We start from the raw sequence: 72089 nt of genomic DNA on the forward strand, positions 1-72089 counted from the left end.
TCCGTGCTAATGCACGACATGTATTATACGCGAAAGAAAATAAGACAAAGTGAAATGTTAGTAATGTTTTTTTAAGAAAAATTAAATTTGTATTAATTATTGCAATTCCTTGAAAAAAATCCAAACAAAAAATGGTGAGATGGGTAGTTATTATCCTTATTGATGTTTTTTTTAAGGTAAAAAATTAATAATAAATAATATAATGGGATGGGTACTGGGTAGTTATTGGTTTGTAAAAAAATAAAAAAATAAAAAAAAACCTCAAATACATGAGATTTGAGTATTGGTGATTTTGAGGGTTGTGGTGAAGTGTCTCTGCAATTATATAATAGATTTTTCCCTTTTATTTTCTATATTTCTTTTTACTTTCTTTTTCTTTTGTTATTTATTTTATTTTCATTTCGTTTTCTTTTATTTTCTTTTCTCTTTTATTTTCTTTTAACCTTGTAATTATATATACCCATTTTTGGGTTACAGAGAAAAACAAGCAGAATTAGAATAAGACCATATATATCTTAGCTTATGTGAGAGCTTCTCTCTAGTTCTAGGGTTAGTTTTAGGAGTAGATTTTAGAGAGAGAAAGTGAGGAATTTCAATGGTTATTTGAGAGGTTGAAGATTCAAGATGACAATTGTATTGAAGATCTCCATTATCAATCAATGAAGATTTCTCACTCTCTCTTCTCTTTATTGCTTTATTCAATTTCATGTTTGTTTGGTTTAATTTGGATGTTTGATTCTTGATTAGTGTAATTGTTCTTGATATACTGTTGATTCTTAATTCTTCTAGTTGATTGTTGATAAATGATGATATTTGAGTTGTTGTTAGCTAGGAATTGGGTGAAACTTGTATGATTGATTAACCGTGATTAATTTGGGAATTGTGTTTATTGATTGTTGAGATTAAAGTGATTAATGAAGGTTTGCATGCGTGTAATTCGATTAGGCCTTGAGAATTATGCTAGATTTCATTGTAATTGCTAATGACACGAACAATTGATTTAGGAATTGCAATTATCGATTGGTTTTGATTGTGATTCTCTTGATTTGTTATTCATAATGAACCCTAGCTTAACAATTAGGACATAACTCTTTAATTCCAATTTACTGCTCTTATCATTATTCTTCACAACCTTTGATTGGCATGCTCTTCCTAATTTGTTGCAATTGACATGATTACTTGTTGATCCCCGTTCCTAGTTTTCTATTTGTTTGGTTACTTGTTTCGTTAGTTGTTAGTATTCTCTCTTCATCTTCGACCTAGCTTAGGCACATAATTGAAAGTGCTTGAATATTATCGTTCCTTTGGGTTCGACCCTTGACTTTCCTCATACTTGTATAAGGTTTGTTAAGTGTTTATAAATTTAGTTTGACCATGGGAGAATTTGATAACGACATAGTTTGACCAAGGGAGAATTAGATAACGACCTAGTTTTCCCCTTGTCACTACATGACCAGAAGCTTTATGTCCGGCATTTAAAAACATGATGATTAAGTCTACAATCTCCTCATCGCTTAATTTACCCCCATTCTCATCTTCGATTCCCATCAATATATCCAGCATATTCTTTTTTTCTTCTATTCTATTTGCCAATTGTTCTAGCCTTCTTGTATCCACGACCTCCTGAAATATTTTCTGCAAGTTCTTCCTAGCCTAATTCAAAAATTACAGTTTTTTTAAAAAAAAAACTCAAAATAGAGTGAAGTCCGACAAGGATACTGAAAAATCCAGAGTTTAATAACCTTAAGGGCATTATGATAAGCAAAGCCCGGTAGGTCAATAGCCATAGACTTAAGTCCATGATTCAAAGAAGTGTACTCCTTTTCCAAGGCCTCTATGATAGAATGATCAGTACTCGTCTCACCCACCATAACATACATGATCAACTTGAAGGCAATCTTCCTCATCTCAGTCAAGAACTTGTAAAATTGTTAAGGGAAAAGATATTAAATTATACTGCATCAATTAAATATGAAAGAAGCCTTTATATATAGGCAACAAACAAACCAACTCAAGCTAAAATAAAGGAAACACTACTAGGATCATGGTCCATAAAACATACTACTATGCAAATACTTAGAAAATGGATTATAGGATTCCTAACTAACAAAAGACCACTAAAAAATAAATAGCATGTTCTTATCCTAAACTTTAGGAATTACTTTAAATCAATCCAACATTCCCCCTTGATTTACAGTCTCATGTTGTCGACTAAACTTTGATAATGATTTCGAGATTCCATATTGCCAATTGCCATGGACTTCAAATTGAAAATCATACATCTTGATCTCAACACAACGAACACTAAACCGCACTACACTCGACATTAGAAGAGCTTTCTCTCTTCCACTTCAAAATATCATAGCATCTTCCTATACATTTTAATTTGTGATGCACATTTCACCACCTACACAACATTGTTGATGCACATTATCACCAACATGATATTCTCGGGGCACTTCTCTCCGCACAACCAAACCCCGACAATTTTTTTATTGATGCACTTCTCATCAATTTTTCGATCTTATTTGATGCACATTATCATCAACTTACATTCAATGGAGCACATCTCTCCATTAACTCTTTTTGACATTGTCCTCCAATTGACCATATCACCTTGCATCATACCAAACATCTTTGGTATTATCTTGGAAATCCTCTCAGCATTGATTATGACTTCCACACCCGTAAAGATTATGCGATCTTTACCTCAAACAATTTTTTCCCTCTTTTTCACAAGATAAAATTTCTTTCATGGGCTAAAAGGGAACCCATAAACACATCAAACCAACCATTACTTCCATGGTCAAACACAAACACGCTCACTATTAAAAAAAATTAACTCGAATTTTTTAATTGCTCTCACACAGTGAAGTCAAGTTGTGTTGCTTGTTTCCATACTCAATTTTTTTAAATACTCACTTCTCTCTCTCTCTCTCTCTCTCTCTCTCTCTTCATCTCTCTCCCTTCACCTTACCCTTTCCTGTACCCAAGATCTAACTTGAAGCTTTGATACCATGTAGAATTATTTAGGAAAAAGATATTAAATTATATTGCATCAATTAAATATGAAAGAAGCCTTTATATATAGGCAACAAACAAACCAACTCAAGCTAAAATAAAGGAAACACTAATACACGAAACATACTGTTTTGGGTGTTTTTTTCCCTTGGGAGAGTTACAACACGAAAACTGATCCGCAGTGAGCTGTACCTGCAAAACAAACGGAGACATCGGTTGGGTGGTGCTCCGCCTCCGACAAACAAGTCAGTAACTTGAAACGGAATAGAGAAAACGGAAATTTAGGTGGGTATCTGCTCGGGTTCCAAGCTCAGGTCTTTCTCTGATGTAAGAGAATAAGGGTGTAATTAATGATTTTTTCTCTCCTCCAAAGTGGGGAAATATCTCCCTATTTATAGGGTCGTTGGAAAATGCGCCCCTACCTAGGTCACTTGACCTAGATTTTAGTGGGCTGCGTCGTTTTACGGCGCGCTTAGGAATATGAGCCTTTGAAGGCCGCCATTTTGGAAACATATCTGAGGGCGCCAAGTGTAAAGAGGATGTTGAGCCACATGGGCCATCCTAAGCTCAACACGTGGCGACCTCTCATTGGTCCACGTGTCTAGGGTAAAAATACCCTAAACATTTTCCCCTCATAGGTGAACAGTAACGGGGTAAAATTTTGAATTTCAAATCAAAATTTTCCCCCCACTTTTACTTTCTATAAATAGAAAGTTACCTCCCCTCCTTTTCACACTTTACATTTACATTGACTTTTTAGAGAGAGAAAAAGAGAGATTCTAGAGAGATTTTTCTCTGCTCCCGCCTACATAATCAGCGAGTTTTAAGCTTCCGAGTACTAAGCAGTTCATCACCCGGCTCACCGGCTGTAGCGGTTTTTAGATTTTCCAGAGTTAAAGCAAGGTAACCGCCTGTACCATTTTAGCTTTTCTCCCTTTCAATTTGCATACCATTTTTTGCCTGTATACCCGGCTTTCTTAATAGAACATAAATGAGTTCCCAATCCACCCACTCAGCAGTGCCTAGGACACTCAGTCGATCCCTAGGAACGGCTGAGTCTAGAACAGGGGGTGCCTCTTCTGGACTGTCGGAACTAATATGCTCATCTCCGAATTCCTCCCTCTCTGTGTCTGTGCAGGACACAATGGCCAGAACGAAACAAACGGCCAGGCGGTCTAAGAGTCGGCGCACCATGAGAGTGCCTGCCGATGAGGTTTTCCCGGATGGGGATCCGAGGGATTTGGAGGAGAGTGGATCTGACGAAGAGGCTCCTTCTACATCCGGGAGCTCTAGGGTGAGAGAGGTGGACGGCGAGGGAGCCGCCTCCTCCAATGAAGCCGGCGATGCTGAGGCCGCCCAGGGATCAAGAGCAGAATCTTCCGGCTCTGACCAGGGGGATTTTGCGGCTGACTATCAGCTGCCACCAAAAGTAGCTGACAACCCCAACCCAAAGAGAACCCGGATGCTGCCGAGCAACATTGCCCTTCTTAACAGCAGGTTCAGGGCTTTTAAGGAGAAACATCCCTTTGGAAGGGGATGGGAAGTTATTGTCCCTCCGGCTGATGCTGTAATGGCCTGGGGGGACGACATTGATCATGCAGATGACTACTTCATCTGCTATGAGGCGGTAATAGAAGCCGGCCTTCGGTTCCCACTCCACCCCGGGATTAGGAAAATCCTAAAGGGGTACGATCTGGGGGTTTGGCAGCTCACCCCAAATTCGTGGGTGAACATTTTAAGTTACATTGCCGCCTGTGAGTTCCAAAACTCGAACCCTAGCTTCTCTGCCTTTGCTCACATGCACTATTTGAGTAAGGCTCCAGGCGGCCATGGGGCATGGTATACTCTGACTACCTTGCCCCAATACTTAATGACTTTGGATAAAGTGTCCAAATGGTCCGGGTGGAAGGACAAGTTTTATTTGATTTCCTCCCCCACCCTAAGACACAACCGGACACTGCGCCGGTACAACACTGAGCCGGCTCTTCTTGGACGCAAATGGCCTCTCCCAGAACTATCTACTAAAGCCCGGGAGCAGATCATGGAGCCGGGATTTTTTGAAACTACAACTGAGCCCATGGGGGATGGGACTCACATTATTGTTCCTAAGAACTGGATCCCCCACCCTGACTTCTTCAAAGATGAATGCTTTTTGTCCGCCTGCGGACTGAGCACAATGTTTCCCAGGGGTAGAATACTTCTCACCCGGAACAATTGTTATTTTCTTTTTATTGCAAACTTGATTTAATTCTTTCTAACTTGAAATTCTTGTTATTGCAGAAGAAGCCCTGAAGATGGTTGACCAGGACAAGACTCCTGCTAAATCGGCTGCGCAATTGCGCAAGGAGGCGGCTCTTGCCAAAAAGGCAGCCGTCGAGGCGAAGGACAACAAGAAAGGCGGGGTAAGACCGCCTGACTTAATGTTGGCATTTTTTTTTATATATATATACCGGTTGGGTATACTCATATTTGCTTCTTTCTCAGGAATCCGCCAAGAGAATCCCTCGGTCATTCTCCAAGCTTCTCAAAAGGCAAGGAGATGGTGTCACTTGATTTTATGAGAGTCAAGACCAAGGTTGATTTTTCAAAAGGGTCAGTCAGCAGCCGACAACGAATGAATGCCAGCTACGCTGCTTCTATCTCACAAAGAACTACTTTTGATGCAGATCTGCTTCCTAACCTGCCGGATCTCGCCGGCTTCGCGAAGCGGATGGTGAGGACCCTCACCCGGTCTGAGAAAGCTTCCATACCTGATCTGCAGGTCGTGGACTTCGACCGGATAATGGGCTCTCTGGCTGAGGTACATGATTCCTCTATCTTGATGTCTTTAATATTTATCCTAACTTACTCATAAACCGGCTGTTATTGATTCAGGCCATGGTGAAAGTGAACAGTCTCCGGGGCCCCTTCAGGCGGAAAGAGGAAGAGGTAAATGACGCCAAACGGAGGGCCCTAGAAAACCTCAACTTTGCTGAACATTCTGATTATATGTGTAATTTAAAGATTAAAGCAGTAGAGTTGAAACAGGAGGAGCTGATCCGGAGTTTAACGGCTGCAAACGATGAAGCTAACAGCCGGGCTGATGACCTTGACAAGCAGCTAAAGGATGCCAAGTCTGCTCTCAAGGTATTAGAGGATGCTGACAAAGAGAATGCCCAACTCCGGACTGACAATGACCGCCTAAGGCTCGAGCTCATGACCCTGCGCAACAAGCAGGCGGATGAGCTGGCCAAGGAGCAAACCCGGCTGACCGAGGAGAATGAGCGGGACAACTTGGCCCGGCTGAAGATCACCTGGGGCCTCCTTTACCCTGAAATAGACTTTAAGGTCTATAAGCTGAGGTATAATTACGCCACTGAGGTGTATGATGCCCAGCAACTGGGTGATGCTCCACCGCCTCGCTTCAAAGACTGGGCTACTAAGCAGGGATATGAAGTCTCTGATGATGATGAGGAGCAGGCAGATGATCAGCAAGAGGGTCAAGCCAGCCAATCTCGGCTGGAGAAGACCCTACCTAAGCCATAGGCGGTCCTCCCCCTTTCTACGGTTGAATGCCACCCATGTTTTTTACCGGCTTGCATGCCGTGTTTTGTTGTATCTTTTTACCAACCATGGGGTTGGATTAACATTTCCACTTTCTTACTTCACCGGATGTGTCCAGTTAACAATTATTCTGGCCTTTGTGCCATTTTATATGAATGAAGTATTCCGACTCAGTCGGATTTTATATATGTCTTGAGTTTTTTCGATTTGAATTTTTATTCCTCTGTTTGCAATTCTATAGTATTTTGCCTAACTTAAAAAAGCATGCGGCAATTTGCAATCCGGGTGCTCTTTCCCCTGGGCGGTTGTGTGGTTGGTTCTATGTCAGGCTGATTGATTGGCTTGAAAACACTTGATACTTGGAGAAGTATGGAGTGTTTTTAGGCCAATCAATCACAATGGTGATAACCCCAAACCAAGTGCACAGCCGGCCATAAAAGCGGGTGCTTTGAGCTTCTTACCCAGACGGTTATATTCCGTCTGGGGTTAACGCGTAGCCATTACACAATCCTTTGCCCCAATAGGGGAAGTGAGTGCAACTTTGGAATAAATAACCCAAGAATCTCTATCAATGACCGACTGATGCCTATGGGCATCCGGTATCTGGAGACATTCGTTCTTCCTAGGTTATTTTGGTCAAACGGCTATGAGTTGACCAATTTGGTCGTTCAATTTTTGCCGTCTGCATGGGTAGAACCGACAAATAGTCCGTTCTCTGTGACGATTGCACCCGGAGGGGTGTCGCCGGACGCCTTTGTCCATGTTGGGACAGACGATTTTATAAAATGAGCAACCATCCGACCATTTTAGCCTCTGGCCTTGTTTGAGACCGGTTGTATAGCCACTAAACGTTTTTGCGCTTAGTTTTTAGTCAGAGTATTGAATTTACACTAAGTATTGAACTTAGTTTTTAAAGCAAACGAGTCTGTCTGGGTATAACCCAGACGGACTGGCAAATATTTGATCATACTAAGTATCAAACTTAGTTAGATAAATAGAGAATCCGTCTGAGTATTACCCAGGCGAGTAGTCAAGCAGTTGAATAAACAAAGTATTAAACTTAAATAAACAAGAGATCCGAGTATTACCCAGGCGGATAAACAAATGTAACCTTCACTAAGTGTCTAACTTAGTTAGGTAAATGGGGAATCCACCTGGATATTACCCGGATAGATAATCAAACGATAACTCAATTTTGCAAACAAAGTCTGAATCTTCATTAATTGACTCACTGTTTACAAAAAATTTACATTCTCAGAAGTAGTACTTTTTTAGATTGTCTACATTCCAAGTTCTAGGCAGGCGCCTGCCTTCTGGAGTTTCCAGGCGGTAGGTGCCATCCCTTACTTCTTCATAGATCCGGTAGGGGCCTTCCCAATTTGGAGTTAGCTTTCCCAGCTCATTGGCCCTACCGGTTGCCTCCATTTTCCGTAACACTAAGTTGTCAACTTTTAAAGGAAGCTTGTGCACTCTCTTGTTATAGGCTCTGGTAATCCTCAGACGGTATATCTCATGGCGCAGGACAACATTGCCCCTACGCTCCGAGAGGGAGTCCAATGCCAGCCGCATGGCCTCCCAATTTGCCTCTTCATCATAGAGCAAAACTCTGAGAGTCGGCTCATAATGCTCAATAGGCAAAACGGCTTCAGCACCGTATACCATGAGAAATGGGGTTTCGTCGGTTGCCCCCTTCGCTGTTGTCCGGATGGCCCACAGGACATGGATTAATTCTTCTGCCCATAAGCCACCGACTCTTTCTATTTTCTTTTTAATGCCGTCTGAGATGAGTTTGTTGAAGGCTTCAACTTGGCCGTTTGCTTGGGGCCGGCCAACAGATGCAAAATAGCTTGAGATCCCCTGATCTCCCAACCAAGTTTTTAGCTGAGGCGTCTCAAACTGAGGACCATTATCAAACACCATAGACATAGGTACCCCGTACCAGGTGATAATGTTCTTCCAAATGAAGTTAATTACGTCTGAGGTCTTGATGTTTTGACCGCCTCAGCCTCCACCCACTTGGTGAAGTAATCCACAGCCACCAAGATGTAGCGCTTTCCGCTTGGAGCAGGCGTGTAAGGACCTAGATGTAGCCGGTCGGTGAATGAGTTTGCCAAATTTTTGGCACTTGTCACATTTCTTCACCAACTCCTTGGCGTCTGCCTCAAGAGTGGGCAAAAAGTAATGTCGTCTGGCTCTGACGGCTAGGGACTTGCCACCTATATGAGAGGCGCAGAATCTCGAGTGTAAGTCTTTGAGAAATTTCTTCCCCTTTTCTGGGGTGACACACTTCAACAGGGGTTTAAGAAATCCTGCTTTGAAGAGTTCTCCATTTTTCAACTCGAAGCTTGCGGCTCGCTTTTTCAGGACGACTGCTTCCTGTGGTGAATCAGGGAGCGTGCCGTCTGAAAGATAAGCCCGGATGGCATCCATCCAAGTGGAGCCTCGGTCTAAGGTTCCAATGGGCTCTTCATGTATGCTTATTTTTTCAAGAACTTCCCAAAAAACCGACCGAGGAGTATTACAGCAGGCGGATGAAGCTAATTTGGACAAGGCATCCGCCTGGTTGTTATTTGACCTGGGCACTTGATTCAGACGAAATTCCTCAAGTGCCCCAGTCTCTTCCTTGACTGCCTGAAGATATTTGATCATAGCCGGATGAGTTGCCTCATATGTTCCCTCATACTGGCTAACGACCAACTGTGAATCAGAATAGGCGTCAATCTTCATTGCCCCTACCGCCTTACACATGCGGATTCCAGCTAGCAGGGCTTCATATTCTGCCTCATTATTTGAGGCTTGAAACTTAAACCGCAGTGCATATTCAAATTTGTCCCCCTCTGGGGACTCATATATAATTCCTACACCACAGCCGTTCTTTGTTGAGCTTCCGTCTACATACACTTTCCAAACCTGGTCAAGATTTTTCGTTTGCACCGGTCGGGTCATTTCAACAATGAAGTCGGCAAACGCCTGACCTTTCACTGCTTTCCTAGGTTAAAAAGTTATTTCAAGACTTTGCATTTCAATAGCCCATTTCAACATTCTTCCGGATGACTCCAGGGTAGACATTGGCCGCTTGAGGGGCTGGTCGGTGTAGATTACCACCGGATGAGCCAGGAAGTATGGCTTCCATTTCTTGAAAGCCATATACAGGTCAAGGCCAAATTTTTCTACCATGGGGTACCGGAGCTCAACATTTTTTAAGACATGGCTAATGAAATAGACCGGAAGCTGAACACCGTCTCTCTCAGCAAGGAGAACGGCACTGAGGGCATGATCTGAGACAGCTAAGTACATGTATAACACCTCCCTAGGCAATGGACTAACAAGTCTTGGCAAATAGTGGAGGTGTTCTTTAAGCCGTTGAAAGGCCGCCTCATCCTCATCCCCCCATTCAAATCTGGTTTTCTTCCTGATTGCTTGGAAGAAGTAAAGGCATTTGTCACCTGACCGGCTGAGGAATCTCCCCAGAGCGGCCAGGAAACCGGTTAGTCTCTGTGCTTCCTTGACAGTGCGGGGTGACTTCATGTCAATCACCGCCTGTATCTTCTCAGGGTTAGCCTCTATCCCCCTTTGATCAATCAGGAATCCGAGAAACTTCCCACACTCAACACCAAAGACGCATTTCTTAGGATTTAACATGACCTTATACCGCCTGAGTGTGGTGAAGGTTTCTCGGAGATCAGCAAGGTGATCCGGCTGCTGTTTCGATTTGACTATCATGTCATCAATGTATGCCTCTACATTCCTCCCAATTTTATTAACAAAGACAGTGTTAATCATCCGTTGGAATGTAGCCGGCGCATTTTTCAAGCCAAACGGCATCACCGTGTAACAGAATAGCCCTTGATCAGTGACGAAGGCCGTTTTTTCTTAATCTTTCTTCCACAGGGGTATCTGATGGAAGCCGGAGTAGGCATCCATGAAACTCATCAAGGTGTGACCGGCTGTAGAGTCGACCAGATTGTCGATCTTTGGAAGCGGATAACTGTCCTTTGGACACGCCTTGTTGAGATATGTGTAATCAACACACATGCGCCAGGTCCCATTCGGTTTCTTAACAAGGACCACATTGGCCACCCAGTCGGGAAAATTACAAGGCCGAATGAACCTGGCGTCTAGCAGCTTTTTGACTTCGGCAGCTGCCGCCTGACTTCTTTCCTCGCCGTGGTTTCTTTTCTTTTGCCGGATGGGCTTCTTTTTGGGGTCCACAGCGAGTTTGTGGACAGCGAGATCCGGGCTGACGCCTGGCATCTCTTCCACTTCAAAGGCAAAGATGTCTTTGAATTCCTTCAGCAGAAGGTGCAAGTTTGCACCCAAAGTAGCATGAGTAACCGTCCCAACCTTAACAGTACGTTCTGGACGGCTGTTATCCAGAACGAGATCAATGCTTTCGCCAGCCGGTTGGGGACGGAGCTCATCTGACCGCTCACCGGTCAGTGATTGCTATTTTTTCTCCTTCTTCACCTCCACCAGCAGAGGTGCCTTTCTTTTCTTACCGGCTGTTGGTGGGGCGGGTGCTGGATCGGCATCCTTGACATTGTCAAGGTCTATTGGTTCCTGGACACTTGGGGTTACAGTGTCCCTGACGGCTGAGAGGTAGCACTCCCGAGCCATCTTCTGATCCCCATTCAGGGAACCAACAGTGCCATCATCCTTCTCATACTTGATGAGCATGAGAGATGGGATGATTATTGCCTTGGCTACGTTGAGGGTTGGCCGGCCTAAAATAATGTTGTAGGCGGTCAGCTCCTCAACGACCAAGAATCTGACGACAATATGTCGTCCCTGGCCTTTCTCCCCCAGCCGGATGGGTAAATCAATTCTTTCAGCTGGGTAGACCATCCCACCCCCAAAACCAACCAAGGGGTGGGTGACCGGATGCATGCTGCTGATATTGTATTTCAGCTTCTGCAAGCACCAGAGGCTAATGATGTCTGATGAGCTGCCGGTGTCAATAAGGATTCGTCCAACCAGCTGGTTAGCAACCTTACATTCAATGACCACCGGGTCATCATGCGGGCGGCGGACGTTGCCCCTGTCCTTCTCAGTGATTAAGACGTCTGGGAAGGAGGAGCTGGCTTCCGCCTGCTCATCATCATCTTTGTCCATCTTTCAAAGATGGCTCTTGGTGCCCCTGATGGTAGGGCCACCACATGAAAACCCGCCTGCTATAGTGTAGACCGGCTCCTTGTCGGTATCCGAACTACTAGCAGGCTGGGGGATAGTCTTGGAGGACTGACCCTTGTTTTTCTTTTTTGCCCCGGCTGGGGACTTGGAAATATAGGACTTCAGCATCCCCTTGTCAGCCAGACAATCCAACGTCCGCTGTAAGCTGAAGCAGTCGTTGGTGTCATGGCCAACTTCCTCATGATATTGGCAAAATTTATTTTTGTTCCTAGATTGAACGGAACTTTTCATTGGATTCGGCTTCTCAAGGGACAGCCGATCCTTTATCTCCATGAGGATGCAGTTGCAGTCCTTGTTAAACTCGTACTTTGGGACGTACGGTTTAAATTCTTTCTTCTTCTTCTGGGACGGCTGGTCAGAGTCACTAACCGCCCAAACCTCTTTTCTCTTCTTGCTCTCTTCTTTCTTTTTTGCCGGCTGAGAAGGCCGGTTGTCTCTCTGCTTGTCAAACTTCTTAGAGTCCGACTAGCTACCAGGCGAGCAGAGGTCGGTAGCTTGAATGTAGCTTTCCGCCTCCCTCAGGGCCGCCTGTAGGGTGAAAGCCCCTTTTCTGACTAGGTCGAACTTAAAGGTCGACCCGTCTCTCAGACCTTTAAAAAAGTCTGTAAAAGCTACCTCATCAGACGGTCCCTGAATCTGAATTCTGATCAGGTTGAACCGCCTGACATATAAGCGCAGCCCTTCTCTCTCTCCCTGCTTAACAGTGCTCAAATCAAGGCTTGTTTTCTTAGCAGGGATGTTCATTGAGAAGTTGGAAGCAAACAGGAAGGCAAGCTTCCTGAAGCTGTCTATGGACCCGGCTGGCAGGTTGCCAAACCATTGTTGGGAAATGCCCTTTAATGTAGCCGAGAAGCATCGACACCAAGTGGCATCATCCAACCCCTGCAGATACATGAGGTTGGTGTAAGCCATGAGGTGGTCTTCCGGATTGGTGGTACCATCATAGGTACCAACCAACACATTCTTAACCTTGGTCGGCTGAGCCGCCTCGGTTATCTCCCGAGTGAACGCAGAAGGTTGTTCACCCAGGCGCAGCAGGCGAAGCTGCCAGTCCAATGGCTGGACATTTGGATACGCCGCCTGACCCCCAAAGAAGGTCGGCTGCATGAAGTGAGGAGGATATTGCCCGTAAGCCTGAGTAGGCACATACGGGACGACTCCAATCATATGAGGGCCAGAATGGACGGTATTACCGCCTGTCTGGCTCTCATGCAAGGAGGGTGCACTCCCTGTAGAGATGTTGTTGAAGCTGTCTGGAAAGTTCGATGTTGAAGCCGACTCAGACATCGATTGATTTCTCTTCCGGTTAATAATCTCCCGGGCATCAAGAGTTGATTTTTTACTTCTCACCGGCTGCTGAGGCCAGCGAGTGTTATTGGTGTTCCCTCCAGGAAGGAGAATTTTTTACCAATCAATGGTCCCGACTGCCTTCTCCTTTGGATGGGGAGTGGGCTGCCGGTTTCTGACTGACTTCCCCTTCTCTGGAGGAGTCTTCTTCGCCGACTGACCTTTACTTGGGCCAGCCCTGCTTTTGGTGATTAGCTCTGTAATTTCACCCTTGAAACTCGTCATGAACCTCATGAGTTCGTCTCGAGTGACAGGGGCTGATCCATCTGCCGTTTGGGTTGCCCCTTCCTGCTGCCCAGGGGGTCTGCTCGGACCCGCCTGGGAGGCACCCCGCTCCAGAGTGTCTCTAGGCCGGATGCGTTTAGTTCTGAGAGAGCCGTCTTCGGCTGTAAAAGCTTCGACCTGAGGATCTTCATCCTCATGGTCTGTAAAAACTTCTGGATCTTCACCTAGACGGTTAGGGGGTGGTACAGATTCTTGAACCATCTTCGAGGTACTCTCCCTACAGACGGCGCCAAATGTTTTGGGTGTTTTTGTCCATTGGGAGAGTTACAACACGAAGACTGATCCGCAATGAGCTGTACCTGCAAAACAAACGGAGACACCGGTTGGGTGGTGCTCCGCCTCCGACGCACAAGTCAGTAACTTGAAACGGAATAGAGAAAACGGAAATTTAGGTGGGTATCTGCTCGGGTTCCAAGCTCAGGTCTTTCTCTAACGTAAGAGAATAAGGGTGTAATTAATGATTTTTTCTCTCCCCCAAAGTGGGGAAATATCTCCCTATTTATAGGGTCGTTGGAAAATGCGCCCCTACCTAGGTCACTTGACCTAGATTTTAGTGGGCTACGCCGTTTTACGGCGCGCTTAGGAATCTGGGCCTTTGAAGGCCGCCATTTTGGAAACATATCTGAGGGCGCCAAGTGTCAAGAGGATGTTGAGCCACATGGGCCATCCTAAGCTCAACACGTGGCGACCTCTCATTGGTCCACGTGTCTAGGGTAAAAATACCCTAAACACATACTGCTATGCAAATACTTAGAAAATGGATTATAGGATTCCTAACTAACAAAATACCACTAACAAATAAATAGCATGTTCTTATCCTAAACTTTATGAATTACTTTGAATCAATCCAACAAACTTGATTGGTCTCGACATGCCAGCCCATTCCTCAAGTGAAGTGATTGTGATTTCTTCATTGTGCTTGAGGTAAATGGACAATGCCTCTTGGCTACTAAGGGCAGCCATGGTAAGCCTTCGAAGTTGCTTGTGTTCTTTCGGTGTGATACCATGAAATGCCTTTATCCCCATGAGTTTGGTGATTGATTCAGGGAAACAAGGCCCAAAAGTTGCATCTTCTGATAAAACATTTTTGCAGGATTCAGGTGTTGTTACTATGACACAGGGTTTTCCAAACATTACAACTTTGTATATTACTGTATGCCCAAATCTGTAAATTTTTATCCAAGTAACATTTTGATTATATAGTCGATGATAGATTAGAATAAGTCCACTTATCTTATAATAAAAGTTACATGTACAACATAGATGTTTTTTTTCCTTCTTTTCGTGTGTTGTGTTTAGAGAGCCACAAGGATGGATGATAAGAATCAATCCAAGGATCACCAAAAACCGGGAGGGAAGCTTTAACTACTTGAGTTAACCCTCACATTATCTCTGTACAACATAAAAGTTAACTTAACTAAGGGGTATCCAAAACAGGAATACGCACAGAACAACAAGAGTGACCGAACAATAGAAAAATTGAGTAAGAGTGACAAAGAGAAACCTTTCAGCGAGGGTGGAGATGAAGGAATCAGGGTTATCAGACTTAAGGAAAGATATTTGAGTGCTAATGAAAGGCCATTCCATATCACCAGGAGGAAGTTGTCCTTTAATTTTGCCTAAACTCCTCACATAAAACCACTCAATTGCATTTTTTAGGAGCCCAAAATGCCAATAAACCTCCCAAAATAATACTCAACACCATCCAAAATGACCACCTTATCTCCATTTAATTTCCAGCAATCAAATAATTTGAAATAGTTTTTTGTTTGATAATTTTTTTTCAATTGAAGAAAAGTAGTTTTTATAAGATGATTGGTTTTCTTTTTAAGTTGTAACTTGAATTTTATGTTCAATGTATGTTACCTATATTTATAGTTAAGAAACATAAACTATTACCAAAAAAAAAGTCCCTCTCTAGAGTGAGTAAGTCCCTAGTCTAGAGTTTTGGCAATAGTTTTCTTCCTCAATTTTCTTTCTTCCCTGATCAATTTTGAAGCTTTCAACTTGATTTCCTCTGTTTCTTGAGTGTCTGATATAAAATATGGGTGATGACTTGGCGAAAGAGTGGGAAATACTCCGGTTAACATAGGAAGAAGGTGTGGTGTTAGGAGGTGACTATGTTGAAATCGTTAGTGATGATACAAAAACTAAAATAAATCTCACTCTGGTGGGAAAATTATGGACTGTGAAACCATATAACCTTGAAGCAATGACGAAATAAGATGAGTTATGCCACTCTTTTATCCTTTTTTCTCTAAGGATTCTCCCCTCATTTGCACTTGGTTGACCTTTTTCTAAGAATTTTTACTTAGTTTTGTTTTCTCCTTTCCCTTCTCTTTTATCTTCCTTTTTCTTAGTCTTTTTGCCTTCTCTTTATTTTGATTTCCATGCTTGTGTTATAAAAGTATCATATGCCGAAAAAAGGAGGACTTCAAGGATCTAAGTACGCTGTTCTGCGCGGGATACTGCGCGGCTACTACGCGGGCGCGCATCCTTGGTTGTGCGGGTGCACAGCCCTATCAGAACTCGCGCAACCAAGCTTATGAAGCAGAGCCAAACCAGAGAGTTTGTGCGACCTACTATGCGGACTCTGTGCGGGCGCGCGACCTGATGTGCGGGCGCGCCTCATTTCCCCGTACCCTCAAATTTGCGGCCACGCAATATTGTGAGAGGGCGCACATTACTACTGTGCGGGCGCGCATACGTCGTGTGCGGGCGCGCATCACTGGGTTTCTGATTTCTTTGAGCCTTGTTGCTCAAGTTTCTTTCTTCTGGGGAGCCACATATATATAGTCCAAACACTTTTTAATGACTTTTACTTAATTCGAATTCCAGAGAATATTATCTTAATCTAGAGAGAGAAATTAGTTTATTACTCAAGTTTCCTTATTGTATTCAATTTTGGTCAAGTTTAATCTTCAATCAAGCAACCTTTCAAGTTTTCATCTTTCATTAATCCTTTCTTTAGTAATCTCTAATCCTTTCTTTTAGCTTTATTTATTTGCTTTATTTTTGCTTATTTTTGTTAATCTTATTAGTTCATCTAGTTATTATTGATTTCCTTGTTCTTAATCATGTTTTGTTTTGAGTTTCTTGAGTCTGTTTCTAGTTTTGATATTATGTTTAATCTCCCTTCTCTTGGCTAATCTCTTAGCTAGGGGAGGGGGGTGGAAAACATGTGTTGATATTGGATGAATGATGATGGTTGGATTGAACTCATGCCATAAATTGATGAAAGACATGATTTTTGATAGCTTGAGATTATTGTTGCACTCTATTTGATGTTTTCTAGTTTAAATGCAAGAAAGTGATTTGAACTAGATTAAGATCATCTCTATTTTAATGATTGCATGAGAATGAGTTATTAAAGTGGAGTTTTTATAGATTGTGCTTCATTATTCTCTTGATTTGATTGTAACTAATAGGATGCATGAGAATGATCCTTATTAGTATAGACCTCTTTCATTGATTTGCCTAGACTATTGCATGAGAATGAATTGTTTAGGTAGAATCTTGTGTTCTTTGGCATATGTTTCATGATAATCATTATTATTCACCCTCTTTCTAATCATATTTGACACCCTCATATCCCTAGCGTCATTTCCCCTTGATTTTAATCATCATTTTCTTGCTTATTTGTAGTTTTAGTGTTCTTTACTCAACAAAACCCACAAAAACAATCCCCTTTTTACTCTCGCATTAGTGAATATTGATGTTGAATTAGTGTGCTTCCCTAGTGGTTCGGCCCTTTACTTGCCACTAACTAGTTTGGTGTAAGTTTAGGTATTATAAATGATTAATTTGATTAGGGTAGTAGTTTAACGACCTATTTAACCCGTGATCAGAAAACCCTTGCAAACGTGTGGAGATTAGAAGAAAAATTTGCAATTAGGGTTGTTGAAATGAACCTATTTGTTTTCCAATTCTTGTGTGCGGAAGATAAAGAACGAGTTCTTGAGGGGAGACCGTGGTTTTTCGATGAGAAATTACTCCTTTTGCAGGAAGTTAATGGGGATGAGCAGCCTTCTGAAATGGTATTCAAACAAACTCCTATGTGGGTTCGTCTCCTTGATGTGCCATTGAAGAAAAGATCCCTGGAAGTTATGTATGATGTTGGAGAATTCTTAGGGGGTTTCATAGAGGCAGATGAATCTGATCCTCTAGGGTGGAGGGATAGCCTGCGAATCAAAATTCTTGTGGACATCAATAAACCGCTGCGACGTGGATTGTTCTTAGCAATGGGGAAAAATCAGTCGAGGTGGGTCGATATTAATTATGAGAGGCTGGCGGATTTTTGATTTTTCTGTGGTCGACTTGAGCATACAGAGAAAGAATGTCAGTTTAAAGAGTAGGAGAAAGGGAATGCTACAGAGATGGTGTATCAATATGGTCCTTGGTTGCGTGCAACTCCAAAAAAGAGATTCAAAATTGACCTGGCAGAAAGAGAGATGGAGAAATCATGGGTAGAGCGGTTCAAGAATGTAGCAACGGCAAAGAAAGCTCCTAATTATAATGATCCGGGAACCATCAAACTTGGACCTATTGGGGCAGCAAGAAGAATGGCTTTCTCTTCACCAAATTCTCATGGTGAGGGAGACGTGAATGTTTCTGTTAAAAGGAAAAGAAGATGAGCTGCGGGCTGTGTTGGATAGTAGTGGAAAAAAGATGGTATTGAGGACGAGAGGGGCTAGAATATGTGAGAAAAATGCTGCTTCAATTCCAGAAATTCACACTGATGGTGCAGGGGAAATAAGGAAGGAGAGAGAGGAAAGTATGGGTATGGTGGGGAGCGATGAGAGTAAGATAAGGAGTAGGGAGGAAAAATATGATGGGGCTGTAGGGGGTTTTAACACTGAAAAAGAAAAGATGGTGATAGATTATAAGGACCCCAATGAAACAGTGGTAGCTGATGGAAAAAGGGAGGAGACTGAAAAAATTGTTGAAGGAGAAATCATGAGAAACAAAGTAAAGAATGATGGTGTACAGGAGGGGGTAAAGGGGGGAGGGCTGAGGAAAGTTAACATAATCAAGAGTGACAGTCAGGTAAAGGGGGCAGGGAACCGTATGAGTGGAGGGAAAAGGGGAGTTTGTGAGAAAGATGATGAGAGCTTTGACATGATCATGGAGCGTGGTGAGGATGAACTAGAAATTAAGAAGCGTAAGGTGATTCTGTCTAATCAAGAAGTGGCGGGCCCCACCCAATGGGCTCTCGGTAAACAATGAATTACGTCCTCTCTTGGAATTGTAGAGGTTTGGGAAGCACCTTGGCGATAAATGCAGTAAAAAATGTAGCTTTTCTTGAAAATCCCCAAATTATTTTCTTGTCAGAAACTAGGTTGAAGAATCATGAGATGGAAAAAGTTAAAAATAAGCTCAGATTTAATAATATTCTAGCTGTTAGTTGTATGGAAGAAGGAAGGAAAAAAGTGGAGGGCTAGCCCTTTTGTGGAAAGACTCGTTGGAAGTGGAGGTAAAGTCGTATTCTTTGAACCATATTGACTCGTGGGTAAAGATAACAAGAAAGCAAGGATGGAGATTTACTGGGGGTTTATGCTTCCCGAAATCGGAGAAGAAATATTTCACTCGATCTTTGTTAGAGAATCTGAGAGGTGATCCAAGTAAGCCATGGGTTTGTGGGAGTGACTTCAATTTGATATTTTTGTCAAGCGAGAAACAAGGTGGTAATGACTTCCGAAATGATGAAGCTGGCATTTTTAGAGAAGTTGTTGCCTCGTGTGATTTGGTGGACTTGGGTTGTGTGGGTCATAGATTTACATGGACAAACAATCAAGGTGGGAGCCGCAATGTTCAAGAACGCTTGGACCGATTTTTGGCAAATAAAAAGTGGAAAGACATGTTCCCTGGTACTTTTGTTTCTCATCTATCCAAGAGAAAATCAGACCACTTGCCAATCTTGCTTTGTATCAGTGAAAGTGTGGGAAAAATAATAAAGAAAAAATATAGATTCGAAGAAATGTGGCTTAGAGATGAAATGTGTGGTGAAATAGTGAAGGATGCTTGGAGTTGGGGAGGGGATATTTGCTCCAAAATAGCTCATACATCGATGAATTTGAGTGCTTGGAGTAGAAACAAATTTGGAGACTTTATGGAGGAGATGAAGGATTGTAGGGCTATGATGGAGAGTCTTCTGAGAGAGGTTCAATCGGATGAGATTATTACACAAATGCGGGCCTTAGATGATAGGATGGATGAATTGGAGAAAAGGGAGGAACTATATTGGAGGCAACGGAGTAGACAAGACTGGCTCAAAAATGGCGATAAAAATACCACTTTTTCATACGAAGGCTAGCCAAAGAAAATCGAGAAATCACATCCGGGAAGTCAAAGATGCGGTCGAAAATATTTTCAATGATGAAGAGCAAATTACAGAGGTGTTTGTTCGCCATTTTGATGACTTGTTTTCCTCCGGAGGTCAATGTGATATGGAAGGTGTGTTAGAGAAAATCGATTATGCAATTTCGGATGATCAAATTGCAGAGCTTGCTGCCCCTTTTGTTGGTGAGGAAGTGTGTGAGGCGCTTTTTCAGATGCATCCTACGAAAGCCCCTGGCCCCGATGGTATGTCTGCTATTTTTTTTCCATAAATTCTAGAATGTTGTGGGTAGTGATGTAGTCAATAACACTTTGAATATTTTGAATAATGGTAGTGATATAGGCTCTATTAATCTGACGCACATTGTTTTAATTCCGAAAAAAAAGAGTGTGAGTCTCCTGTTTATTATAGACCTATTAGTCTGTGAAATGTTCTATATAAAATTGTGTCGAAGGTGTTGGCAAACAGACTTAAAAAGGTTCTACCTTGTATTATTAATGAGTCTTAAAGTGGCTTTGTTCCTGGTAGACTTATCACTGACAACATTCTGGTGGCGTATGAGTGTTTTCATTTTCTACGGAAGAAGAAAAAAAAGAAAAAAAGGTTATATGGGGTTGAAATTGGACATGAGCAAGGCCTATGACAGGGTTGAATGGGTTTTTCTAGAAAAAATGATGTTGAAATTTGGTTTTCCGGAGCCTTTTGTGCAGAATATTATGAGATGTGTCTCTTCGGCTTCATTCGATGTGCTTGTTAACAGGCAGCCATCTCGAGCTTTTAGGACTAGCAGAGGGCTTCGACAGGGCGACCCATTATCTCCCTTCTTGTTTATTATGTGTGCGGAGGGTCTCTCTGCTCTACTCCGGGATGCGGAGAGGAAAAATCTCATTCATGGGATCAAGATCGGAAGACATGTTGATCCAATTTCCCACCTATTTTTCACTGATGATAGCCTTTTATTTGTTAGGGCTAGTGAAGAGGAAGCAAATACTTTCCTAGATATTTTATCTACCTATGAGGTGGCGTCAGGCCAGAAACAGAATATGGAAAAATCGGAAGTGTCCTTTAGCCGAAATATTGAGCTTGAAAAGAGAAATATGCTTCAAATGAAGTTAGATTTTAAGGCCGTCGAAGGACATGATAAATACTTAGGTTTTCCGACTTACGTTGGGAGCTCTAAGAAGAAAATTTTCCAGAATATTCAAGATCGGGTTTGGAAGAAGCTCAAAGGGTGGAAGGGTGGCTATCTTTCTCAAGTGGGAAGGAAAATTCTGATAAAGTCTGTGGCGCAAGCCATTCCCACATATGCTATGCAATGTTTTTCTATCCCCGTGAGTATTTTAAACGAGGTAGAAAAAATGTGTAGGTCTTTTTTCTGGGGGCAGAAGGGTGAAGAGAGGAAGATGAGTTGGATTGGTTGGGATAAGATGCTCCGATCAAAAAATTACGGAGGTTTGGGATTTAGGAATATGAGGCTTTTCAACAAAGCTATGCTAGCAAAACAAGCATGGAGAATTTTGAGTAATAAGGACTCCCATATGACTCGGGTGCTTAAAGGAAAATATTTTCCTTCCTCCAATTTCCTTGATGCAAAATTTGTTCCTAATATGAGCTATACATGGAGGTCAATCCTAAGTTCTAGAGATGTGATTGAGAAAGGGGCAATAAAAAATGTCAATGTGGGTAATAATGTGTGAATTTGGGATGACCCTTGGGTGCCAAAACTCCCAAATTTTTGAGTTTTGTCACCAAGGAGAGATGATGATGATGGGCCGTGTTTTGTGAATGAGTTGTGGGATCATCAAAGGTGGAATATGTCTAATCTTGCGGGTCTGTTTACGCAACTGGAAATCAATAATATTAGTAGCATTCCCATAGCTATTTTTGCGGAGGAAGATGCCTGGTCTTGGTATCATTCGAAGGATGGTCTTTATAGCGTTAGAAGTGCCTATAACCTGCTTGGTGAAGAAGAGGTAAGGGGTACTGCATCTGCATCTACATCTAATGGGCATGTCTCTTTTAATTGGAAAAGCATTTGGAGTGCTAATATACCCCCAAAGATCAAGATGTTTGCGTGGAAGACAGTAAGATAGGGTCTGCCTGTGTTGAAACGCTTGGCTGCGAGGGGTTTGACTGTGGATAGCTGTTGTCCATTGTGTGGGGAAGGGGAGGAATCTACTGATCACATGTTGCTCTTTTGCCCAACTGTTACCTCAATATGGAGACACTCAGTGTTGCGTTTAGACAAAAATTCCATTGTGTCTGATGGGTTTAGAGATTGGTGTAATGTGATGTATGAAAAAATCAAGGAGAAAAAGTGGTGGCATATTTTCTGGAGTGTGGCTTGGGGAATTTTGCTTAAGAGGAATGCTTGGGATTTTGAAAAAAAAGAGTAGAGGGAGGCTGGCATTTTACACAAAGCTGCTAGCATAGTAGGTGAGTATGAGGAGGCAAATTCTAAGGGCGATATGGTGCAGCAGGACCAGCATTTTAGTTCCAAATGGGTTGCACCTGCTGCTGGTCTGTATAAATTGAATACAGATGTAGCATTTCATGAGCAGCTGCTGGGTATAGGAGGCATTGTGAGAGATGCGGAGGGGGATGTCCTGGTCGCATTCTGTTCAACTGAGAAGGGGTGTGTGAGTGTGGATGTTGGTGAAGCAATAACAATGAGAGGAAGTTTGAGGATTGCTATGGAAGCTGGATTCCAGAAGTTTATTCTCGAGATCGATAATCTGAAGCTTTTTTATCATATGAAGAAGGGAATTACTTCTCCTTGTGCGTTTGGTGGAGTGGTCAGGGACATACTGCAGCTTGCTCGTGGCTGCCAGAGTGTGTCTTACCCTTTTGTTCGTAGGACAGATAACTCCGTTGCTCATAACTTAGCACAGTTAAGTTTTAATTTTAGTGAGTATCGAGTGTGGCTCGAGGTGTGTCCCTCTGAGATTCAGGGAATAGTATGTAATGATCTTGATTCCAGTTGATTTTAATAAAATGTGTTAAGCTGCGTTTTCCGTCAAAAAAATAAAAAAGAAACATAAACTATTGTAGTATACATTTTAATAAATTGTGTTGAGCTGCGTTTTCCGTAAAAAAAAAAAAAACAAAAAAAACAAAAAAAACAAAAAACAAAAAAAAACCATATGCTTGTAATTCTAGTATCATGTAGATATGGTGACAATGGTGTATATTATATATGATACCTTTGTAACATACAATACATGAATCAACCTCTGAAAGTACTCAAAATCTTAAAATTTTAGAATTTTAAAAAATATTGAATATAAACGAATACTTTATGATCTTGGATGATTTATTAAAAATAATTTATACTAATATATTAAAAGGCTTTATTAAGAACGTCATACGGGGATTCGAATACCCTTTTATAAGAAAGATAGTTACTTAACCATCCAAGACAATCATAAGCGGCTATGTTATAAACATGAAAATAAATGTATATAATTGATAATCACAAGGTCTAATTAAAGTAGCAACCGGTGCAACGCCCGGGCTACAGACTAATTAGGTTTTATAAGGTGTTGGTTGAAATGTTTATAAAATCAGATATTCTGATGTATATTATCGCGTTAACAGATGATACATAAGAGTATAAAACTCCTTCAAAATTTTAAAATTCTAAATAGCAAGGTGGCTCTAATTAGGACGAAGTATAAATCAGATCATAAAGATACATTGTTTCTTTTTTTTTTTTTTTTTTTTTTTTTTTGAAAACAAGATACATTGTTTCTTAATACTACGTAAATTAGATTAGAAAATGACGATGATTACGACTTTAAGCGAATGAATGAGGTCACGATGCTTTTATATAATATATAAATTTAATGGTACCAAATTATCATTAGTGGGTCCATAGCTCAGTGGTAGAGCAATTGACTGCAGATCAATAGGTCACCGGTTCGAACCCGGTTGGGCCCTATTAAACAATTTTAGCATTTTTTTTAAAGACCAAAATCTTAGATCGAAGTGTTTTTTTTATAGGATAGATCTCAAGATCTCTTAAAATCAAAAGAGAAACTCTAACCACTTAAGCTATTCCACACTCTCCCTATTATTAAATGAGGCAAGTCTTATCTATATCTATATCTATACTTAGTATTTAAAAACACAAACTAAAAATGTCACATGTCCTCCTATTCCACCTTTCTCTAGAAGCATTCTCTTTTTTTAGGTTTACATATAACTTGATGTGGATTTAAACCCCTTAACTTAATAAAGAATCTAAAATCACACAAGTAACACAAGCCCTTCGAATTTCCTAAGAAAATCGAACAACTTAAGAATAACGAACCGGATATGACTTTGAAAACGACCACTCCTGGAACGAATTCAACGCCTCTCAAATTACCTAGACCACTCCTGGAACTAAGTACTTTGATGAACAAAACTTAGACTACTCCTAGAACTAAGAATTGAACGTTCTAATTATCAAAACAACTCCTTGAATTGAAAACTAGCAAAAGAATTTGTAAGCAATTAAGCAAAACAAACAATAAACTTGTATTGAATTTTCTGGTTTTGGTTGTGTATACAAAGCCACGAAAAATCCCTTATTTATAGACTAAACTAACTATTCCTAAGTCTATTCGAACTAGGAAAAAAAAACCCTAGCCTTGATCCCCAAGTATCCTAGATAGAATAGGAAAACCAATTCTAATGGAACTAGGAAACTAGTAATAAGACTAGTTCTAATTAAACTAAAACTTCTTAAAACAATTCCTAATTGACTTAGAAATTATTTTAAACTAAAATAACAGAAATTAAGAAGATTCCTAATTGCTTAAACCAAGAAAAACCCTTTCAAGTGAAAGGTAAAAACTTGCAAGCAAAAACTCTAGAAAAAACTAAGTTAGGAAAATCTTTCTTTTCGTACTGCCGCCGAACCACCGTCTCACGCGCCGCCATCATCGACACGCGCCCCACCGCCGTGTAGCTGGACTCAGGCCGGAGCTAGGGAGCAGGCGCGTGGCACCCAGATCGGCGCGTCGCCGCCGCTGCCGTCGTCGGAACCCAACTGGACCTTGACTTCTTCTTCAATGGCTGCGCATGTTAACCATTCTTGATTCTTTACTCCAAGCTCAAACCCTATTGGCCTTAAAACCAATATGATTGGCTCTTCAAAAGAATTTCCCTCTTGATCCACATCATTCTCCCCCTCTTCAAAAGAATTTGTCCTCAAATTCGCATCATCCATGTAAGGAGAACAATTCCATGAAACCATCCAAATTCGACGAATACAAGCCAAAAGAACTATTACCTCAACGCTAGCAATTTTAAGCAATGTAACAACATCACCACGAGCAAGGCAATATTTTAGAAACAACCAATTCTCAATTTGGTCCTTGGTCTTCGAAGTTGACCATAAGAACACTTTAGGCTTCATGATATTTTTCTCATGTATGACTAACAATTTCTTCTCTTTATGCATGCCTAATGAATCCACCACTTCTAAAGAAACCATTAAATTATTATCTTGATTCACGAATGGCTCCTCAATAGTATCAAAAACCTTTTCCGACACCACCATTGGTAGATCATTATGAATAATCTGATCTTGAACAACGTCACACACAATTGGAACATCAATTGTTTCACTCACCTTTTCTTCGAGCTCTTTAGCACCTACATGTTCCTCTTCCTTATCCTTTTGACAATCTTCCTCCATCTCTTTAACTTTAACGCGGCATGGAATAATAGTTAAAGGAATAAGTTTGAACCTCTTGTTTCCCACCTTGACCGAATATGTGTTGGCCACACCATCATGTTTAACATGTCGATCAAATTGCCATGGTCTTCCTAAAAGAACGTGACAAGCACTCATAGGAATCACATCGCACCATAATTCTTCCTTGTAATTGCCAATGGAGAAATTCACCAAAGCTTGTTGTTCTACATGAAAACCCATAGAATTATCTAGCCAACCCAACTTATATGGTTTTTCATGATCTCTTGTAGGAAGTTGGAGTTTAGTAACCATCTCTGTAGACGCTACATTGGTACACGAACCACTATCAATGATCACCCTACAAGTTCTATCAACAACTTTGCATCGAGTATGAAACAAACTATCTTGTTGACCTTGAAAAATAATTTCTTCATGTAAATTCAGTCGCTCCATAAGCATATGTTTGTTACCAAAGCAAAAATCTACGTTATCATCTTCATGTTTTTTCTTCTTTTTATGATCTTGAAGTAACTTTGCAAATTCATCCATAGATTTGCTCAAAGCTTCCTCCATAATTATAAGACAAAAACAGACTTAAAAGACCCCAAAACACACAGGAATAACCCTCAAAAATCGCAACACAACTTGGAAGAAAATCGCACACAAAGAGCAGTAAGTATTAAATCGGACCAAAACTGACACAGTTGCGGAAAACAGTCCAGTTTAATAGCACACGAACTCGAAAAATTCCGAAATTTCACAGGCAGAAAGTAGACAAAATTTCACCCAAAATCAAAAAAAGAATCACCTGAAAAGACTTTGTAACGAAGGAGAACGAGCCTTCTGAAGTTGACAGAAAAACTGGTTATCCGAGAACAAGTGCGAATTGTTGAACGAATTGTTGAACGATCAAAAACCCCTGAAATCTGATACCAATTTGATGTGGTATCACACAAGCTCTGATACCAATTTGATGTGGATTTAAACCCCTTAACTTAATAAAGAATCTAAAATCACACAAGTAACACAAGCCCTTCGAATTTCCTAAGAAAATCGAACAACTTAAGAATAACGAACCGGATATGACTTTGAAAACGACCACTCCTGGAACGAATTCAACGCCTCTCAAATTACCTAGACCACTCCTGGAACTAAGTACTTTGATGAACAAAACTTAGACTACTCCTAGAACTAAGAATTGAACGTTCTAATTATCAAAACAACTCCTTGAATTGAAAACTAGCAAAAGAATTTGTAAGCAATTAAGCAAAACAAACAATAAACTTGTATTGAATTTTCTGGTTTTGGTTGTGTATACAAAGCCACGAAAAATCCCTTATTTATAGACTAAACTAACTATTCCTAAGTCTATTCGAACTAGGAAAAAAAAACCCTAGCCTTGATCCCCAAGTATCCTAGATAGAATAGGAAAACCAATTCTAATGGAACTAGGAAACTAGTAATAAGACTAGTTCTAATTAAACTAAAACTTCTTAAAACAATTCCTAATTGACTTAGAAATTATTTTAAACTAAAATAACAGAAATTAAGAAGATTCCTAATTGCTTAAACCAAGAAAAACCCTTTCAAGTGAAAGGTAAAAACTTGCAAGCAAAAACTCTAGAAAAAACTAAGTTAGGAAAATCTTTCTTTTCGTACTGCCGCCGAACCACCGTCTCACGCGCCGCCATCATCGACACGCGCCCCACCGCCGTGTAGCTGGACTCAGGCCGGAGCTAGGGAGCAGGCGCGTGGCACCCAGATCGGCGCGTCGCCGCCGCTGCCGTCGTCGGAACCCAACTGGACCTTGACTTCTTCTTCAATGGCTGCGCATGTTAACCATTCTTGATTCTTTACTCCAAGCTCAAACCCTATTGGCCTTAAAACCAATATGATTGGCTCTTCAAAAGAATTTCCCTCTTGATCCACATCATAACTTTTCCATCTCCCCTGCTTTATTTCTTAATAGCTCTTTATATTGTATCACCTCCACTAATTCAACATTTTTATTATTATTTTTTAATTTTTTTTTTTTTTGACAACATTAACTCAACAATTGATATTATTAACTTCTCTTATTTTATCTCTATCTTTCAATTCCATTTAATCACATTAGTCATTTAATTCATTAACTTTTTATCTTTATGTTCCCCAATCTCTAATATAAATGCAAAATTTCCACCAAAGATTATTTCCCATCACTACCTAAGTCCAAAAAATAAAGAAAAAAAAGAATATATATCTCTCTAAATTCTATGTAAAATTTTACTATAACAAGGATGAGGAAAAAAAATTGAAGCTACGAAAATAAGAGACTTGAAATATGTCAATAAAAATAAAGAGTTTTTTGTCAGAATATTATGAAAATTTCATACTATAATATTGCTTGTGTCATTAAGTTTTTTGTTATAGGATAGATGAGGAGGGTCATTATTTTCAACACATTAAGTGCACTCTAAGAGAAATTGATTTGGTAAAGAAATTTTTATTTGATTTAAAAATATAAAATTATGACAAGGTTTGATAATTAGTTTTTTTTATAGGAATTATTGATTAACTACCCTACAATAATATAATTTGATTAAACAATTTTTTAAGTCAATTTTTCTAATATGTCAAAAGCTAATGAAAAAAAAGTAATTCAAGTAATTTGTGAGTTTTAAGTATAAATAATAACTTAAACACAATCCGTGCTAGTCCAAAAGCTAGTTTAATTAAGTAAGGTACTACCATTATTTTCTTAACACTATAAGAGAAAATATATTAATTAGCTCGGGCTAGACACAGCAGAGCGGAGACCCGGGAGCGGATTCCCCACCGACAGGGGGGACAGGAGATGGCCCAACCTTTTGGGTTGAGCGCCCGCCTCCTCTTCGTGTAGGAGTCTAGAAATGTTCAAGTATAATTATCACACTATATATTACAAATGAAAATTTCGTGATAACTACCTAAATAAATACAACACAAATAAGCGAGTGCAAAAGTGCATATTGTTCCATCCAAAAGCATGAATATTACCCCTTTCTTTTTTCTTTTTTCTTTTTTTCTTTTTTATGAGAAAGCATGAAGATTATTTAGAAAAAAGTAGAAAAGTTAATATTTTTTCTATCTAAGATGCAAGGACATACAAAGTAAGTAGATAAATAAATAAATATTATCTTTATTCTTCTAGAGGTCAAATTTTTCTTTTGCATTTTTATTGGGTATAGGTTACTAAGTTGCTTCAATTTTTGAAGAGAAGACCGAGATAAAGAAGCATTTCCGGTAGCAAATAAATAATTAATTACCAAGAACTTTTACCAGAATCGCATTATGGCAATTATATACAAGTATAACAAAAAAAGAACCACTATTCAAAAAAAAAAAAAAAAAACAAAACAAAAAGAACCAAATCAAATGTAACAATCTTATCATATATTCATATCACACAAATCATACACAACTTGCAATAACACATAATGTACATGTCTAATGGTCAAACTTTCAAGAATTAGTCAAAGAAAGCTAAGGCAGTAAACTATATCTTTCCAACAAGATATAATACACATCATCTGTGCTATCAATATATCATATTCATAGATGATCATTAGCTGGAAGTGCAATCTTGTCCGGTGAAGGTACATACGAGATTGAGATCAACTCTGACCTAAGCTCTTCTTCTTTATCCGCACCTATCACCAAAGCAGCACCATGATCATTTGTAGATTCCTTGCCCGATTCGAAACTGAGAATATCAGGTAGAGACTCAGACTCGAGTTTTTCTGGTAGAGACTCAGAAATTGCAATAAGCAATTCTCTGGCCAGATCCAAAGAAACCTCCTTGCCAAGTGATGGGTTTTCAGCCATACACAGTCTGTTTTACTTCCTGAACAAAACAGGAAATATCAAAATCAATCATTGAATAAGTTCAACACACAAAATCAATCATTGAATAAGTTCAACACACAAAATCAAATTCAACTATGGAAAGTGTACATCAGGTTAAATGAAGATAAACACTCTCATTTCATACAGATTGAAGATTTTCTACACAATACAATTGTAACACCCCTATACTTTTTATCAATTATTAATAATTATAATCTTTATACATTAACTAATGCACTAAAAATCTCAAAGGAAACAATGAAAGCAATAGTGATTACTGGGATCACAGATAATATATCACATCTCCCGCAGGTAGCAAAGAGGCCGATTCAACTTATAGGATAATATTAAATAAAATAACTGCATAACTATTAATAACAATTTTCACACACCTATTATTCTTCTAGGAGTTCAATCAGGTAAGACACTTTGCAAAGAAGTCTGAAACAATTCAACTGATAAAGGTGGATCACAAAGTGGGGACTTACAAGCAGAGCAATAAAGTACAAGCTCAGATACCTAGTAACTTAAGATGTTAAGCACTTGGCTGAGGTTTAAGATCAAAAAAAAAAAAAAAAGAGAGCAAAATCTGAGCTTTATACAAGTTCTACAACAATCAAGAACCAGAAAAGATTACTTTGTATATTTCACACTTGCCTGTGTAAGTATATGAGGCTAATTTTGTACAAGAACATTCAAAATGCATGATTCAAGTAAAGCAAGCAGAATCACCAACAACTTCATAAATATAATACCCATAATACCTAGATCAACCAGGGTATATCATTGTTTTAAAAAATATATAAAAACAAAGATCAAATCAAATTACCTGCACAAACTATTATAGAAACAGTTCAAAATAGTTTTTATCAGCTTAAAATAACCACCAATCAAAAACAAAGTTAAACCACAAGCAAAAGTAAAGAGTGTCACCCTTTATTACCATGATTGCCAAGCCTAACTATCTAAGGAAAAGACCTTAATCCTAAGTACCTGTTAATAATCAATTGATTTGTCTTCACAAATACCAGAATAGACCAGCCTTATAGCAAATGTTCATGAATCCGCACAAGCTGGCACTACAAACTTAATTCTAGTAATGACACACTACAAAATCAGTAAGTAAACCATATAATTCTCCACCACCTCAGATTGGGGAAGCACAAATAATTATTGCCTATAGGCCATTACTTGTGCCACTTGGGAACTAATCAAGCCCAGAATAGAACAAACAATAATGACAAAAATCACATTCACAAAAGAAAGTGTAAATGTAATAATGTACCATGGTAGTAAACAAAATGATCAATTTCGGGGAAATTTTAGTAAAATTAATACTAGCAATTACTTTTACAATTTTTTTATAAACAATTTGACCAAAATACATATAATTTTAACCGATCCTGGAAAATAATTCTTATTCCTCCACTCGTAGACGGTTAGACCTAGGCCAGGCAATCCATAAGTACATCCAAATTTGCAATGGTGTATATTTTGTCCATGTTCATAAAAAATTCTTTCACAGAAAGTCGATCAATTTGCTCATGAAAAGGAAATACAATTGAGGAGAGTCAGGAGCCGTAACGCCCAAGAAATCAATCAAGATCTTCCTCCACATCAAGCAATGATCTAAAACCCAAATTCAACTAAAAATAGGAGTAAATAATGTTAAAAAAAACCTACAATAGTGTCTCAATACCTTATTTCTACTACCTTGATCTTAGTCCATGACTAAATCTAGAATGAACCCTATCAATTATTGATAACTTTTTCGACGAAAACGACCTGCTAAACTTTTTACTCAATTCATCAAAAAATCCAAACAAACAAACAAATTTCATATGCCCCCACTCAAACTTGAGAAACAAACAACACATCAATATTAAACCACTGTAGATCATATACCAACAGACCCACATCATAAAATTGAGATATAAACATTAATTAAATCTAATAATAATATCATACTATGAAACCATCAATTAAAAAAAATCGCTAAAATAAAGTTTATCTTTCCAAAAATTCGATTCTTTTTCCAGCAAAACCCCAATCAATCAATCAATCAATCAATCATAAAACCCTTAAATATTATATCAAACCCCAAGAATAGAGCAGCATATCAATCACAATCGATTATTCGTTCTTTAACTTTTTTATCTATAGTCCTAATAAAATTTGCAGCAGGCGATCGATTTTACGATTTCAATAACATCAAAAATAGCAAGAAAATTTGTAATTCGACAAAAAAAAATTTGAAAAAATATATAAATTAAAAAATAAGAAAAAAAAAAAGGTGGGAGAGAGATGGGTGAACGCACCTTTGGTAAGATGGTTGTAAATTGCAGAGAATGAAGAGAAGGAGACGATAAAGAATTTTGTTTGACAATTCAAGCACGATGTCTTTGTCTGAAAGAATTTTCTAGAATTTCGTTTTTATTCCTATTTTTGCCTTTTTTTGTGGGTTTGAAAGCCTTTTTTTGTGGGTTTGAAAGCCTTTTTATTTTTGGTCAAATTAAGGAATGGATAATAATGCTTTCATAGTTGCCGTCAAAAATAATTACTCTTTACGTCCCTTGTTTAGTTTCTAACTAGTTCAAACCCCGTGCTTTGCACGGTTTTTACAGTAATATTCTGTTATTCGTTTATTAAAAATGTTACATACAAAACATGATCATTGAAAGTAAAAAAAAAAAACATATTCATGTATGTGGTATACCATGAGATGTATCTATAGACCTTACAAAATATGCAAAAGAAAATACTGTTCTTATGAATAGTTCTTTGTGGTGCTATTACAAAGACACCCTTACATTTAATGAGTTGCCGGATTTGCCCTTGCTTAGCTTTGTACATTTGCTTGCCATGGAGGATACAGCTGTTCTTTAGGCCTTCCTTTGACTGCCAGCTAAGGTTGGTTGATGCTTGGCTGCTATTTCTCATTTCCTCGACTCTCCTTTCACCGACTTCCTTCTCTCTCTCTCAGAAACCTAGAGAGAGAAATCTTCGACACCAGTGATCGGTGCTCTCAGATTATTAATCGAAATTCAGCAATCACCGATCATCCATTCGATGATGATTATGGGGCTTCGGTTCTTCTTTGGGGTAAGATCTTTATCCTTTTTATAAGCATCTAATATCAATTTGACAATCTAGGGTATAGCTATAATTTTATAGAAGTCCACTAATCCTTTTTTGGTAATTCTTCTTAATTAATAATCTGAATTTCGATTGAAAAATCAAAGGTAATTCTTCTTAATTAATTTTCTAAATTTTGATTAAAAAATCGAACTATTTCTTGATGAAGAAGCGGTGATTTCGTTCTTTTGATTTTGGTTAAAAAATCGAACTACTACCAAGCTGCTCAGGTTTGTGTGTTTTCTTTTTTTTTTTTTTTTTTGTTTGTTTTTTTCCTGGTTTTTAGGGTTTAGATGTTCAATTTTGCGGAGATCTGTCTAAATAAAAGATTTAATTCGATTTGTATTTGTTATTTTGAATTTATTCTCTGATTTTGCTGCTCTATATGGAAGAATAACGTACATGTATGTAGTGTTTCCATTAGGTAGGTGAGTTTGCTTGCGCATGAATTTAGCGGATAAGCCCCCTTTTGATAGAGCTTTTGTGAGTGTTGATCAAGGTTCTTTCACTTCTTTGGTGCAAGTGTACTTTAGAAATCATTGTTTGAACAAAAATGTTTTATTAGCAAATTTGTTTTAAGTGATTGTTTAAATTCAACCAGTTCAAGATTTTTGGTTCTGTTGACAGTTTTCTCACTAGCTGATATTGGTTCTATTTGTAACAGCTACCACAGCTCGTTGCTGAAAATGTTCTGGCTTTCAATGAGGGTTTCTGGATTCGGCTTGCTGCCAGAACTGATACCTGCAAATCAGAGGATGATAAAGCATGGTTTCTTCACTATTATCATTATTTTTCCGTTGAATACTAAGTTGTGGATTCTTATTTCCATGAAAAATGACCCGGATTTGTTGGCATGCAGAAAGATTATGAAGAATTGGCAGCAACGCTAATGAGTACAGTAGACCGTCTTGTTCCCAAAACCAATGCATGTCTTGTTTTAATTGGGATAACCTTCCATTCAATCCAGTCACCTTGTTCAGTGCTTGATCTTATGTTCTTAATTCTTTTTGTGAAGGAAAAAATTGAGTCAGCTACCGATGTTTTAAAATCAATCCTCAAACATGTGCCCTGAAGCTCTCAGTCTGATGGAACAGGCATGTCCATCATCTTGTATACTAATTATTTTTTGTTATTTTGACACTGTGGTTATTGATATAGTATGTCTATTGCATGTATTTTAAAACTTATTAGTTGCTTATCATATTAAGTGTAACTGAACTTAATTGACCTTTTGTTCTCATTGTTTCTTAATTTGTCCCATTTTTTTTGTAACTTTGTTGTAAAACTTTTTTACTATTACTGTAATTGAGCTTGGTGTAGCAAAAAATTGACTTGGTTGGTTTCAGAAAGTTATGATCTTGGGTTTTATTTGATTCGCATTCGCCGAATTCAAATGCATATGTATCTGTTAAGTGCTCTATGTCCATCTACATGGAAATGGGTTTGCTATGTAAACACATTATTGATGACATGTTGCAAACATACAATGAAATGGGTTTGTAAAGTCTATAAGATTATAATATTTCAGTTCATTATCCAATTCGATCAAGGGTATTATTTGAGTCATAAGGCAATTTGCACATTCTAACTTGAGCCTGGTCTGCTTAACAGGAAGGTAGTTTATAAGAACCTACTGTGGACTGTGGTTAGTAAGAGAAATGGAGGATGTTGTGGAGCAACAGAATCCATCACTAGGTAGTTTATGATATATTTTTTCTATAAATCGCCTATCTCTAAAATTGGAAATTAGATTCTATATTCACTCAACCAAATACCGCAAATCATACTCCTATATACCTTCTATAAATCTCACATTGCTATACTCCTTTGAAGGTGAAGAAGGAGAGAGTGATATAGTAACTGAACAGGCTACCTTTGTCCATGGAGCACCTCATCAAGATGATAATGGCCCCCCTAAAGTAGATGCTGAAGTTAAGCTTCTTCATGAGAAAGTTACCAAGCAAATAATCAAAGAAGGTCACGGTGAAAAACCATCCAAATATTCCACATGCTTTGGTAAGTATAATTGGCCTCCATCTTAGTCTCTTAGATGTTCCCCACTGAAAATTCAAATTGTTGCGATTTTTGTACACTTGGTTACTATTGACTACAAAAAAAATTTCCTTTTCTTTCACTGCCTTGTCACTACGTGTGTCATATAACTAATTGAAATTTCACCAAAATTGGCTGATATTGCAAAATTGCAATAACATACAAATACATTATGTACATATATATATATATATATATATATATATATATATATATATATATATATATATATATATATATATATATATATATATATATATATATGTATATGTATATATATATATGTATATGTATATATATATATATATGTATATATAGCTATTGAGATTGTAGGTAACTTGAAAATTTCTTGTTTTTTTACGATTTTAAGGGTTATTATTATTATTTTTTAATTTTATTTCATTGTGCCTGCAATTTAGAAGAGGTGACACTGTTACAAAAAAGCACAAGGTGAGGTGTTTCCTAGAGTACTTGCATGTCAGTTTGGCTGCTATTTTTTTCTCCTATGCTACAGCATCGTCTAGCTCACTGCTGTTTTTAATCATGGTCATCCTCTTACATTTTGCATATTGCTTTTTAGACATCTTTTATTACCATGAGCATCATGATACTTTGGCTATTGTTCTCTTCAACTAATGATGTAGTCTTATTTGACTTGTATACAGGTTGAGTATGATGATGGAGATGAGGAGGTTTTAAATCTGAGAACTGAACAATGGGAAATCCTAGGCGATGAAATTCCAACTGATATCGTAGGTGTTCTCCCCCCTTCCCTTTGACATCTCTCTATTTCATTACAAATCCTTGTACTAAAGTCCTGACAATAATTAATTTATTACCCAGGACATATTCGTTGATAAGAAATCTCCTCAACCACGCTCAACTACGGAAGCATTCCTTCTGACTGCTTGAGGAGTTAAAAGCTTTCCATTCTGACTATTCTTTATTACTTTGGTGCACTGTAATTAAGCATACATGATGCTTATCTTGTAGCATAGATTGACTGCATAGTTTCACTCATAAGTGTCTAATGAGCTCAGTAAAGTTGTTTGGGGTTATGTCATGTAATTTGTTGCATGCTAGACTTGATAAATTATGCTTATAATTTCAATATAGTAACCTACAGAATTATTCTTCTGTTTAGTATATATTATTCACCTGTATGTGATGCAATCAGGCCAAAACGAGAAGGGTCAACAGTGTGTGAGAAGGAAACCTCTCAGACCAACACTAGGAATAGGGAGATAATGCCCGAGTCTGAGGCTGAAGTTGATGATGGAAGCCATCAAGTTGCCGAGGTTGTGGAGAAAGTGAAGACACCGGAGGGTTTGAGTGAGATGAAAAGACCAAGATTATCGGATGGACAGAAGTCATGACTATATTTTTGTTGTTCAAATCTTCTTCCTGCTGTGAATTAGTGGAGGAATTTAAGGTAGATTCAAAAGAAAACAATTTTGTACCAGATTGCTAATGTAATATATAGGGTGTAATGATTTTGTAAGCTAGAGAATGTTCCAGGGGTTTAGTTAGGATTAGATGGATTTACCCGAGTATGTTCAGGTTTTGATGGGGCATCTTCTTGCTAAAGGGCAACTATAATTAATTTATCAGCCCAAAGGCTCAATTTTGTACACATCAAACTAGATACTTAGAATATCTCGTTATTTTCAGTATTGATTGTTGTTGTGGTTCCTTGATCGTGTGCTTGATATAGATTGATTTGATTCTTGTCAAACTAAGTTAATATGTTCTTTTGGATACATGTACAATCTAAGAATATGATCAATTTGTTTTGTTCTGGATAATTTGGAGTGGAAGTTGTTGCATGTCAAATTGTTAGCTGGTTGTACATTAAGCTCTTTTTTTTTTTTTTTTTTTTTCAATAACTGTACATTAAGCTTTTAAAGGTGAAAACATCCTATTTTCTGGGTTATTAAAGAGGAGTATTGTAAGATAGGTGATTTTTAAACGCATCACTTTTACTTATATTGCCCTAAATAACACTAGCCTCTTTACTTAATAGGCAGAGCATTATGCAAATTTGCGCTTGAACTCCACAATTTTATTTATCCGTTATGTGATAGTCAAACTACTTTATATGCTTTGGATATAGGAAGAAGTCCAATCAATTTCTTAATGTGTTTCACTTTGGAGATTGTATGCATATGATATCAGATACAGAGAGAGAGGAAATGAAAAAAGTAAGAAGAGATACTTTTTAGGTGTAATTAAGGAGATGAAAATAGGTTTTAGAAACTTTCAAAACTACTCAAAATTATAAAACATAAATAAAAGAAATTGGAAGTTAAAGGGATAGAGAAACAGAGTGACCAAGAAAGAGGGAATAGAAATCGACAATTAGAATTGGACAATTTTCAAATCTTTCACTAAATGATATTCGTTAACAAATGTGGTTTTGTGATAATTATGAAAATATTAACTAATTTGTAGCACTTTTAGAATAAAACTTTTAACCTTATTGTAGAATTGTGCTAGATTCACCGGTAAATGTATTTTTGAATGTTTAATTAACCATAGTAATAGATAGATTTTAAGAGATAAAATGAAAGAAGGATGGAGGGAGGTGAATAGAGGAAGAGAAAGAGGGACTGGGAGGAGGAAGAGAGAGAGAAGAAAAAAGGGAGGGAGTAGGAGGAGTGAGAGAGAGAGAGAGAGGAACTAGGGAAGGAGTTGGAGAAGAGAAAGAAAGGGTGGGAGGGAGTTAGACGAGAGAGAGGTGTGAGAAAGAGAGAGAGAAGGGTCGGGATAGAGAGAAAGAGAGAGAGAGAGGGTGGGAGAAAAAAAAAAGAGATAAGGGCCGAAAGAGAAAGAAATAGGTCAATTAAGATAAAGAAGGGCAAGGAGAGAGAGATAGAGTGATAAAGAAATAGATGAGTTGTGAAAGAGGGAGGAATCAAGATAGAATAGGAGAGAGAGGGAGAGAGATAGAGATGAGCCAAGAGGAGAGGGAGGGAGAGAGAGAGAGGCTGGGAGAAGGAAAAAAAAGAGATAAGGGCCGAGAGAGAAAGAAATAGATTAATTAAGAGAAAAAAGGGCAAGGAGAGAGAGATAGAGTGATAAAGAAATAGATGAGTCGGGAAAAAGGGAGGAGTCAGGATAGAATAAGAGAGAAAGAAATAGAGCAATTAAGAGAAAGAAATAGAATAAGAGAGAGAGAGGGGGAGGGAAAGAGAAAAAGAAAGAGAAAGAGAGATAGAGATGAGCCAAGAGGAGAGGGAGAGAGAGAGAGAGGCTGGGAGAAAAAAAGAGATAAGGGCCGGAAGAAAAAGAAATAGAGCAATTAAGAGAAAGAAGGGCAAGGAGAGAGATAAGAGTGATAAGGAAATAGAGGGATGATTCAGGATAGAATAAGAGAGAGAGGGAGACTTACTTAATCGTTAAACCATACAAGAAGAGTAATTAGGTTGGAGAAAAAAAAAGGAACAGATGGTGAAAGAATGCAAGAATGAATAGAAAAGGGAAATGAGATAAGAAGATGAAGAAATATAACAGAGAGGGTGCTTATGAAGGAAGAAGAGATAGGAAGAACTTAAAATCAAATTAGTGACTACCACAGAAATAAGATCCCCTAATCATCATGTTAATAAACACCCCAAACTACGAAACATGATCAAAATTCCACAAATCTAACATATCATATCGTGGTGTTTGTGTGGGGGGGGGGGAGTGCGTAGTGTGTTCTCCAACGACTATAATCTTAAATATAAAAGTGTAAAGCTATTCCCTCCAACTGTATTTTAAAAAAGTAAATAGTACATCAAATAATTTATAGATAAATGACCAGTTAATAAACTTTAATACATACACAAATGATATTTCTCATTCATTTTATACCTTCCGTATCGATTACAAAATCTAATTAATATAATTTTTCAATAGAAGAACCACTCGAAAAGTTTCTACTTAAAAAAGTCTAATAAACTAATATATCATTAGTATTGCATTTTTTTTATTACTACTCTTTATTATCACAATCATTTTAAAATGAAGCTATTCGAAAATAATATCTAAAACAATACTATAATTTTTTAAGAATCTTTGAGTTACAACAAATTCTAGATAACTTCACTTATAATAATTGTTTTTCCATAGAAACTTTAACACTACTCCTTGTTAGTACTTACAAATTCATGTATTCTTATTATTACAAAACTCGAACACAACCACGAAATTTACTTATCTTACCGTCGGGGGGGCACGCGCAACGCGCGTGCTCCAACGACTAGTCTCAATAAATATACACATGTTGCCAAAAAAAAAAAGACTCATTAATAAGAAGTTTAGTTGCAAACAATGTTCTTGAAACACCAATGGCTCAAAGCTAGGAAATTAACAAAGAGATATTAGAAGATAACAAAAAATAATATAAGATATATTGTAGGAAAATTTTCTTTTTTGAATATGTCTCTTGTAACAAACTTTTTTAAAAGAATAAAAAAATAAAAACAAAAAGTTTAAGCGGGAATATTTTTACTCAGAGGGTGACACGTGTAATAGGGGATAATATTGGAGATTACTTTAGTATATAGGTATTGATTGGTAATTTTCAAAGGAATTAATAAACATATATTAAAGCGGTAAAAATACATTGAAAGGGTAAATTTATATTAAGTATGCAAAAAGTAAAGAGACAAAGTAATAAAAGGACATGAAAAAAAAAATTTATATGGAAAAGTTAAATTTGCACAAATATTTTTTGCAAATAGGAGGGAATGAAAAAAATTATTGTTACTTGAAAAAAGCAAGTGGAACTATCAATTTGAGACTTAAAATTGTTCATAAAGGACTATCAATAAGGAACGGAGGGAGAACGTACGGAGTATTATAAATATTGGGGGAAGTTTAGTTAACATATTGCCTTAAAAGTAATTAGTAGATTAGACAAATGAAAATTTGGATATAGTTGGCAATCATGACTCGCCCCGTGATCTGAAATTGACCTGAAAACGTAGATTCGAAATTAACCCAAACACAAACCTGACCCGACCCGATCCTTACTGTAGGGAATATTTCAAGCATTACCCAAACTTGAACCCCACTGTGATCATACACTAAATCATGGTGGCGTCCAAAGTAGGGGTGTCCATAATTCGGATAAAAACCGAAATCCAATCCAATCCAAACCGAATTATCAATTCGGATCGGATCCGAACTTTAAATCGGATCGGATCGGATTGAGATTTTTTGAAAATTCGGATTTTCGGATCAGATCGGATTGACCCTATTCGGATCCAATTAAAACCGAACACCGAAATTTAGTTACCAACATTTATATAATGGTCTGCTGTAGTTTATAATTGGGCCTTTTAAATTTAGCCCAAATACAGACTATATAACTAAAAACCCTAAATTTGCCTCTTTCAGTCTTCATTACTCCTCAAGACCTCAACGCCTCCTAACTCCCTCATTCCCTCAACTTATCAAGCGCTCTTTCTTCATCATCTATTCATCTCATGAAAATTTAAATCAAATCATTCCTTATTCTGATCTCACAATCCTAAACCACTTAAGGTAATTTGCTACCCTTCTTCTATTGTTTTTTTTTTGTTGAATTTCAACTAAATTTTTTAAATTTATTCGTAATTATACTTGCAGAGTTGCAGTATGTCGCGAGTCTCACGCAAAGGGGGGGTTGAAGCTAATAATGTTGAAGCTAATAATGCTGAAAGTAATGTTGATGTTGAAGTTACTTCAAACAACAAACCAAAGACAGAAAAGGGTAAGAGGAAGAGGATGAAAGACAGATCTGGGGTTTGGGATCACTTCGACAAAGAGGAAACGAGTAAGGGGCTAAAGGCAGTCTGCAAGTATTGCAAGACGGCGTATAATTGTGACCCTAAAAAGAATGGAACCAGCCCTTTGCGGGCTCATATCTCTAAATGTCGTAAGTATCCCTATGCTACTCCAAAAGAATGCAAGCAAAGCTTACTTTCTTTTCAAAATGGTAGTAATAAAGCATGTGGAGGTATTAGGGGTTTGACTTATCAGAAACTTGACCCTGTTAGCATTAGAAAAGCACTATCTTTTATGGTAATTGTTGATGAACTGCCTTTCAAGGTTGTTGAGGGTCAAGGTTTTAAGTATTTCTGTAGTGTTATGGAACCTAGGTTTCATGTACCTTCTAGACAAACTGTAGCAAGGGACTGTTATGAGATGTTCTTGACAGAAAAAACGAAAGCTAAAAGATGTCCTAAAACGATGCAATTCTAGGGTCTCTTTAACAACAGATTTGTGGACTTCTATTCAACAAATCAATTATATGGTTTTGACTGTTCATTTTATCGATAATGACTGGAAACTTCAAAAAAGAATTCTGAGTTTTTGTACTGTTGCAAGTCACAAAGGTGAAGAAGTGGGTAAAATGATAGAGAAGTGTTTGCTTGAGTGGGAGCTTGAAGATGTTTTTTGCATAACTGTTGATAATGCGAGTTCAAATGACACTGCTATAGCTTATATGAAAAGAAAAATCAATGGTTGGAAGACAGGGGTTCTTAAATGTCGTTTCCTTCATATGCGTTGTGTAGCTCATATTGTTAATTTAGTTGTTGGTGATGGTTTGAAATGTGTTCATGATTCAATTATTCGGGTTAGACATGCTGTTAGGTTCATTAAGCAGTCTCCTGCTCGCTTGTTGAAGTTTAAAAAATGTGTTGCTGATGAAAAAATAAATAGCAAGAAGTTGTTGTGTCTTGATGTGCCGACTAGGTGGAACTCTACATATCTTATGTTACATGCTGCCCTTGCTTTAGAGAATGATTTTGATAGATATTCAGAGGAGGATCCCCATTACAATGTAGAATTATATGACCGGGAAGGAAATGGACCCCCTACATGTGATGATTGGGCTACTGTTAAGAGGTTTTCTGAATTTTTACAATGTTTTTATGAGCTGACTTTGCGTGTTTATGGTTCTGCATATGTTACTGCCAATCAATTTTTTCATGAGCTTATTAATGTTGCTGGACTTTTGAAAGAGTTGTGTGCATCTAGGGATGAAAATATGAGTTTGATGGCTTGTAAAATGAGGGAGAAATATGAAAAATATTGGGGGGATCCAGAAAAGATAAACTTGCTGATTTGTATTGTTGTTGTTCTTGATCCTCGCTATAAACTTGATTATGTTGAGTGGATGATCAGTGAGATTTATGATTCCAAGGTTGGTTTTGTACTCACAAAAAATTTGAGGGAATCTCTATATGCATTGTATGATGAGTATCGTGTTTTACCAACAACCGATACACCTAGAGAGGACTCAAGTGAGAGTAGGGATGATGCTCTCTTAAATGCTACTCAAAAGAAAGTTGATGTTTTGAAAAACAAGTATAAGAAACAAAGGGGGGAGAGAGGAGGAGAAATAAAGTTAGAGTTGGACAAGTATTTGGAAGAAGAAGTAGAGGAAGACTTTGATAACTTTGATGTTTTGGGATGGTGGAGGTTTCATTACTCTAGATTTCCTACAATGGCAAAACTGGCTCGTGATGTCTTAGCTTGTCAAGTCTCAACAGTAGCTTCTGAGAGTGCATTTAGCACTGGTGGACGGATTCTTGATCCATTTAGGAGTTCCCTTTCTCCTAGAGTTGTTGAGAGTCTTGTTTGTTCTCAAAATTGGTTGCGTGACTCCCCGAATTCATTAAATGTTGAAGAATGTTTGGAGGAAGTTGAACAACTTGAAGAAGGTGATTGCTAAATCTTTTTATTTTCTTGTTTTAATTATGTATTAATATCGTTATTGATTTTAATTCTAATTATTATTTGTTCTTTATTTTTTCTCTCAATATCAAGATTTGTGCAAGATATCCATTGCTGAGCCTGAAACAGTTGAGGTTTTAGACGACTAAGCTTCTGCCTTGATTAAAGAATGCTGGTGGGCTGTTTTTCCTGCTGTTTGCTGCTGTTCGTTGCTGATTTTGCTGCTGTTTGCTGCTGATTTTGCTGCTATTTGCTGCAACTTTTCTTCTTAAGTTGTTCCTGCTAGTCTTTTTGTTGTAGTAAACTCTTAGTGTTGCTTTTAAGTTGTACTATTTATTTTGAGCAATTTAATTAGTCTTGATGTTAAACAATTTATGTTAATCTAGACTACCGTTTTATGTTATCGTATTAGTTTATTAGACGTTATAAATCAACTTAATTTAATTCGGATTTCGGATCGGATCCAAAATAAAACCGAATTTTAATTCGGATTGGATTGGATTGGATTGGAAGAGTAATTCGGATCGGATCAGATTGAAAAAATGAAAACCGAATTATAATTCGGATCGGATTGGATTTGGCCTAAATCCAAACCGAAAACCGAATGGACACCCCTAGTCCAAAGGGAAGGAAGCTAGAGCAAAAGAGTCGCTAACAAGTTTTAGGAACTTGTAAACCATTCACGAGGTGAAGGTTACACCCCTTAACGATCCACGAGATCGTCAACTCCAATAGGTCTGGAACCATGACTGGTAGTTCGGGGATGAAGGTACAAATCCAACCTAAAAGATTTTGAACATGCCCTAATAATAGGCCTCTACTTTATTCTGATCGTATTCATGTGCGCTTTCTTACTAACATGCAATCAATAGGTTAACCCTAAACCTATTTATCTATGTTGGTTGAATATTAATGCACAAATAAGGCTATTATTAGCGATCACTTGAATTATAATCATATTAACCCTAAACAAGATTATTAATTATCTTATTAAGCGTGATTACAATTACCAATTCCCTTTAAACATGCATAAAAGGTGTGATCAAGCAATAACAATAAATATCAAGCAACATAATAATAATAATAATAATAATAATAATAATAATAATAATAATAATAATAATAATAATAATAATAATAATAACAATCACAATTATCATAATCATGTTAAAGCATAATTATAATAGCAAGATCCTAGGCATGATACTAACAAGATTAATAACAAACTCTAGCATGTCACTAAATAATAAAGATCAAAGCTTTAGCCTTAACATGATATTAGGAAAAAAATAGGAAGCATCACAATAATCATAATTGTCATATTTGATATTAGAAATTATAGTTATTACCATAAACATGATACTAGGAAGATCAAAACATCCTAACATGACACTAGGAATCATAATAACAACCTAAGCATGATTTCTATATCATAATATCAATAACTCAATTAAAGCACTTACTTGGATGCCTCATATCTCTTTCTAATAACAAAATACACACGTTAGTAACTTCAAGGAAAATAAAAAAACAAAACAATTAAATTAAATTAAATAATTGAAAGAGAGATTAACAACGTTTAGACTAGATCTGGGACCAAACCCTCAGAAATTAAAACCTTTCACGTCTAGGGCGAAGGCAACTTCGAAATTTGCTAGGTGTTTCTAGGTCTTGTGAATGCGAAATTTTGTATGCAAAAGGCTAATTTAGAAAAGAGAGAGAATAAGCTTTAGGTTAGAGAGAGAAGAGAATTAGAAAACTAGAGAGTTGATGAGGAGAATTGATAGTTGTTGATGGAAATTGATTATTGTTGAGAATTGATGATAGAAAACGGAGGTTTTAGGAGGCTATTTATAGAGAAAATCAGCCTGACGGATAAAAAAACAAATCAGAGTTTCGAAAAGAATAAAAAAACTTAGCGCCAGACGCCAGACATTAGCGCCAGGCACTAAGGCTTGGCGCCAGACGCTAGGCTTGGCGTCCGGCGCTGCAAAACAGTTTTTGCGGATTTTGCTTTTATCATATCTTTTGATCTAAAAGTCCAAATAAGTCATATAATATGTCGTTGGAAATCTCTTGAAGTCTACTTTCTAACCCAATTATCAGATTAAAATCTTATGCAGATAAAAGATATGGCCGAAATACTGGAAGGGTGTCAGTTTTGAATAGAGTTTCGTATCTCATTCATATTTTTTTCGTTATAACTCGGATTTAATATTATAATATATCATTGGAAAGATAATTTCAAGATCTATCCAACCATATAAAATTTGGATAAATATTATGAGGCACGAAAATAAAATCTGAATATATTCCACTTCGTACAAAACAAGGATTCTAAATATGGAGTAGTTTTATTCAATTTCAAACTCTTTGAAACATAATTATCAATCCTAACTCCATTAGGATTTAAGAGAACTTTCTAGAATATTCTAGAATACTATAATCAATCCTAATAGCTTTAGGAATGATAATTAATAATAGGCCCTCCTCTAGATCATTGGGCCGCATATAAAAACCAAATCGGGCCCAGTTTAGTATTTTTGCCATAACTTACTCATTATTCATCGGAATTGAGCTTACAATATATCGTTGGAAAGGTCTTTTCAAGCCCCATCCAACTACTCCATTATTGGACCCTTATCATGGACCAAACTAAACTAGAATGCACATTTTTCATAAATAAGGTCAGAAAAGAAATATTTTCAAAAACAGAAAGAAAAGATATTTTAATAAAACATCCTCATCACTAGACTTTCCACACTTTCACTTCATTCGATTATGGTTTGACATGAAAGGTACTCATCACTGGTTTTGGTTTTGGGGAGACACATTTGGGTGTCTTTAGAAGCCCCCACTTTGACTGAGTTTGGAGAAACGCAAGTTTAAAAAACAAAAGTTAAAGTATCGATAGGAACGGAGAATGATTCAGAATGTTCTGCGATCCTAAATCACTCTTGTAACGCCGATACCTACAAAACTAGCATTAGTAAAACAGATAAGAGAGTTAAGAAACGCGTATCTTACACCGTCGAGCACACGTCTCTGAAGGTAACCGATTTGTTGTGACGATCTTTCGCAAGCTAGAGAATACCGCCTGAAGACTGCTACGCCTGTAACTTCCTCCAATTTCCGCTGTGATAGTATTCAAAAAGATCACTGCTTGTTGATCCTTAATGTTGCTATGCCAGTACGTCGGCGCTTTGCTGCTTGTGAACCAGTATGTCGGTTCTTTTGCTGTGATGACAATCCTCTTTTCTTTAGGAATATTTGCCAACACAACTCTTGTATGATGTATGACAATCCGATTTAGGGAAAGTTGTCAAAGATACGTAACAATCCATTATTGGAAATGTTGCCACGATGAAGCAACAATCTGTATCTCGGAAAATTTGCCAAAATCCAATTTTGGGAAAAAGTTGCCAATGCTTCATAACAATCTGTCATAAGAACTTTGCTACGATCGACAATCCACATCTTGGAATATAACTCTTAAAAGCAATCCACCTTGGAAATTTTCCAATGCTATGCGGCAATCCTTTTAGGAAAATATTGCCACAATTGAAAATCCACGTCTTGGAACATTTGCAAAAAAGAGTCGACCGATAATCCACTTCGGGAAAAAATTTGCCACTTACTGAAATGAATGAAAATCCACGTTGAGGAACCTTTGTCGAAATTTATGATGAATAGAGTCCTACAACAATCCTTTGGGAAATTTTGCCATAGGGAACTGGGTGTATGACAACCCAATCTCGAAAAACTTGCCAGCGATGACAATCCGAACTTGGAAAAAATTGCCAAAAAGAGAAGGAGCACGACAATCCACGCTTGGAAACTTTGCCAGAGATGACAATCCAATCTTGGAAAATTTGTCGTTGAAGAAGATGCACGACAATCCATTTTTGGAAATATTGTCAGTTGGGGATGACAATCCAATTTTTGGAAAAATTGTCGTTTAAGAAGAATACGCGACAATCCATATTTGAAAATATTGTCGTTTAAGAAGAATGCGAGACAATCCGTATTTGGAAATATTGTCATTTAAGAAGAATGCGCGACAATCCCTATTTGGAAATATTGTCGTTTAAGTGGTTGCTTTTAAACTGATACGTTGGTGCTTGTAATGAGCCAGTGTTTTAGGCGCTTAAGCTAAGTGAGACGATTTTTTTTAAGGTCAATTACTTACTACGATTGTAATCAAGCTGACTACTAATCATTTCAATTTGCTTATAGGGGCTAACTGGCGTACGAAGGAACCCGAAATTGCTGTATGAGGTCGAAATAGCCGTTCTAAGAGGCTTCAAGCTCTGTCGCTGCTGAAATATCTCTAGCGTCAAGAATTGGCTCTGTCGCCAGACGCTGGGATCTAGAGCCGGGTGCTGAACTCTGTTGCTAGACGCCAGATGTTGTTGCCAGACGACAGCCTTGTCATCTGGTGCTGGAGTCAGGTTTTCCCTACTTTGCTCTTACTGTCGCTGTTGCTTGGTTTTGCTCCGAACTTTGAGCTTGGTCGTTTCTTTGCAACCAAATTCGCTCAAATCTTTTGTAAATTAAAGCTCTTCATCTCTAATTTACCGGTCAATGTAACCCCTCTTATCTTGGAGGAATCTCCTGTGTCATATTCGCGGTTTTTTGAAAAAATCCGGGAATGTCCCCGCTTGCTAGGATGCACCTGCATCTATATCTTTGACTATAGGACTTTTTATCATCTTTCTTTAGGGTTGACTTAAGACTTAGTGTTGCTTTATTCATTGACTTGTCGTAACTCGAAGTATGAACTTGACTCGTTGTGATTGACTCGAGGTTGACTCAACTCAAAGTGTTTGACACATGTATTAAACTCAAATCAAGGTGATATAATGACATGAATCAATGTGTACATGACTCGTGTGCGCATTGTATTGTGATCGTGGGACTCAAAAATGCAAAAAAGGAAAAAATTTCCGTCATTAAAGAAAGACACGAAAAAGAATCGAAGTGAAGTTTTTTTTTGAAGATGCATGTTGAATAAGCTTAATCCGTTAACGTTGTCTCTCAGAGTACAAGGATTGTAACATCTTAAACTATCCTAGTTGACTCGATAATGAAAGTATTTAGGTAACTTAGGCACGGAGGCTAAGCACTTCATACTTCGATGCAATGATGATTATGATTGATGAGTGATTTTGTTATGAGGAAGTATGCTTCAATGTTGTGTTAAGATTTCATGATAAAGGGTTCCCAAGGGAAGGACTGTTTGGTCAGGTATCTGTGATGTGTGTGATAGTGATTCTAAAGTTAGGCCACAAAGGCTAAGTGTGTGGAAAGATATTATTTTTTAAAAGAGTTTTATGGTGGCGACTCTTAGGCTAGGTAAGCTAATGATGTAAGGATCAAGCCCCCAAGTCTAGCTCTAAGTAGATAGGGATGAGCATTGGAGATCCCTTGATATGATCATGGTGTGTTAATGTGAATATGAATGCATGTTTATTACGGCCGCACCTCGATGTGAGGTTGCCTACGTATCCGTTAGGAATCAGGCCGAATGTAGCTCTAGCCGAACCTCGCACAAATGTGTGTATACCTCAAAAAGGTCTTTTTAAGGGTTGTAACGTGGTTAGGCTAAAGGTTTGAAGAAGAAGGGGATAAAAGGCTCAAGACCCTAGATAATCCCTCAAGGTGAGCATCCTTGCATTTGGATCCTTGTATTTTTATGCTTGCGTTTTCTCACTTTTGAGCTTTTTCTTTTTTTTTTTTTTTTGCTCTCTTCTTTTTTGCTTTTACATTTTTATTTATCTTTATAAGTGTAGGCAATCCAGATCATGCGGTCTATCACTCACTTGGCATTCATGTTTCTCAGGCACGGTACCGAGAACTCGATAAGAGACGCAATCTGAGACGTGTTCATATCGAAGACATGTTCATGTCAAAGACATTGGAACACTTGTCCTTTTGTACACTTTTATTATTTTTTTCTATTTTATTTATTTGTGCTACTTTAATCTTTTGAAGTCACTCAAGCTTTTTATGAAATTGAAAATTGCATAAGTTACACCCCATCCCATCCCAAGGTTAGGTAGATATGGGTTGAAAAAAGAAATGTTTATCGTTAGACGAGGCTCAAAGTGGTTTATGAAGAAAATATTTTAAATTAGAAAGGTGAAAAGTAATATGATGTGGCTATAAGGAGCGCCTCAAATCATTGGTATACCTTGTGCTTAGTTTGACATGGATTTTTTTTTATTTTTTTTATTTTTATGCACTGATCATATGTAAGGAAATAAATGCTCATTTTATTAAGAGCAAAAAAGAAAGAATCTACAAAATTAACCTAAGGGAAAAGAAAGGTGCCTATGCTAGACTTATTGAGGAAAGGGTAAATAAAAGAAATAGAAAAGAGGAGGTCACAAAATCTCATTGTTGAAGCTCGCCTCTGTCTTGTGTCTTTTGCTTTATTATCACTCGCTCTTCTTGCTAGCTGGAGGCATAGGAAGCTTGTTATTATCGATCAAATGTTGGATAGCCTCCTTTAGCTTCCAACAGCTCTCAGTAGCATGACCCTTACCTTGATGGTACTTGCAGCGTTCATCTGGATTCCAACTAGACAATCTCTTTTCAGGTGCAGGATCTTGAATAGGTCCAATGGGAGTAATGAGTCCCTTAGCATGGAGTCGATCGAAGGTAGTATCGTAGCTTATCCCAATGGGGGTGAAGTCTTTCCTTAGTTGCTTCTTAGGTCCTTGGTTATTCATGGCTAAAACTTCATTGAGATCATAGGTACTAACATTGTTACTAGAGTGGGCGTTTTCGAAAGAAGAAGGATTGTCGTTCTTCTTTCCTTTCCAGCCACCGTGGTTACTATTGTTAGTAGCTTTTTGCTTTGCGAGGTCATCTTCGATCTTGATACCTATGTCATAGACGACTTTGAAAGTATTTAAGTTGTGTTGATATTTTAAGTGCTTTGAATACTTTCTTGTAAGTTTTTGATGAACATCCTCACAAACTCTTTTTCGGTGGGCACCTCGATCATCTTAGCGGAAGTTTCCCTCCAGTTATTGAAGAAAGAAGTAAAGCCTTCATTCTCTTTTTGTCTTAGCATCTCAAGTTGTCTATAATCGGTTTCGACTTGAATATTGCATTTATAGCTATCAATGAAAGCGTTTACCATCGATTCCCAGGTAGAGGTTTTCTCTTTATCAAGGGAGAAGAACCATTGTTGGCAAACGGTTTCAAGAGACAAGGAAAAAAAGGAATGAAAGACTTTCTTATCAATCCCCTTAATGTTCATTATAGTTTCAAAGGCTCTTAAGTGAAGATAAGGATTATCTGTTGCCTTGAATTTTGGGATGTCGTTGGCATTGAACTTCTGCGGAAGAAGCTCCTTGTCCAGCAAGACCCCTTGCGAACTGATTCCCTGAAACTTGTAATCACTAGATAGTTTGCTCAAACTTTCTTGCATAAGGTCCATTTGTTGTTGCTTCACAGGGTCATCGATTTTGAGGGTTTAAGCCTTCAATGCCACAGTCACGGTAGTCAATTAATTCCTAAGTTCATTAACTTCCTCTTGAGTTGTCATTATCTTCTTAGCTTTCCTCTTTTGTTGAATCGGTTTATCAAAAGGTAAAACTTGAACAAAGAGGTTGTCCTTGATTAATCGCCCTTCTCTCCTTGACCAAGTACTGTGGAAAGGGAAATTAGGGATATTGACTGTTAATTATTTGATTCAAACTCTATTCAACATGCATAGATGGAAGAAGGAAAGAAGAATTAAGGTTGTGATATGAAGGGATCATGTAGAAAATAGAAAGATAATGTAGGTGGAGAGATGTGAAAAAAAATAGGAATAGACTGTATTCCCACTCAAATGAGGAAAAAAATCGACTCATGCATGAACCTAAGACATGGTCATGGTGACATATACTCAAAGTGTGTGTTGAGAATAGTGAGTGTAGTGAGTGTAGGTGACATGTTAAGACTCGTGTCATGGCCATGTGGCTAGACTATGTGACTAGACTCGAACAAAGACTAAGTTAGAACCTCGCGTATATGCATTAAACCAGATAGGCTGTGGTATTTTAGTCATAACTTTTGATTTGTGACTCTGATTAAGATGAAACAAACGCCAAATTAAAGATAAAACTCGGGGATACAGATCCATAGGTTGTACTACTCGTAGTTCTTACTAGAATTCCAGCTATGACCAAAACAAGTTGACGCTTGTACAGTATACGGGACTAAAAATCCGGGTTGACTTAAAGGAACTATGACTCGATTTAAGGTATATTTATTAGCTCAAATTAATTAATTAATTAATTAATTAATTAAGAAAAGTCTTTTGGTCATTAATTAGTTTATTTAGGCTTAAAAACAAGTCAAACAAACGGCTAGGAAAAAACACATAGAGTATGCACAAGCAAAGAATGCACAAGTAGTCAAGTAGTCACAATATGATGCAATGAGTTTGCAACCTAACCATGGCTCTAGTTCTCTAAAGTTCGGGATATGGGCTAGTCAAAGAGGGTCCATGGTTAATTTTTCGGATGCACCATGCGGAATCCTAACCTTAAAGGGTTGGCTCGAGTGGATGGGACATCGCGAGTTAAAAAAAAAAACTCGCTTCCATGGTTCTGTGAATTCAACATTCTGGGATGTACCATTTGTTGCACAGAGCGTTCAATCAGGTAGATGGAGCATGAATTCCCAGAGGGTTATGTCCATATGTAGAACACATATGGGTTTTCAAAAAAGTGAGAAAAACTCAATCAGGAAGTAGGATCGAGCAAACAGTGCTAAAAACTGGTCAAAATTAGAACGCATATTTCTGGCTCGGTATTGGAAGAACTTGGCGCCTCGAACAGATGCCGGCGCCAACGATTTGGCTTTAGCGCCTGGCGACAGAATTTCCGGCACTAATATTCTGTTTTCTGACGCTAGTTCCTACATGCCTTAGTAGCTTTCTGTGCTCGATAAAATTTTCCAGTTTCGCGCAGCATTATTTCGATCCTAATTGTGAATGATATTCCTCAAATTTCCTACATGTAAAAATCCTATGTTTTAACTCATAACGGATGGTCTTTCCAATGAGATCTTTTTTATGCATATGACAGTAATGTTAATCAAAATTACACACATGAAATACTAGAACTTTTCGAGTCTCATCCACTCATTCTAAATCATTGCCAAAATAAATCCTCCCTAGTGGAGTCGCCAAAAACTGTAGGGAATATTTCAAGCATTACCCCAAAATTGAACCCCACTTTGATCATACACTAAAGAATGGTGGCGTTCAAAGGGAAGGAAGCTAGAGTAAAAGAGTCGCCAACAAGTTTTAGGAACTTGTAAACCGTTCACGAGGTGAAGGCTACACCCCTTAACGATCCATGAGATCGTCAACTCCAATAGGTCTGGAACCATGACTAGTAGTTTGAGGATGAAGGTACAAATCCAACCTAAAAGAGATTGAACATGCCCTAATAATAGGCCTCTACTTTATTCTGATCGTATTCATGTGCGCTTTCTGACTAACATGCAATCAATAGGTTAACCCTAAACCTGTTTATCTATGTTGGTTGAATATTAATGCACAAATAAGGCTATTATTGGCGATCACTTGAATTATAATCATATTAAACCTGAACAAGATTATTAATTATCTTATTAAGCGTGATTACAAGGACAAATTCCCTTTAAACATGCATAAAAGGTGTGATCAAGCAATAACAATAAATATCAAGCAACATAATATTAATTATAATCAAAATAATCAAAATAATAATAATAACAATCACAATTATCATAATTATGTTAAAGCATAATAATAATAGCAAGATCCTAGGCATGATACTAACAAGATTAATAACAAACCCTAGCATGTCACTAAATAATAAAGATCAAAGCTTTAGCCCTAACATGATACTAACATGATATTAGGAAAAAAATAAGAAGCATCACAATAATCATAATTGTCATATTTGATATTAGAAATTATAGTTATTAACCTAAACATGATACTAGGAAGATCAAAACATCCTAACATGACACTAGGAATCATAATAACAACCTAAGCATGATTTCTATATCATAATATCAATAAATCAATTAAAGCACTTACTTGGATACCTCGTATCTCTTTCTAATAACAAAATACACACGTTAGTAACTTCAAGGAAAATAATAAAACAAAACAATTAAATTAAATAAATGAAATGAAATAGAAATTAAGAACGTTTAGACTTGATTTGGGACCAAACCCTCAGAAATTAAAGCCTTTCACGTCTAGGGCGAAGGCAACTTCGAACTTGGTTAGGTGTTTCTAGGTCTTGTGAATGCGGAATTTTGTATTTAAATGGCTAGTTTAGAAAAGAGAAAGAATAAGCTTTAGGTTATAGAGAGAAGAGAATTATAAAACTATAGAGTTGATGAGAAGAATTGATAGTTGTTGATGGAAATTGATTATTGTTGAGAATTGATGATAGAAAACGGAGGTTTTAGGAGCCTATTTATAGAGAAAATCAGCCAGACGGATAAAAAAAAAGAATTAGAGTTTCGAAAAGAATAAAAAAACTTAGCGCCAGACTCCAGACATTAGTGCCAGGCGCTAAGGTTTGGCGCCAAATGCCAAGGCTAGGCGTCAAACGCTAGGCTTGGCGTCTGGCGCTGCAAAATAGTTTTTGCGGATTTTGTTTTTATCATATCTTTTGATCCAGAAGTCCAAATAAGTCATATAATATGTCGTTGGAAAGCTCGTGAAGTATAATTTCCAAAAACATTAGAATCAGATTAAAATATTTTGTAGATAAAAAGATATGGCCGAAATAGTGGAAGGGTGTTAGTTTTGGATAGAGTTTCATATCTCATTCATATCTTTTTCGTTATAACTCGGATTTAATATTATAATATATCATTGAAAAGATAATTTCAATATCTATCTAACCATATAAATTTTGGATAAAGATTATGAGTCACGAAAATAAAATCTGAATATATTCCACTTCGTACAAAACAAGGATTCAAAAAGGAGTAGTTTTATTCAATTTTAAACTCTTTGAAACATAATTATCAATCCTAACTCCATTAGGATTTGAGAGAACCTTCTAGAATATTCTATAAGACTATAATCAATCCTAATAGCTTTAGGAATGATAATTAATAATAGACCCTCCTCTAGATCATTGGGCCGCATATAAAAATCAAATCGGGCCCAGTTTAGTATGTTGGCCATAACTTACTCATTATTCATCTCAATTGGGCTTATAATATATCGTTAGAAAGGTCTTTTCAAGCCCCATCCAACAACACTATTATTGTACCCTTATCATGGACAAAACTAAACTAGAATGCACATTTTTCATAAATAAGGTAAGAAAAGAAATATTTTAAAAACAGAAAGAAAAGATATTTTAATAAAATCATCCTCATCACTAGAATTTCCACACTTTCACTTCATTCAATTATGGTTCGACATGAAAGGTACTCATCACTGGGTTTGGTTTTGGGAAGACACATTTGGGTGTCTACACTTACCCAACCCGGAGTGGAGTTGTCTCAAATTTATCTGATACCCGAATTGACCCGACCCGAATTAACCCGACTCGAAGTTGACTAGATACCAGAATTGACTAGACCCGAAATTGACCGGATACCCGAAGTGACCCAAAACCTGAAGCGATCCGACCCGATTTTAACCCAAATTGATTGACTCAAACGAACTCGAAACCCGAAGCGACTCGAATTATACTCGAAATGACCCGATCCAAAATTATTAAATACTCAAAATGACCTAGTTGTTGGGTTTCGATGAGTCTAACTCACCGCAGAAATAAAACCCGAGCCTAAGAAAACTCATAATTAATACAACCAAAAGGACATAAAATAACAATATTAGGAAAAAGACTAAATTACCTTTGAAGCGTGCTTTGCTCGACCACCAGAGCTCTTACTTGAGAAAGCTAAGCTTCGCAAGCGCAATGGCCTTCGACGATATCGACCCACAACGCGACCCTAATTGGTCTCTTACTTGGAGGTTAGCCAAGTTGGACCAAAACACTTCTCGAGTAAGTAATGAACTTATAGGTTTTCTCTCATGCGGAGATGCCAATTTGAGTTCTTACTCAAGTGAATAATCGCAACTCCTAAGGTTAGTATTTATAGGCAAAGACTCTCTAAAAATTCCATTACCTTTTCATGTGGGAGAAACGATAGAGTGAGAAAAATAAGCAATTAATTTAATTCTAAATTAAATTAAATTGCAAGGCAAATAATCAAACAACACTTGGCACACACATGGGAGTGGTTAGGTGAGAACCACGTGGTCTCCTTGATCCCTAAGCCACCAAACCCACAAATAATAAGAGGGTATGATCGGTCAATCTCTTTAGTCACCAAGGAAAACCGCTCAAGGCCCCTTTTGACTTGGTTGGGCCTTGCACCCACACGCAAGCCACGTGGGCTGCTAGTGCGCTGCTCAGCCTTGCCTGCCAACACGCACCGCAAGCCCACAAGGCTGCCTTGCGCTGCTGGGCCTCAGCCAGTCAGCACGCACCGCAAGCCTGCTGGGCTTCCCATCCAGCACACACTGCAAGCCCGCAAGGTTGTTGTGCACTTCTTGGCTGTCGATGCGGGCTGGGCAGCATGCCTTGCTAGCAGCCCGCAAGAGCCCTTTCAAGTGCGCAAGCTTTAGCTAGCTGCTTGGTGCTTGCGCCTTGCTTGCGATAGTGTGTATTAGCTTAATATGTCATGTTAATTCATTATTTTATGTCTCGACGATTTATTAATTCGACTCGACTTGCAACGCTCGGTCTCGATGCTCCTAAATCGATATCCGACACCTAAATTCATATTACTCGAGTGACTCATTAATTCCTTTTGGATTCATTTGTCGTGTCGGATCGTTAAATGCTTTGTTTAACCGAAGGGTTCAGTCAAGATTAAGTTGTAGTGTTAATTATTCATTAATACACTAGTAAAAAAAACGTAATGGGAAGCCCTAAATGGCAAGCGGTTTTAAAAATCCGCTTGCCATTTACCCAATTTTTAAAAAACCTCTAATATTGATTGGCAAGAGGTTTTGGCGCGAACCTCTTGCCATTATATATAATGACAAGCGGTTTAGGGTTGAACCGCTTGCCATCAGTTATATTGGCAAGCGGTTCAACCCCAAACCGCTTGCCATTTAAAAAATAAGCGGGATCTGCTAATAATCAAACCCTAAGTCGAAATTTTTGGCCCAATCCCCATCTCACGGCCCTTATTCTCTTTCCTCTCTCCCCTTTCCCCTTCATTTCTCGGCTTGCTCTCTCTCCTCTCATTTCTCAGTTCGCTTATGCCTCACTTCTCTCTCCTGTCTCACCTCATTCTCTCACCTCACGCATCTCCTCTCATCTTCTCAGTTCTATCCCACGCACCTCTCCTTTCTCTTTCCTCCTCTCATTCTCACTCCTTCACACTGACAGCAAACCCACCAAGTAACCCCCACCAAAACCGAATCACCAAGCAACCCCCACCCACCACAGCAAACCACGACCGTACGTGAGTCACCGAGCAACAACAACAACAACACCGATTTGACCCTTAAAGCCCAAATTTTAAGCGTCCTTTTTTGGGGTTTTCATGGAATTTAAGGTATGTTCCTTTTTTTCTTTTTTTTTATTTTATTTTTTTTGAGGCTTTTTTTAATTGTAATTTTGATTTCAATTTTTTGGGTTTTGATTATTGTGTTCAGATTTTTGGGGCTTTGATGCAGTTTTTTTGGAGTTCGATTTCGTGGGTTCAGATTGGGGTTTTGATGCAGATTTTTAGAGGTCCATTTCGTGGGTTTGGGTTCAGAATTTCGTGAGGTTGTCCGATTTTAGTGGTTGTCCGACTGTAGTGGTAAGCACCACCAACACCAACGAGCACCACCGTACCAACACCGACACCGACAACAACACTTCATGTATTTAGATCTAGTTTTTGTTTTCTTTTTCTTTTTTTTTAATCAAATTTCAGATTTTAATCTCTGGTATGATTTTTATATAATTGTAATTTTTTATTATATTGAGTGTATAATTTTTGTGCTTTTTGATGCAGTTACAAATTTTGTAATTATTATTATTTTTTTTTACGAAAATGTAATATTATAACAATTCATTAATGAAAATATTTATGTTATTATGTATGTTTAGTATTTATATTTCAGTGAAAAAAACCAATTTTTTTAAAATTTTATTATCGCCATAATGGGTAGCGGTTTGGCGCCATTACCGCTATCCTTTTCCTACAAATGGAAAGCGGTTCTAAACCACTTGCCATTTAAAAGGCCAACGGCAAGCCCCCAAAGGGCATGCAGTTCAAAACCGCTTCCCATTTGGGGGTTTGAACCGCTTGCCATTAAATATTTTCTTCTAGTGATATTACTGATTGGAAGCGGTCTCCACCTAAGCATTCCTATCACTTTAACCTTACTGAATAATTATCTTTCTAATAGCTCCGAACCCTCTATTGGAATAATACACTTGTTAGAAGGACACTTGTCTTTCCGGACGAGTGTTCTTTTAGTGTATAACTTTTTTCCTATGTAACTTAATGTCTCTTCATGAACTATAAGGTAAGATAATTTGTCATTCTTATTACGTCCAAAAGTGTTTTTCGGAATAAACGGATGATTTCTAAAATCTATATGAGCACGATCATGCATTTTAACAGACTTGGTCTTCGAGAGGCCTTGTAAACAACAAAGACATGTTCCCTATCATTAGTAGGGGGGACATTCCCAGTCTTGTACTTTTAGCTTCTCTTACTAAGAGGACCTAGCCGCCCGAGTGTTGCCGTTATAAGCCATGTACGGTAGACGTTTGACAAACATCAAAACAGACTATTACTCAAACAATAGAACTCACAATACTCATGGTTGAGGAAAGAGGTTCCGATAGCCATAATGAAAAGTGTACTTATGATGATTTTTTAAAATCTCTTATAGTATTCTCATAGGTCGATCTGGTATGATTCTAATACCCGTGCAAATGATTTATGACAATTATGTCCTTGTAGCTCAAGAAACGATGTTATAAATCAAACTACACATTAATCTCACTACAAAAATAAAAGCTTTTAGCAACTAAGTTTGGCAACAGATATTTTTAAACGTTGCTAAATAGCAACGAATATAATTTTTTTTCATTGCCTAATTAAAAGCGACATTTTATTCTTTAGTTTTTTTAATAATTAATGGCTACATGTTTCTTATTTGTTGCTTTTTAAAACAAATTGTCTTAATAGTTGTTACTAGATGACATCATATTTTTCTCTTATTGCCATGTAGTAACAAACTATGACAACAAATATTTTATTTGTATTGATTTAGAAACAAACAAAGGCAATGAATTTTTTAATTGTTGCCATTAGAAACAAGTCGTCTAAACTTTTGTTGCTAGATGATAGCGTATTTTTATTTGTTGCTATTGGAAACAAGTTGTGTTACATTTTGTTGTTAATTTATATGTAGGTCAGTTTTTGCTATTATGTATAAAATTATTGTGAAGACCCTCTTCTTATTATTTGTTGCTATAATGACTTCAAATAGAGACGAATTTCAATTTCGTCTCTAATTTGGAGACAGATTTTTGATTTTGTCCCTAATTTAGAGACAAAAATTTCAATTTCGTCTCTAATATTTCGTTCACTTATTATAAATTATATGTATAGAACTAAACAAATAGTACTTTGTATAGTTGGTAAGAGACTCACCATGTGACTTTGAGGTCACAAGTTCGACTCCTACCAACTGCGATTTTTGAGATAGGGGATTCAAATGCCTTACATGCAAAGTTGAGCCAAATTGACCTGACATGAGTGAGATTTCAGATTGGTAAAGGTCGGGATCGGGTTGAATCGAATTGCTAATAGGAATTAGGTTTTTGTCTCGTAGTGTTGATAACAACCAATATTTATGATTTATTGCTATTTTTATGCACCAATTTTAATAATTTGTTGCTATTTTTAGGAACAAACATTAATAATTTGTTGTTATTTTAAGAACTAACATTAATAATTTGTTGCTAATTTTAGCAATAGCCAATGGTAATCTTTTGCCAAAGTTGGCAACGAATGTACCAAAAACAGCAACAATCATGGAAACTGTATTTAAATAGATGCAATATTGCAACGAAATTGCTTTGCAACTGGTAGCCAAAATCCCATGGCAACAAGCCTTTTAGCAACAACAAATTTTCGTTTCCGACCCGTTGCTAAATAGAGTTGGCAACAAAATTTTGATGAATAGCAACAAATTTTAGTTAATGCTATATTGACTTAATTTTGTAGTGTCTTAAGTGGTCATTAATCGTCCATCACTTAAATGACCTCGATTAGGCATAGTTTTTTTTATTACAATATTCTATGTTCACTTAATTGGTGTTTCTTTATCCAAGACTGGTCTTGATACCCTATTTTGAATATTCTCAAAATCGAATGGACTCATAATTTATTTCTAAACCACAATTAAATAGTTTTGTGGAATAATTAGTAATAATTTTTTATTCTACTATGAAACCTTTCAACGTTTCATCTTAAGATAAATGGTTTTTCCAAATGTTTTAACAGTAATACTCTTTATAAAGAATTTATAAAAATCACACCCATATTTAATATGCTTGATTTCTTTCGTGCAATTGTGAATGTTGTCGTTCACTTATTGCATAGGTTTAATTACAATTACAAAGCAAATCTTAGCATCTTCATTATTGATCACTTTCATAATAAGATGAAAAAATTTGATAGTGTCATGGATTATCCGTGATTTAGGATTTATTGTCCAAGTTATGGCTCCCACTCATTTCTATGATTGAGATCTTTAGCTTGACAACCTAAAATCATCAACGTTTAACAACAAACTTTCCATTTAACATCTTTCTTATTATTTCCTTTAAGGCAACAATATTCTCAACATATATTTTAGTAAACTTCTTAATGATGCTTTGCTTGGGTTTCACTCCAAACGGCTCACAACGATTTGGGATACCCTAATCACTTGTGATCGTGGAACTTGAACTTAAATTTCCACACATTACACATGGATGCACATCCATGTTACCATTCTCAAGCCACGATGCTTCTTAGCTCGTCCCTACAAATGGCAGTGTTAAGGATATGATCCTTATTAAGGTTTGTGCTTGCAACATCAATACTCAAATTTTATTTGTTTCCATGCGTCAAGAACTCATCCTCAAACTTATCCAAGTGCTTTGGATGTTCTTGATCATGATCTAATGATCTATTACATAGATTCAAGTTCATTGGTACTTTATTCTTGTAATCCTCTAAACATGTAAATTGTGTGACGATTCCATATTGTAATGTACATGATGGATTTAATTGTAGAATGATTCTTAATATTATTCCATCCATGTTACATTTTAGCTCATCTAGTTTCACTGAGTCTTGCTAAATTGTTTGCTATGTGATATGGTTGAAAGTCTCTACTAGAGTCTTTCTTGTTTGACTTAGTATTTAGCCTAGGTTATACTTAGTTCAAACATTTACATAGTTTTATACATATGGGTCGAAAGCCTTCCAAAATCCTTCAATTCATGTTTAACACGGTAAATTCCTTTACTCGTTTAATCATTTTATTAAGTCTATACAATAGATCTTAATTCCCAATATGTACTAATTATCGTCTTTTGCTTTGTCCATTGTCGAAAATACTTTCAAATCTAAGCATTTAGCATTTGATATTTAATTTACAAAAGAATTTGTAAACTTCTTGTTATACCTTACAAGATTTACTCTTGCTCCCACTAAACTTCTTATCCATAAGAATTTCTATGTTTCTTCATAAGCCAATCCTTTTTATGAACTTTATGAGAAAACACGTTCCAATTACTTTATGCAATGCGACCTTCAATCCCATAATGGATTCTTGAGCTTGCTTTTAAATCTAGCATTATTTAGATTTTCAAAACTCTTAGACTATTTTCATAGTCACTTTCAAAACCTATTTTAGGAAGGCGGTTTAAGTATCTACTTTGCCATATTTCATATGTGCAATTTTTCTAGAATAATAACGAAAAGACTTGAGCATTCCGATTGGGGAATAAGTTTTTAAAATCAACTTCGTGGATTTAATTATATCCTTTTCAACCAATCTAGCTATGTATGCATATACATTTCCATATTTGTTAGTTTTCTCCTTGAAAACTTATTTGCGATCGATGGGTCTTTCACCCTTCATGCAAATTAATCAAGTTTTAAACATGATTTGCAAACATGGAGTCTATTTTGGATTTTATGGCCTCTAACCATTATTTGGAATTCAGAATTGTCGTAGCTATCTTACAAGGCATTATTCCCTTATTATCTAATAGTAAATATAATGCTTGTAAGTCTTAGGTTTATGTCTAACTTAATAGAAATTTTATAAGATTTAATCCAAACCTTTGGTGAATTCTATACCTATATGGGGTAATTGCATCAAACACTGAGTTTCGAGGCACTTTTAAAGCCCATTCATTATGTTGATCTTACTCCAACTTTTTAAAAGTTTTATCAGTAATGAATTCTCTTTTAAGGCACTTGTAAAGTCCTTTTGAGTATTGTAGACACCTAAAAATATCTCCCCGAAACCAAACCCGATGATGAACAATCTTTCACCGCCATTATTGGTAGGGTTCAGTATTTAATCCTGAGAGTGCTAAAAAAAATCGTATTTAATTAAATTCAGTTTTTAATAGTCGATGAATCAGTCTTGATGTTTAGTCAAAGCATAGTTTATTTTTAATTTTGGCCCAAACCTTTTTTTATTTTATTTAGTTTATTTTTAATTTTGGCCCAAAACTTTTTATTTTATTTATTATTTTGGCCTAATAATAAATAATAAATCAGAATTGGCCGGAAATTATCAATCGACACTTAAAAAGGCTGAACGAAATTAGGGCAAAAATGTATTTAGACGGAAAAACGGACGCAGAGTTTCTCGCGTTATGGTGCTCAATGCCGCGCCACAGTGTGCATTCCCGTGACACGGGGCAGCTCCGTGTGTTTTCCGTGTAAACCCTTCACGCGTTTTATCTCTCGTAACCTAATTATTTCCCGCGTCACACAATATTACCCCGTGTTACGGGATTTTCTGCCATGTTGCGACATTATTTTTTAGGGTTTTTATCTTTTTAGGGTTTCGTGTGCTCCCTCTACTCATTTTCCCTATAAATACCCCCTCATTTCTGTGTACGGGGCATCACTTAACTCTCTTTTTCTCTCTTCTATACTCTAGCCTAAACACTAGCCTACCCTTTTTCTTTCAAAATTCCCTCTTCAAGCACTCCAAGGAGTCCATACTTTACTCGAGGTTCTATCCTTAAACCAAGGCGTGAAAGGTAGAACTGTTTGAGGAATTGGCCCCAAATCAACTCTATTTAATTTAATTTAATATTGTTTTATTAATTTTCCTTGAAGTTACTAACTTGTTTATTATTTTATAGTTGCAAGCAAACAGAATCAAAGTAAGAATTATGTTCCTTTTGATTTTTATAACGATTTTATATTGTTGGATTGATTGTTAAATTGATTCCAATATTAATGCTTATTTTATTATAATTCTGATCACCATATTGCATGTATAATGGGAATATGTAATTGAAATTCACGCCTAATAAGATAATTTGGACAACCGGTTTAGGATCCTTTTTAATCTTGTAATTAATTCAAGTGATCACGATATTTTAGAATTATGTGTTGCATTAATATTCAACCAATTTAGCTTGATAATAGTTTGGAGCAAATTGAATATTTTGTTTGTATGCCTTTGAGATTGCAAGAATACTTTTCACTATAAGAATCGAGTAGAGGCCAATACGGGCGAATGTGACTCCATGAATCACTTCGTACCATCATCCCCAATCCTCCTTTCGTGGTTCCGAACCAATATGGAGTTAGTAATATCATGGATTATGAATGGGGTGTAACCTTCATGGATCAATCGTTGTTGCCTATCGTTGTCCCTTTATCATGGTTGCCTTTGATGATTCGTGACGGTTTACAAGTTCCTTAAAAACTTGTTGGAGGCTCCCTACTTTATTTATCCCTAATCTTAATATGTCAATTTCCACTTCCTAAGAGTGCCAAGCATATTCACACATGCTTTTACGTAGGCGTCGACGCATTTCGAGCGACGCCTACAATTTGGCAACTCCACTAGGGAGGATTCTTCGTTATTTATCGATTTGAGTGATCGGTATTTAATTAAGATGAGTGGATGAGACTTGAAAGTTTCTTGAAAAATAATCCTGTGATTAATTTGGCATTTTTTCATAAGAATAGACGTTTTAATGTCGCATTTAGGTAAGTCTCGTAGGAAAAATTGATTAACTTGATTGTGAACAAAGGAAAACAGGGCACCAGGCAGATTTTCTGACTTCCGCGCGACGGTAGACTGTACCGTGTCATGGCGCTGTACACCGTCACACGGTGTGTAGTGTTGTGACACGGTATAGTCTGCCGTGTCACGACAGTCCTTAAATCAGTCCAGTGACTTATTTTCTCTTCTTACTGTCAACTTCCTTCGGTTTTTCTTAAAAAATGTGTGTGTTCTACATACGTCTTAGCCTCGGGGGATTTAAGCTCTATCGACCCAAAAACTCTCATGGCAATAAGGGTTCATCCGAGTTATTAAATCCACCCAAACCATGGAGTCGAGTTCGATTTCATCACGAACTCGTGGAGCCGCCCGTTGGCATACACCCTTAAGGGAGGCTGCCTTGCTAACGCGTCCAAACTCTTAACCAAGGTACCCTTTTGAAACCCAAAGCTTAACCAATAGTTGAATATAGATCTTGATCTTAGGTTGCGAACTCTTTTTACATCATCGTGACTAAATGCTATGTGGTTTATTTGGTGCTAACCCACATGTGTTTGCTTATTTTGTTTAACCTATGACCGAGGGTTTTTATTTTCACATAGTAATTAGTACATACTTAAAATTGATTAAAACTTGGAAATTACGCAAATTTAGGTCTGGAATTGTGCACAGTGTCACGGCAAGTATCCCGCGCCACGGTGTGCAATACCTTGACACGGTTCAATGTCCCGTTTGACGGTACACTGTACCGTGTCACGACAGTCAACACCGTGACACGGTGCCCAAGATTTTGTCCAGTCATTCTTTTTTTGGTCTTTGTGCGTGCTTATGTGGTTCGTATGTCTGGTTTGATGTCATGTCTAGCTGTACGGTCATAACACGTGTCCATAACCTCACTTAATCACTCACATGTCGTGTCAAGTTCACACACTTTTCCGTTAGTCGTGCACCATTTTATGACCGTACTTTAGGGTGGTCTTGTGTCATTTTTTTGTTTCGTTTTTTTTTCCGGAGTAAGTCAGATGGTATCCTCCCATACATATTTTTTTAGAAAATAAAGAAAATTTTGAAAAAAAAAACAAATTTCTTTTCCGGATGGGTCAAGGTTAATTATAGTCATTAAAGGTGTGTTTTTTTTATGTCACATCACTTGGTCAAGAAGCAGGGGTAGATTGTTACAGTTCGAGTCAATACCTCAACAACCTCTTATACCAAAGAGGCGTACAAGGAAACCACCACAATCATCTCCACAAAGTCCGTTTCCAGTCTACTTTTAGCCAATGGCTACTAAGGAGGATATTGAGAATATTAACAGGACCATTGATATGTTTTCTAACATGATGCAAACACTCACCACCAGGGTCAACACGGTAGATCAAGACAATCAAAACAATGTCACTGCCGCTGCAACGGACAAGATCAAAGAACAGATGAGTAAGATCTCTGAAGAGTTCACCTATGTGGAGCAACCTGTCACCTCTTCTTCCATAAGGGACAAGCTTCCCGAAAAGTTTTCCACTACTGAAATTCCCAAGTTCAAGCCTACCGATAATCCGCTGTTCCACTTGAAGGCTTTTTCTGCGACCATGGATCTTAAGGGATTAGATGTGACAGTCTTCCCTACCGTGTTCCCTCTTTCCTTAGAGCATGCCCGTCAACAATGGTTTTATTCTATGGAATCCAAACATGTCGAGACTTGGGAGGATGTTACTAAAAGCTTTATGAACCATTACAAGTATAACATTCAAGCCAAGACTTCTGAACGTGAAGTCTATTCTCAAACATAAGGAGAATGAAGGCTTCACTACTTATCTAAGTAGGTGGAGAGAAACAGCTGCACTCTTGGTGGATCCTCCCAAGGAAAAAGAGATGGTTCGCCTATTTATTGCAAATCTGACTCATAAGTACAAGCAGCACTTGAAGTTTCTGCCTTTGAATACTTTCGAAGCTGTGTACGATATTGGATCAATATCGAAGATGAACTGATGAAGACTGCTGGTAGCAACAACAACAACAACAACAACACTTGGAAAAATAAGAAGAACGACACTCCTTCTTCTTCGTCTTCCAAGCCCAATAATGCTACCAACAACGTCAATGTCAATGATGTGTTAGCTATTAATGCTCCCACTCAGAGATTCCAAAGGCAAAGGAGGGTTTACACGCCTTTGGGAATAAGCTACGATGCTGCTTTTGATCGCTTGCATAGTCAAGGACTAATTATGCCAATTGGACCCTTTCCAGAACCTCGACCAGAGAACAAAAGTGCTAGCTATGACCCCAATGCTCATTGCAAGTTTCATAAAGGAAAAGGTCCTACTAATGAGAAGTGTTGGAGGTTGAAGGATGCAATCCAAGACCTGATTGATGCTAATCAACTTCCTGTCCCTCTAGGGGGCAAGAGGCCTAATATTCAAATAGGTCCTCTTTCTGATGCTTTGGCTATCATGGGAGATGAAATCTCCTTTGATCCGTTAATACTCATTCAACCTATAAATGAACCTTTACAAGAAGTTGTATTTGTTTCAAACTGTGAAGAAGTGAATGGAATTTGGGATAGTGACGATGAAGACGTCTATCTCAAAGATATAGCCTGTTTATCTCTTAGCACTAGTGAAGATGTTTGGGGAGACCTTGAGGTTAAGGTTCTCACCAGAAATGGACGGTTGCAACAGCCTAGTCTACCTCCACCTCTACCGCAATCAGAACCAATAGTTGTACCCATCGACTCTGTGAACAATGATGTGATCAAACAATTACAAAATACTAAGGTGGAAATGAAAATATGGAAGCTTTTGGCCACCTCTCACGAGCATCAAAAGGCAGTGATGAATGCTCTAGTGAAAATAGGAGTTGATAGTGATATGACTCCTCAAGTGCTGGTCAGCTTTCTCACTACTGAATTGCTAAGTAACAGTAATCTGATTTCCTTCTCTAACAAGGATCTGCCCTCGGAAGGGGACCAACATAACAAGGCCTTACACCTCTCTGTGGTATGTAGGCAGATGAATGTTCCTATGAGCCTGATTGATAATGGCTTTGCAATCAATGTATGCCCACTCCGCACTACAAAGAAGTTGGGCATGAATAATGAAGAATTGATTCCCTCCACCCAAAGGATTCGTGCTTACGATAATACTCGCCGTCAAGTCGTGGGTACTCTCATGCTAAATATAACTACTGGAGCAATTGAACGTCGCACCAAGTTTCAGGTGGTAGACATTAAGGCTTCATGAGCTAAAGGCGATCCCATCGTCGTTGCACCAAAAGGTGAAAGCTATAGTTGGAGGGGTCCCAATTCCATTGATGCCTCCTCCATGCGCATTAAAGTTATTGATACTCCCATCGTCCATGTCGAACATGACGAGGAAGATGAAGATCTCTGGGGATTTTCGTTAGACGATGTTCTCATGATCGAAGAAGAGGAGAAGTGTCACCTTGACTTTGATCCTTTTTCGAACACCAATGTTAGTGCCATTATGAAGAAGAAAGGGCATTTCCCTAGAATGACCCTCGGACTAAAAAAGAAAATGGCTGAACTTTGGGCCCATCCTGGTGCACCTAAGAAGGATGCCTTTGGCTTAAGATTCAAGCTAACAAAAGAAGATATGAAATAGTCTCTCATGAAAATGAAGGCTCACAATAATGCTCAAACCATGAAGACGGAAATGGCCATGGATCCATACCCCTTCACTCTTAACGGTCAGTACATCAAAGAAGGGAAAAACTTCCCATGCTATGAATTCCCTGAGCCTTTTGTCCACGACGGGAAGCATGAGCCAGGTTTTGAGATGTTCCTTGATTGTGACTTCGTCGACGAAGGCGATGAGTTCTTCACAACTGAGAAACCAGCCAGTCCAAGCTCTGATGATATGAACATTAATCTTCTTTTTGGATTAGAAAAGAATGAACCCAAGCCTATCTGCAATGACGATTATGAGCTCATTCAAGCTGTCATATCAAGCAAAGATTTTGAACCCTCTGAATTAGTCATCCCTTCTGATGATGTTTTAAAGGGATGGCACAAGACGGTGAAGATCACTATGCCAAATGGAGAGAAATTAGAAGTGACCGCTGGCAAAGGTCCTATGTTTGATGAATCTGAATCGTCTGGGTCCGAGTCCAAGTCTGAGTTTGTAGACGAGTCTTAAGGATCTAAGGCCGACCCCCTTTTGTCATAGAGTCTAATGTAGTTCCCCTTAATGCCGAGTGTCTTGTTGAGTCTCCTCTTTTGATCCCAAATAATTCTGGCGAGGTCGCAGCTTACCTTGCCCTCCTTGATGTAATGACCAATGAATTCAATGAAACGAGTACCTTTACTTACGATGCGTGTCATTCCCCTAACCCTGATCAATATTGCTTTGCTAATGATAAAAATGACAAAGAAATAATAAAAGCAACGAAAGAACACGATGAACGTTAATATTTCCAATGATACGACTATCAAAGAAGTAAAAATTGGATGAACACTAAGTCAAGACGAATGAAAAGTGCTAATTAACTTGCTTAGTGAATTGGTTGATGTATTTGCTTGGTCATACCAAGATATGCCAGGAATTGACAGGGATATAACTCAGCATACAATACCACTCATTCCAGTTATGAAGCCTGCCAAACAAAATTTGCGCCGTATGAAACCAGATGTGGGTCTCATAATCGAGGAAGAAATAAAAAAGCAATTGGCTGCAGGTTTCATCAAAGTTTCCAAGTATCCGGAATGGATAGCTAATGTGGTTCCAGTTCCGAAGAAGGATGGAAGGGTCAGAATGTGTGTTGATTACAGGGATCTTTACAAGGCAAGCCCAAAAGATGGGTTCCCTCTACCTCACATTGACATTCTGGTCGATAACACAACAAACCATGCACTCCTATCGTTCATGGACGGCTACGCTGGATATAATCAAGTATTAATGGCCGAGGAAGACATGGAGAAAACCACATTCATCACACAATGGGATACATATTGCTATACGGTAATGCCATTCAGGTTAAAAAACACGGGTGCCACATACCAAAGAGAAGCCACAACATTATTACATGATATGATGCATAGAGAGGTGGAGGTGTATGTATACCATATGATCGTCAATTAAAAAGATAAGCTAGGCCACATTATTGCACTTCGCAAATTCTTTGAAAGACCACGCAAATATAATATGAGGTTGAATCCAGCAAAATGTGCATTCAGAGTTACATATGGCAAGCTACTTGGCTATGTGATCAGTTCTTAAGGAATCGAAATTGATCCCACAAAAGTTAAAGCAATCATGGCCATGCCACCACCCAAGACTGAGAAGGAGATTCGGGGTTTTATCGGAAGATTGCAATATATAAGTAGGTTCATATCCAAACTCACTGCGATATGTGAACCTATATTCAAGAAGCTCAAGAAGAACGTTCCAGTTAAATGGGATGATGATTGTCAAAAAGCTTTCGACAAGATCAAGGAATACTTGGAAAACTCACCCGTGCTAGCACCAACAATGCTTGACTTTCCTCTTCAACTCTACCTTACGGTCACAAAAGAAACAATAGGGGTAATGCTAGCACAGGAAATTGAAAGTAAGGAAAATGCAATCTACTACTTGAGTAAAAAGCTTCAGGGTTATGAAACCAGGTACACACCACTTGAGAAGTTGTGTCTTGCACTCGTGTGGGCTGCGCAGAAATTAAGACATTACATGGTCACTCATATAGTGCATGTTGTATCCAAGATGGATCCTCTCAAGTATTTGTTCGAAAAAGCATCACTCAATGGTATATTAATCAAGGTAAATAGTCAACCTTGCTCAGTTTGACTTAAAATTTGTACCACAAAAGTCTATTAAAGGTTCTGCGGTTTCTGACTTCCTAGTAGATTTCCCACTAGAAGAAGTTGAGAAAGAAGAAGAAGAGTATGATTTCCCTGATGAAGACCTACTCATGACCAAAGATGATAGCTGGACGCTCTATTTCGATGGAGCTTTGAACAAAAAGGGTTTTGGTGTTGGAGTCTTGCTCGTATCACCTAACGAAGAACACATTTCGATTTCCATGAAGCTCAACTTTGATGTCACCAACAATGCTGCAGAATATGAAGCATGCATCTTGGGATTGAAAACAGCTATGGCCCTTGGAATTAAGAAACTCAAAATCTACGGAGACTCGTCACTAATCATCAACCAGATCTTCAAAAGGTGGAAGGTGAGAAGTGAAAGTCTCGCTACGTATCAAGCTCATCTGGAAACTCTCACGGAGAAATTAGATGAAGTGGAATATAAGTACTTGCCTAAAGAAGAAAACCAGTTTGCCGACGCACTAGCTAAATTAACATCAATGGTGCGAATTCCAACGGACACACTCAGAATGCCATTGACCATAGAAAGAAGATATGAGTCGACTTATTTTCACGCACTTGATGATGAACAAGAAGCACAAGAAAAAGAAGAGCCATGGTATACAAATATCCTTAATTACATGAAGAAGGGAGAATACCCTCCTAATATTGATAAAAATGTACGCCGTGCTTTGAGGCTCCTGGCCTCACAGTATGTGCTAATTAGAGGAGAACTGTAATACCTCGTATTTTTATATATGTATTTTTAAAAATTATTTATGTATATATATTTTACGTTCATAACAAGACATTTCATATGACATAATTACTATCAATAGTACTATTTTCTTTGCCCTTGAAGTTATTTCCTAAGCTGATTTTATTACAATTATAACTTACATGTTTTTAACTGAAAAAAAGGGGAAGAGTGAGTTAACGGGGAAACAAAACTTGTACGGTCATCATCTTCAACCTTTGCTATTCCACTCATCAAGTGATGATTAACAATTCAATCACCCATATGAATGAACGACTCTTTACATTCATCAGTTACAATGTACCAAATCAGCAAGCATTAACCTTAAACTCTTCACTAACCCCCTCTACATTGATATATATATATATATATATATATATATATATATATATATATATATATATATATATATATATATATATACACTTCCCTATTCAATTATCAACATCAAACTTTCAATCTCTCCAAATTTTGGGATCTGATCTCGTATTCTTGGTAAGAATTGCTACTTTCAGCCTAAAATTCGAGTAAAAAATAAATTTAGGAAAGGGTCACCATTGGAGCCGTAATTCTGCAAGGTCGCCATATCCATTGTTGAAGCTATTGTGATTGTTCTTCTAATTCTTTCTCCATGCTCCTTTCTTTCCTCAATTTAGTCTACAACTCAAAGTTTTCATGAGATTTGATTATGTATCTATAAAAAAATAAAATTTGGGTTAGGTGCTCTGTTTATTTTTTTCGTGAAAATGGAGAATGAAAACTCCACTTTTGTTTTGTCTTTCTTTTTCTTTGGTTTTGGGAACAAGTACGCTTCTTCTTCTTCATTTTATTTGATTTGATTTGATTTTATTATTATTTTTATTTTTTATTTTATATTATAATTATATTATTATTACTATTAGTATTATCATCCTACTTTTTTTCCCTTATCTTTAATTTGTATTAAGATTTTGTACAAGATCGAGTTAATATATTGGTCATACTAACTTACTTTTTTTTTTTTTTTTTTTTTTTTTTTTTTCGCTTGTTGATAGACGGAGGCTACATAGGTGATCACTTGGGAAATTAGTAGGACAAAATTACGTGCTATTAAGGTAACTTTCAATGTCCGTCAAGAACTTAGAATCCCGTTAGGAAACCGTTTTGATGCGATTATGTGGTAGACGTGTTATATGAATAAATTTATGAGTATGTAGTTTATTCAATAAACTTTATAAATGGTTTTCATTAAAGTGAATGATATTACTTTTACTACTACTAGTATCTACGTTTATGATAATATTGGCTTATCGTTGGTATTGATACTTTGGATATGTCGTTTCGAATATGATGTTTTGATACGACGATTTTATACAATGTACTATGATACTTGATTTCTTTTAAAAAGTGACCTGGGTAGTATCATTTTTATAAGTATAATCTTGGATTATATGTGAATTTTATGACTAAATGTTTATTTACAAAAAAATTTAAAATATAATAATTTTAAGAATGAAAATGAAACCCCCAAAAGGGTGAAGAACAGGTTGCCCTACTGGATGTTGTTCAATTGGTGCACATATGTGGATACCCAATAGGCTTCTAGTAGGTTTGGTGCTACATTTTTTTTATCTATTACCTTTCATGAGTCTTCCTCCTAATACTTTTGGTGCGCGGTAAATTGCAGTTACCCATTAGATTAGTGAGGGGTGTGCACACTATGGACATTTTGTTAACATATACTTGGCCAACTCAGGGTGATGCCCAACTCTTGTAAGTAGGTGGTTACTCTGGGATTAGTCCCGGCCTACTAGCGTTCTCTTTCCCTTTCTTAAATATAAGTTATAAGTAAACCTGCGTGGTTATGTCATTTGTTACCTGTGTGAGTGCTTAACTATTTTATATTAATTTATTATTTCAAGTACAAAAAAAAAAGTTTTCAAAACAAAATTGTTTTATTTTATGGGATGGAGTCGTAATTACTCAGTTTATCTGATTTTGGAGTTTCTCCTTGTGTTTCCTATTTGCTTTTGCAGGTTGATAAGACGGGTTGGTTCGAGTGAGGACGTATCATAGAATAAGACTATTTGACCTTGTCGTCATTTAATATACTTTTGGTTTAAGTTTTATGTTAAGTTTGGGTTGTAATAAGTTATACTTGTTTTAGATCACCTAGCTATGGTATAGTAATTTAATGTTTGTTTTTATCGAACTTTCCTATGCCTCTTCGTAACAATTCCAGAGTTTGAATGACCATTTTCAATAAATGATGATTTTATTTATTAATAAAAGAGTTTAAATTTTGGGGGTGTTATAAGAACTCCACAAAAGGACCGCTCAAGGGAGAAATCTCTTATGCATAGCGAAGAGTGAAGCGCGCAAAACCATGGAAAACCTCCACGTCGGATTATGTGGAACGCATATGAATGCTAAAATGTTAGTCCAAAAGATTCAACGATAAGGTTATGGAGAGAGACTGTCATGAATACGTCAAAAAATGTATGAAGTGTCAAGTCTACACAAATTTGCAGCACGTTCCACCTTCGCTTCTCTACACATATACTTCTCCATGGCCTTTCTCTACTTGGGGTATTGACATCATTGGAAAGATAACGCCACCAGGACAAAGGGGACATGAATTCATCCTTGTAGCAATCGAGTACTTCACCAAATGGGTCGAAGCTGACTCATATGCTAAGCTAACGACAAAACATGTAGCTTAATTCATTGAGAAATATATCTTATGCCGCTATGGGGTACCTCATGAGATGATCTGTGATAACGGAACACATTTCCAAGCCAAGTGCGTAAAACTATTAAAGAAATATCATATCAAGCTTCACAGATCATCACCTACAGGCCACAAACAAATAGTGCGGTTGAATCGGCCAACAATGTGAAAACTATCATCGAAAAGATGACGGAAAATTACAAAGATTGGCCAAGTAAGCTACATTTCGCCCTTTGGGGTTATCGAACCTCTGTTTGTACATCAACGGGGGATACCCCTTTCTCTTTGGTCTATGGAGTTGAAGCTGTACAACCAATAGAGCT

The 72089-nt window shown here is 37.6% G+C and overlaps 2 protein-coding genes, 3 long non-coding RNA genes and 1 other non-coding gene across 6 annotated transcripts; 5 read left to right on the top strand and 1 right to left on the bottom strand.

Moving 5' to 3' along the window:
- Positions 1–14410: 14410 nt before the first annotated feature.
- LOC110713303 lies at positions 14411–17687 on the top strand. Its single transcript, XM_021891762.1, has 2 exons — positions 14411–14539; positions 17199–17687. The coding sequence occupies exons 1-2, from the start codon at positions 14411–14413 to the stop codon at positions 17685–17687; spliced, it is 618 nt and encodes a 205-aa protein (XP_021747454.1).
- Positions 17688–22191: 4504 nt separating this feature from the next.
- LOC110713305 lies at positions 22192–22707 on the top strand. Its single transcript, XM_021891763.1, has one exon. The coding sequence runs from the start codon at positions 22192–22194 to the stop codon at positions 22705–22707; it is 516 nt and encodes a 171-aa protein (XP_021747455.1).
- An 883-nt stretch (positions 22708–23590) lies between these two features.
- Positions 23591–23662, top strand: TRNAC-GCA. Its single transcript has one exon. It is a non-coding gene; the product is annotated as a tRNA-Cys (tRNA).
- A 5130-nt stretch (positions 23663–28792) lies between these two features.
- On the bottom strand, positions 28793–31768 carry LOC110713246. The gene is made up of 2 exons (XR_002509833.1): positions 31595–31768; positions 28793–29274 (listed from the first exon to the last, which is right to left on the bottom strand). It is a non-coding gene; the product is annotated as an uncharacterized LOC110713246 (long non-coding RNA).
- A 272-nt stretch (positions 31769–32040) lies between these two features.
- LOC110713245 lies at positions 32041–33337 on the top strand. Its single transcript, XR_002509832.1, has 3 exons — positions 32041–32378; positions 33076–33179; positions 33271–33337. It is a non-coding gene; the product is annotated as an uncharacterized LOC110713245 (long non-coding RNA).
- A 685-nt stretch (positions 33338–34022) lies between these two features.
- On the top strand, positions 34023–35606 carry LOC110713244. The gene is made up of 4 exons (XR_002509831.1): positions 34023–34106; positions 34245–34427; positions 35129–35215; positions 35307–35606. It is a non-coding gene; the product is annotated as an uncharacterized LOC110713244 (long non-coding RNA).
- The last annotated feature ends 36483 nt before the right edge of the window (positions 35607–72089 follow it).

The sequence above is a fragment of the Chenopodium quinoa genome, unplaced genomic scaffold (genome assembly GCF_001683475.1).
Source record: "Chenopodium quinoa cultivar QQ74 unplaced genomic scaffold, ASM168347v1, whole genome shotgun sequence".
In the NCBI taxonomy this organism is placed as follows: Eukaryota; Viridiplantae; Streptophyta; class Magnoliopsida; order Caryophyllales; family Amaranthaceae; genus Chenopodium; species Chenopodium quinoa.

Excerpts from the sequence above, each read along its gene's own strand:
- LOC110713305 (XM_021891763.1), top strand. The coding sequence starts at position 22,192 with ATGGTGCAGCAGGACCAGCATTTTAGTTCCAAATGGGTTGCACCTGCT.
- LOC110713303 (XM_021891762.1), top strand. The coding sequence starts at position 14,411 with ATGAGTTTGGTGATTGATTCAGGGAAACAAGGCCCAAAAGTTGCATCT. Across the intron at positions 14,540-17,198 it reads TTACAACTTTGTATATTACT|GGTAGTAGTTTAACGACCTA; the intron begins GTATGCCCAAAT and ends TAATTTGATTAG.